This window comes from Phaenicophaeus curvirostris, chromosome 1 (genome assembly GCF_032191515.1).
Source record: "Phaenicophaeus curvirostris isolate KB17595 chromosome 1, BPBGC_Pcur_1.0, whole genome shotgun sequence".
In the NCBI taxonomy this organism is placed as follows: Eukaryota; Metazoa; Chordata; class Aves; order Cuculiformes; family Cuculidae; genus Phaenicophaeus; species Phaenicophaeus curvirostris.
The window spans coordinates 77,442,303-77,509,732 of NC_091392.1; the positions used below are offsets into that span (position 1 = coordinate 77,442,303).

The following is a 67,430-nucleotide window of genomic DNA, read 5'->3' on the forward strand; positions in this document are numbered from 1 at the left end:
AGCAGTCACTATCTATGCTCTCTTCATCTGAAATGCCTGTAAGTTAAACCAGCTGAAATGGCTTAAATGGAGTAAGGGATGGGGCAAGTTCACACGTCACTCGAATAGGACTTTGAGACAAAATGTGGCCTTACTCATGTAATTGGAGGTTTCGCTTCAGATCTCTGCTGATGTATGAAGGATGAAGCAGGGAAGAAGGAAATACTTAACCCTTCTCGTAGAAAACACCATGGGAAACAGAGAAACTAAGACAACATTTCTATAAAGCCCCATCGCAGAGTCATGGCTGTATCTGAAGAAAGTGCTGGTCTGTCTCTTGCTTTCACTGAACTCAGCAGTCTCCTGAAAAAAATTCTGCAGATTAGGAGAAAAAAAAAAAAAAAGAAAAAAAGAAAAAAAGGAAAAAAAGAAGTTTTTTAAAACCAGCCAAGAAACATGTTCCTGAAATTAATTCATTTTTTTCAAAGGTTAATATATATTTTTTGTGTTTAACCTAGCATTATACATACCAGTGTCATCACTTCATGGCCTCCACTGAACCAGGCAAGATAAAGCTTTTATCCAGTTTCTCTTTGGTGAACACTCAGTGCCTCGTTTGGGAATTTTTTTTAGTTTTATCATTGAGGAAAGTGCTGGCACCATCTGCTGGGATTTTTGTCACTGCAACCAGTAATGTTAGGATTTCAGTCCTTGCACCTATGAACATACCAAATATTCCCAGTTTGACCCATGAGCCTGATTTTTAACCAGATGCACCTCTTTTGGGTTTAGAGTTGAATTTCACAGGCCTTGGCAATTCCTTGCACTGCCTGGGTTTTATCGGGCTCCCTCATCAGGGAGGAGATGGGGGAGAGGAGCAACTCCTGACTCCCTGTGCTGTCCTGGCTTCTCTGCTGTCCTCCTCCTGCTCCAGGCAGGAGGATTTGAAACCACTCCCATTGTTTTCCTACCTTCTCCTCACCTCACAGGCTTTGGTGAGCCAAAGGTAAGGCAGGCATAAGCCTGGCTTTCAGGATGCAGGTGGGTCTGCTGACTTCTCTGAAACAACCCAGAACCTATTCTGCAAGGGCATCAAACGCAGCCAGTTACTGTTGCTTACCAAGCACCTAGAGTTTAAGAGAGGGAACTGTCTAAAAACTGATGAAAAAGACTAATGAAGGTATTTCTTGATAGTACAAGAGGTTCATGTTTCTAAATTAAAAATAGGTAGATTTAGACTAGATAGAAGGAAGAAATTTTTTATGATGAGGGTGGTGAAAAGCTGGAACAGGTTGCCCCAAAAGGTGGTCGGTGCCCCATCCCTGGCAACATCCAAGGTTCAGCTGGATGGTGCTCTGAACAACATGATCTAGTTGAAGATCATAGAATGATTAAGGTTGGAAAACACCTCTAGGATCATCAAGCCCAACTATTAGCCCAACATCACTATGCCTACTAAACCATGACCTGAAGTGCCATGTCCACATGTTTTTCTGAACACCTCCAGGGATAGTGACTCCACCACTCCACCACAAGGCAGCTTGTTCCAATACTTTACCATTCTTGCTCACAGTAGGGGTTTGGACTAGATGACCTTTAAAGGTCCCTTCCAACACAAACTATTCTATGATTCTACTGATCAGTTTTACAGTAACCACACAAGGAGCCAATATAACTTGAGTCCTATTGTACAGGTCCTGTAAAACCAGGTTTTATCTGCACAGGAGGCCACTGAGTTTAAGTAGAGAAGATGATAGAAAACAACTGGGATGAAAAACAGCAGCAATGAAAGATGGAAGCTTGTGTATGTTTGGAGCAGGAAACAGCTATCAGTTTGTGACATTGTAACCAAACTCTTCCTGTAGACCTCCGAACAAGATTTTAATAAGTAAAGAACCATAGGAACAGGGAGTCTCAGTGGCAAAGAAAGGCCTTCTCTTTTTAACATTTCCAATCTAAAGTATAACATTGTATTTGGAAATTGTTGTAGTTATTAGATCTGGAAATTCCTCTAGAAAATAAGATTCACAAGCTTGTAGGGAATGTAAAAGAATGCATTAAGTGCCATCTACATGTGTGTCAGATCTCTCATCTTTTTAGGAAAATAACAAATATTTATCTAAAAAGAATGCATAAAAGAGTATGTACAAATCATATGGAATTGTCAAAGCTTTGACTCCCGAAGATCATAATACAGATATTTTAATAATTTTAAAGTGTTTTACTAAATGTATTTACTCTGTATTTTATGGCTTGTAATAAATTAAGAGATACTCAGATCCTTGTGATAGGTGGCTCATATGTTAATCCCTAAGTATAAACACCTGTTATATTTTGAGGATATTTTCCCATTTGAATCTCCAGATTTATAAAGGATAGCGTGATTTAGTTTTTACATGGTTACAAAATGAAATGATTCCCCCTTAGGTTTCAAACCCAGTTTTCAAGGTGGTACAATGGAAATAAAATCAAAATAAAATTAATCTAATGAGGTTTTGTATTCTGGGATGACAAAGTCACTCAACTCTAATGTAAAGTGTCTTCTAAAGAAAATGAGCAGAAACTTCCTACCGCAAATGATCGCATTGCAAGTCTCTCAGATGCTCTGTACTGACTTGAACACTGATGATTGCCAGTCCCTGTAGAGTATTGCTATTTAGAGGTCTTTTCAGGAGCTTCTAAAATGAGGCATAAAAGTAGTGACATCAAACAAGGTGTATGAGGTCTTCCTTTTGGAGCTGAATTTCATTTCCAAGGTAAGTATGTATCCACACATGGAAAACTTAAAATGTGAAACTCGGCAATTCACATTCAAGCTCTGTCTTTTTTTTTCTGATTTTGTCAATATTTTGAATGTCACTTTGGCAAATCTTAAAGCACTAAAAAATCCCTTGATAACAGTTGACAAAATTCAGCATTAATAATTTGAAAGAGATGCCAGAGCTACCTACATTCAGGTGCTATGAATAGGTCTGTTGGAAGGAACAGTTACGACACCTGCCAGTTATAAGGAAAATGGTCTGATATTCAATTTGTAGATGCATTTCTTCAATGCAGTCTGAGGCACAGCTCAGTGCTTCTTCCAGCCTCATCTTCAATGTACTGTGGAGCACATTGTACTGAGGAATCTGACGGCCCTGGGCAGATGGAGTGGTGATGTCATTGGGCTTTTCCATTTCTACTTCCTATGAACATTTGCCTTATTCTTACATTCCAGCTCTTTCTTGACAAGTTTTAGGCTAGAAACGTTTTCCTTTTTTTTGGGTGCAGAGAAGGAATCACTTCTTTTTATTTTCAGACAAGAACTGGCAAGTGAGCTCCTGTTGCTAGTCAAAGAAAAAGCCTTAAAAAAATTAACACAGAATCTGTGTTTAGCGAAGTGATTTGCATAAGCTGTACACTTGGTTCTTGGAGTTGGAACAGTTCTAACCTATGACAAATTCCTCTGTCTGGGCTGTCTTCCAAAATCATTTTCATCTACCCTGGCAAAAGAACTGAGGTCTGCGTTCTGCACTAATTAACAGCCTTCAGGAGAAGGGCCCCAGTTGAAATGCTGACACACTTTGTACACGCTTTATTTGTGAAAGGGGATACTGAGCCCATTTGATGGCGCCTCCTGCTCCATCATGCTGTGCAAAATTTTAAGTGGGGAAACAAAATGGGTACAGTTATGTCTTGCTAAGATTATGGGTTACCAAAACATTGCAGTTCTCCCCATTAAAAAGCATCACACTGAGTTTTTACAATCTTTGAATAACATTAGTAAGCAGTACAAATACTAAGACCATGGCAGTACCTTAGTGAATATGAACTGACATTCACAAGTTTTATGAAGCATTATAGCTTAATGCAGCTGAGCCTCTCTCTCACTAAATATTTTCATTTTGGAAATAGCAGAATGTCCCAATGAAAGAGCAGAACACCCAGTATTCCTTTTATACAGAAGCCAGTGTCCTTTTTTTGCTGAAAAGGGAAGGCAAAGAGAACAGCTGTTCTGATAACTCTGTGGCGCTCTTCTAGAAGGTTTACCTAGTCCTAAGAGGAAGACTACTAGACTCATGAAAAGATACATAGCTTTCAGGCACCCAAAGTGTTCAATGAAATTCAGAGTCCTTGATTGAGCAAGGCACCCAGAAATTTACATATGTGGACAGTCAGGCATACCAAAACAGTGTCCCAAAAACCTAGGGCAGATGCCTATGCAGTCGCCAATAAATGGTAGGTGACATAATGTTAGTCTTCTATAGGAGAGCATCCATTGCCATTTAGGCCTCCCACCAATGACTTCTGTTCTGGAGCTTTGTTTGAGCCAAGAAAGCTCCTGCTTGAAAGGTACGTCCTTCTACAAAAGGAATAGATTATGTCAGGTTCAGTCCCCACTCTATGTGCTATGATTACCACTTCTGAGCTGAAAATTCAACCACAGAGGTATCTGTGGAAGGGAGGTTGTCTTAGTCTCTTCTTCTGAAGTTGTTGACCTCAGTATTTACCATCTGCTTCGGAGACATCAATACAAATGTGCTTGGGCTGGAGAGAGGTCTGACCATGGATATTAACAACTTCATCCAAGTGCTCAGCATGAGGCAAGGAAAGAACTCCTTTTCTGGCCTCTGCATGTGGAGCCTCACCTAGAAAGTGTGCAATAAAAATGTTGATTAGACTCTATTCTGCAGATGAACTACACAGAGAGCTCCTGTGGAGAGTAATAGAACTTAACTAGGGTTCAATGCACTCAGCCTGGCCAGGGAAAAGAGTGAAGTATGTCTATCCAGCAGCAGATGTTCAGATGCTTAGTGACCTGTGGGAAAACACTTGGCAGAAGCAAGGGCATTTAGGCAGCTGCATGGTATCTAAGGAATTTAAAGAATCCCAACCCACTTAGGCTTTTCTCCTTGCTCCTTTGCAGTGAGTGCAGAAAAGGAAAAAAGGGCAGAACAGGAGGATTTCTCTCTCACATACACTTGCAGCATTTCTCTCCTCAGGCTTCACCCTGCTTGCCTGCTGCAGCCCTCGATAATCTATTTCATTAGTAAGGAGGAATGCACTGATGCTGTAGCCACTGAGACAGATTCAGGGTTTTTGCTAGCAGATAAACTCACAAACATAATCAACATTCTTTCTGAATCCTCATCATTGCCTTAGGAGGAGGAATTTCAAGTCTATTTTCTATGAACTTTAAATGCAACATTTCCTCAAGCACAAATGCTCTAATAGTCCCCCTTCTTCTTGGGTACAGAGGACAATTCTGTCTTGTTTTTGTCTCTAAAAGTATTGACTGTGTTAAACGTTAGACACGTGCTTTAAAAAGAAAAGCACCGTGAATGCTTACATGTCCCTGTATTATCAGCCATGTGCTCCATCACTGGGAGACAAACAGTCCACTGAAATGCAGCTAGCCTGGATGCTCCACATACCAAGCAGATGCAAGCAGAATGCCATAGGGAAATAAGAAACACATTGTATGTGATTTAAAAGGCTTACAGCTATGGAATATCCTTCTGAAAGCTTAATGAATATCTCCAACACATACGCAATCGAAATACAAAACGCGCCCTGCATCAGAATACAAAACCACGGAACTGGACATAATCTCCGAAGAGACCCACAAAATAAATCTACTGACAGCAGCACCTATAATCATACAACCCCAGCATCTGGCTTGTCAAAATGTCTCCAAGCTCGGGATTTTCTGTGGAGAGGAAACCATCCATGAAGATTCTTTCTTAATTTTATGCCTTCTGTTTGCCACTCAAATAAGCTTGTGTGCTGGGTTTGGGGTTTTTCTTTGTTTTGCTTTCTTAGATGCTAATATGGCCCAGACTGACTCTGACAAAGTTACTGATTATAAATTTAGCTTTCTTTCCGCAGGGCTGGAAAAGGACTGTTTAAACAAGCACTTGTTCAAGTGACTGAACATACAGGCTTATTTTTACCTGGTGACTGTTGAAGTGATAATACCCTATGTTTAGATCCAGTGAGGAGACTATTTAGGAAAAAGGAGGAGGGAGAGGGGATAACCTCTTGGGATTAGTCTTGTAGAGGTGCTTTTTTTGCATGGGCTTCCGTGGTTATTTCATATATGAGCTTTTGGAAGTGTGTCTGTAGAGTTTCCAACAACAGCTGAGGTGGCAAAGGCAAGGTGAAAGAAGTTAAAAACATAATTTCATATCTTGTTCTCAAAAAGCAACACAGTTCTGAAAAAAATTATTCCAGAAATTAGTTAATTCCAGAGATTCCCCAGTTGCTGTAGTAAGGGGAGGAGTGGCTGGTGTTAGAGTTGTATTGTGATGTGAGAAACTGGGTTAAGCAGGCCAGGCTCAGTGACTTTATATCCCCAAGACTGGTTGTAACAAGGACTCAGAGTGGTTAAGTAAGCTGAACCCAAGGTATGTAAATAGCACAGGCTGTGTTTTCTTCTTATACCTGTGTCATATGCCTATGTCATATGCATAAAGGAGCTACAACATACCTTAAAGAGCAGAAAGCATTCGGACTCTCCTGCAGAGAGTGCTAAAAGCTCATGAACATGCTCATAAAGCAGTGGACATGTTTGGCTTTGAGAACAGGCTCAGCCTTGCTCAATACAGTGTACCAAATGTATTAAGGCTTTGGAGCAAAAGCAGACACAGCATAGCACTTTTATATGCAAATCCCAGGAGAGGCTTCAATTTTGTGTAGCAAGCTCTGGGAAAGGGTGTTGGAAGACAATATCATACAATACTAATGCAAAAACTCTGCCTACCATTCCCCAGATTGGTCCTGCATGGGCAGATGACTGCCTGGAACAAAATATGTACTTTCACACACAGAAAGAAGATGAAAAGTAACAGATATAATAGAAAATAACTAAGCTGTGACACAGGAGACTAAGCTGAGACACTTCAATGCTAATTTCTGCTCTGCCACTGACACAATACAGGACCTTAGGAAACTAACTCATTTTGCTTATTTTTTCTTGCCCATGCATGATATAAATTCTACAGGGTGGGGACTGTTTCTTGCTAGACATTTAAACTATATGATGGGAACTCTGTTCAGGGCCACTGGTGGTACTAAAATTGAAATAATAATATGTAAATAAATTGATTATAACAAACAAATCAATTCATGGAATGGTGTAGATGGAAGTGAAAAGAGATATGGGCGAAAAAATGTGAAGGAGCAGAAAAGACAGTGAGAAAGAATGGCCTGAAAGGAAGTAAGTGAGAAAAGGTAATTAACAAATCATAGAATCATAGAATCATAGAATCATAGAATAACCAGGTTGGAAGAGACAAAGACAGACACTGGTCATTCTGAGATCAGCTGACGCATGCAGTTTCCCATTGTCCGGAGAGAGATTTGGAAGTGGCTCAAACAGAGAGAAGCTAAGCAAAGCTTTCCCTTGACCCCAGTAAGAGAACTAGTGCTAGTTCTGCCTTTCACTGTCTCTCTGCCAACCTTGGTTCCCTGTTCGTGAACTCCTAAAAAGCATTTAGTAATCTAAATCTGTAAGGTAGTTGGTTAAAGGCTGTGGAATCTCTCTTTAAGAACACATCTATACCTCCAGTACACCTTATGTTAGCACTTATCTGTCCTCCAGGGGTCATCTTTGACCTGTGCTAATGTAATCCTGCTAAAAACTTCTGGCGTGTATGGGGCCTGACTGTCTTCAGCAACACAACAGTGTGAAATAGTTGTGGATTAAGATAAAATTAAAATACAATTTTGGGCATTTTTGAAGAAACGTTTAGCTTTACTTGTGCCTAAGTGACAGATCGACTCTAAAAGGTTACAAGTAACAGCTAAGTGGCTGAGAATATCATGATAGAAGGAGACATCTGTGGAGATGGCCCAAGCTAATGCTTTTTAAAGTCAATGGAAAGATTTCTTTGTCTTTCTGTGTGTTGAATTGGTCTGTGAGAGACAGGATGAGATCCAGCCGAAGCCCGTGGTTTCCAGAAGTTGTTAACAACCAATGGCTATTCAGTGAGTCACAATAAGTGAAAAGATAGTTGTAGTAATGTGCCCAGTGACTGATGGCTGCAGATATAAAATATTATTCATTCTTCATAGTGGTCTGTGGTTAGAAAAACAGGAAGGAAAAGGCATGAAGATAATAATAACGAATTTATCAGTCCACACTTGCCCCACACTGAGGGGTGTGAAGGAACAGTCAGATGAATGTAAACCACACTCTGTTTTCTGAAAGGGTGCAGGCTAAGTCACAGTGCCTGTCAGGCTGACTCCTTTTACCAGCAGTGAACTACTGCTTTAAAAATAAAAATAGAAGAATTGACCTACAACCACCACACTGCCAAATACAACTGAGATTTCTTAGAATCAGCTCTTGCTGTGTCATTTGCCTAAAATGTTTCCTAAGATGTCTTTGTGTTGTTATTAGCTATTGTAATTGATGTGCTGTTCAACATTTTAGATGTCAAGTCAAAGCTTTCCTTGAGATCTCTTCTGAAATACTCTTTTGTTACGGACCATGCTCAAGCTAAACCTGGAAAACAAACAAACAAGCAAAAGTAAAAATGAGACTATTAAGGAATGGGCAATATACCTTTCTTTTACCTTCACTGAAAATTACTCAGAAGCACATCTTTAATGGGGTGTGGATTTCTGGTCAGCCTGAAATGAGACACTGGAATGAAAACTGGTTAAGATGCAGGATCAAAGTGGTGATTATTCTGACATTTCAAGTCTTTCAGGAGAAAGTTAAACTAAACATTGAGACACTTTTTCTATTGGCAAGTCTGGTAAATAGAATAGGACAGTAAAATGTCTAGAGAAATCACAGAATTTTTAATTTTGGAGACTTTTAAGCAGAGACCAGGCAAATGTTTGTGAGGAATGATTTAGGTAGTGCCTAGGCTATGGTGGACCAGGGGAACAGACCAGGAAACCTCTTCAGGTCTCCTGTAAATTTCTGTTCTTTGATTATGTGCCTACAAACAGAAAGGAGGGTTAGCCAAGAGCATGCTAAACTTGGGAAGGTGTGCAGTAATCTTTTAAATCCATTTATATATAAACTAAAGTTTAAGAAAATAAACATATGAGATGAAGAACTGCAAATGAATGATGACAGAGGAATAACACACAGGCATTTGAAATGTGGGCTGAAAATAAAACAGGATTCAGCTTGGAAAATGCATGCTAATACACTTGGGGAAATATAATCTGAAATAATATCCTCAGTGGGAAAGCAAAACTTGGAAATCATTTGTGTTACAAAGGAGACCTCTGGCTGACTGAGGACAGTGAATTAGATTGATGTATTTCAAGCACCGCAGTAATGGATGGAGCTCAGCTAGGACTTTCAAATTCTGGTTTGCTGCTGCTGCAACTGAGGCACACAAATAAATCCCCCAGCACTCATGGTAACAGCCTACCAGCTGATTTATATCTCCATTGAAAATTTGGCTATAGGTGTTTAGAAATTCATGCTATTTTGCAATACAAAATTAAACTGACGACCTGTCCTGGGAAACAGGTTTGCTGTTGAGTCCTTGCGGCTTCACCTGCAGACCAATAACCGACTCTAGAGATATGGTTTGATGATGATTTCGCTGAACACTGTTAAGCAACAGAGTGAGTAAGGTAATAGGAACCCTTCCACTCCTCCCCAATTTGCATGCAGTAAAGCAGTCTGAGCAAGGTCTTGATTCACTGACATTAACAAACATTAAAATTCCTTTTGCTGGCTTCTATAGACACAGAATTGTATCAAAGCTAGATAGTCAACATTTCTGAGATTAGCTGGAAGAAAAAACTACTCAAGTAGGTGGGGATGAATTCAGGTGATGAGATAAATCACAGAAAGCAGCATGAATAACAGTTTTAAAAAGCCCCAAATGCAGACATTGACAATCTCTTAGTTTTTCCACTCTTGCAATTTATTAGGCATAGTCTGTTTTACCTTCCTGGGCTACCAAGGCTCTGTTCCCTACCTGTCTGTTCACAAGGAGGCGATCTAAATCCATTGAAGAAAATTCCTTCTCCACCTGACAAGAGCAACCAATGTATACTCCAGTCCCCTGCTTACGTGAAGAACTTTAAAGTGTGGGTAGACAACGATTACAGAAATACTACATCTCACCTAGTGGTACTGTGGGCAGTAACTTTTTACCTAATTGCAGAGAAAAACAACGTATTATTTTCAGAGACTTTTATTTCCTCAGAGTCCAGAAGCAAAAATTTTGTTTTAGAAGTTTTCTTTAACACAAAGTTTTCCATTCTGTCAGTGGCACATTCAGCAGTTCCTGCCATAAGCACAAGTCCAAGCAGAGTACAACTTCACGAAAGACCTTACATTGGGAAAGCCTGTGGTTATTTTGTGTAAGATATACAGACTGCCATAGTGAATCATCTCTACTTACATGCAGGAGATAGATGGCTCATTACCACATATAAAGATTAGCTTGGTTCCCTCTGCCTCCAATACTTACTTTGTGATTGTTGTGTCTTTTTCTAACTACTCCAATTGGAGGTTCCTAGGAACTCTTGACAGTACTTACTTGTGTGTTTGGAAGGAAACAGAAGGTAATGTTTCCAAAGGAACTAAACTACAATCTAAGAAGTCTGTCTCCTAGCTCTGTTAGGGTGATAACCACACAATAAAACAATCCTTCAGCTTCTCCCTGCTCTTGGTACTATTTCTCCATCCAAAGCAAACTTTGATTAGACCTCTGTGTTTTAACTGCATCATGCACTGAAATGAGATCATTGCTAAAGTCTGGCAAATGAGGTTGATCTGTGTGGTCCTCCAGCTGTGCAGAATGCTTTTCTCCATGAAAATTTTCCTGTTCACTGCAAAAGGAATTTTGTTATCTGATACTTTTTATTTCTATCACTGTATCTTACAAACACATGGAAAGGATCTGATGCTGGGCTTCACCAAATTAAGCACAAAGAAGCTGTGTTGGACAAAACTATTCACTGAGTTGATTGCACAGGATCCTTTCTGAGGGCCTTCAATGATGGAAAATACAGCATGACTACTGGCACAAACCATGTTTCCTGCTGAGAAACATTATATTGGCAAAATCTGCCCATGCAGGAATCTGAGCCACCTGGGAAGATACAGCCCAGGTCACCCATGACCCATGCTGTTGCTTCACTATGATCCTATTTCTGTTGCATGAACCCTTTAGGGTGCAGAGGGTTAGTTTGTTTACTGAACCCAAGAGAGTCATTCCAGATATAATGCTAGTGCAAACATGATCAGTCTTGGGTAAAAAGATGCATTCAAAATGTGTGAGTTCTCAATTCACTGACCTTCTTTGTAACCCTAATGTATATCTACTGCTTATGCAAATGTTCATAAAATAATGGAAATGACTGACTAGGACCAGCTGAAGCAATTTCTTTAGGTTCTCTTGAAGTTGGATCTTGACATCTTTCTGAAAACGTTTGGAAGGTGGGACCACTGGACTCCTCTAACAATAACCTAGAGGCAGTGTAACCTGCTTTGCTAACATTGCTACCTTCTATTGCTTTCTTGTGGCATTCTTTTATTAGATTAGATAATAATCTCTGAGCCATAATGCAATCACAGCCAGGCCCATGAATCTGGTAACATTTTGGCTACATCCCAAGCTTCTGAACTCAAGGGGATGTTCTTTGGTGATCTTGTTTCAGCTTCCCTTTCTGGTTGTGATTTTGAGAACTGGCTGCATTGGTTTCGATTTTCATGCCAGAGGGTAAACTCTTTCTTAATAATGTGGTTACCCACTGCAACTGCACAGGCAATTTATTTTTCTTTCTGCAATATTTTAGTCCTTGTTGCTGCAAATGTCAGTTATGAGTCTCTGCATCTGTTCCTGAACCTGTCTTCGCATAGGCATATGCTAGACACTTTCTCCTCCAGGTTTTTGCACTGCCAAGGTAGAATGCAAATGATTCAACATTGCTTGTGCAACTTCTGCAGCCTTACAGTTGCCAAAGGTGAACAGAGTTGGCTTCACTGAAGAAGCAAAACCTGAATTAGTGAAGAGCTTGCCTGCTATATCACGGAAGTTTTTCATACTGGAGTCCACTAAGTCTGAAACCCCGACCTTACAGTGCTTCAGTAACAAGATTTCAGAACAATATAATCTATATTTGAGTCATTTGCCTGACCTTCCATGGTCTTCATCACTGAGACCATTATGACTAAGCCCAAATTATATGCATAGATTAGTATCTCTTCATTGAAATCATTTACAAATTCATCTTGGTCAAAATGTTTTTGTGATCACATTTTTCCTTCTCTTGTTTCCCACCCTTCTCTTCTGGAAAAGCTCATTTGTAATGGAAGACTGGTTTATTTCTTTATAAAAAATATCTTCTTGGAAGGTGGACTCTTTTCATGTTTAGTTTCTTTCATACTGAAATGAGTAACATTTGCTGATGGATTATTTTTGTCTTTATTTGTCCCCAGTCCAACGGACTTATGACTAGGCAAGAACAGCAAAACATGGGTCGGGTCCACCTGACTTTCCATTATTCTCTTTATGTGCCATTTCAATGACAATGTTAGAGAATCTGCCAGCATAAAAGGAAACCTCTTCTAATTCTCATTTGCCTTCAAGCAGTGGCCTCATGATCAGCACCCTTTGGCTCCTTTGGATTTGGAGCGACTTTCATCTTCAAGTGAAAAGCTGGTGTCCCAGCTTTTTTTTTTCTGGATCCGACAGCCAGACTAATGTGTTCCCCACATACACTGAAACCTCCTGCTGAAACAGTGCACTGTATTCTGTTGTTACCTAAGATAGCTAGAAATACATAGATAAGCTCATGCATATATTTATGAACATACCTGTAGCTCTGCCCGTCAGTAGATGGTTGTCTTGATTTTCCATCAATCTTATGCTTTCGAGTGCACCCTCAATGATAAGTGCATACTTTTAAGGGTCTTTCTGAAACCAGATCAAGATTTTGAGTGGATCAGATTCCTGAATCAGTCTTGGGAATAAAACAAAATAGAAATGCATAGTGATTCATTATCCTTACCTTTGTCCCTTGGCATAAAGGCTCTTTCCATATCAAGATGATGTGTGTGAATACCAAGTGAAATTCTGATTGGTCTGCAACTGCAGAAGAATAAGTAGGTATACTGATCTCAGTGGCATGTTGTCAATGGTAGCAACTAGATGCACCAGTATATAACCTTTCCCCTTATGTTTCTGTTTTAGAGTATGGAGTTATACATCTACCCAGCCATTTGAATGTTGTAGACTTTTTATTTACCCTGTCTTGCACCAGTGGGCACAGAATAAAGAACTGCAATCCTTCTCTATGTTCCATTTTATCTTCTCATCTCTCCCTTTCTAGTGACTCCTTTGAACAGACTGGCCTCCTTTCTCTTGTGTTTCTTGGACTAGCTCCTTTCAAACTCCACCACATTTTCTGTCATTTGTGAAAGAAAGATATATATATTGCAAGCTGAACTACTAGAGATTATCATAGCAATTCAGTAGAAAAAATACAGTTGTTCATAGCCTCTTCATCTTTCTACTTCTTTTTCCTCTCACCTGTTCTTTCAGCTTTAATTTCTACTTAGAAATGGGATTTCACAGTATTTAGTTTCTCTCTGAAGCCACTGCAAACAGTCCACAACATAGAGTTTCACAATTTTTTTCTATCACTCTTCAAATGAGTATCTGGAAGTTAAACAAAACCCAAAACTTCTGTTAAACTCAGAGTATGTGGTTGCATGAATTTGAAGAGAGATAAAATTATTATTGTGACAAATCAAAACAAAAGAATGTTCAGTCAACATTTTGAATTTGTGATTCCGACACAGAGAACGCAGACTGAACTGTACATGCTTCTGGAAATACTCCCCTGTGACGTCCAAGTCCTCACCCACAGGAAATGAACCTCTAAAGTTCCTCTGTTAAGAAACCGGAGTACCTTTGCTGAGGGGTCAGAAAGAGCTAGTCTATGCTTATCCAGGTCTGGCTTCTACTCAAAATTACTTGGATTGGATTTACACACCAAGTCTTAATTTAAATAGTCTTGGCTTGTGCCAAGGATAACATTATTAAGCACTGAAGAACATGGTCTGAAAAAGTATGCAATGGTTTACTTTGGCTGATAAGAAAACATGTATATATCAGATGAGGAATTCTGAGCCTTGGTTCTCTGTGTGTGCTTACCCAATTCACAGTACAAGAAACCGAAGAATTTTGCTTTCCCTTATTTAGACAATGAATTTCTTACTGCAAAGCAGCAGCAAATATTGCCTGTAAGCAACAGTGACATTCCTACATACAAGAGATGGCCATCCTAGAGTTAAGTAGTTAAAAGAATCCAAAGTTTTATTGCATGTGTACAAACATTTTGTATTTGGTAGCAGAGTGTGTTCCTTTCATTAGAAAATTCAACAAGGAAAAACTATAACTTCCTTAAAAATACTTACCGAGACATATTGCTTTCCTGAGTGCTTTTTCTACGTGCAGATGCATATATAAAATAAAAACAATAAGCACATCTTTTTCTATCCAATTCTGTTCTGTCTTGCTACCAGGAATATAACAATCTACTTTAAAGAGCTTTCTGGCTCTGCAGTCAGTCAGTAGTATCAGATATCAATGAGTTTAAAAAAAAATCCAAGAAAGGCATAGATATGAGAAGAAAAGAAGTGTTTATAATGTGTTGTGAATTATGGAAATACAAGGGTTTTTTTTAATTTTTCACCAGAGAAAAGTCAGAATTTAATTTGGTAGCTTTATGTTTTATTTGCATTTATGGACAGACTCACAAACTGAAACTGTGATTTCTACACAGAAATGAAGGTCTTTCAAAAATCCCTGTCTGAATGAAAACACAAGTATAAAACCCAGAAGATGTTGAGCCTACAAATGGTAATTCATACAAATGAACATATTACACACGGATTTCTAAAAGTGTAGAAAGTCATAATTTAATGCCCTGACCCCAGAAAGTGCCTCCTACATCTTCTGGAGATGAGCTGTTTTTAAATAAAGTTTTTGAAGTAACTTACCTTTTTTTGTGCCTGCAAAAGTCTGAAAGACTGTGATTTTCCTCAGCATTTCCAAGTAAAACTCCCATAGGCAACCTTATATAATTAGAGTCTAGTGGCAACACTAACAACCTACACTTGCTAGTTTTTAACTTTACTAGAGGTGCCACAATGCACTTGAGAACACAAATCAATTACAGCAATTAGTATTTGGAAAATCTTGTTAGATGCTGAAATAGTAACTGAAGAGTGTGAAAAGAAAAAGGCAGCAAAACAAGAATCTGTCAGATTTGCTCTTCCCACTCGTTTCCCAGATGCATGAGCAGTAGCTCTGATAACTGTTGTCTGAAAATCAATTTTTGCAGAGACAGTACCCACTTTGTTAAATATTATAATAACCTCTTCTTTTTGAAGCATGCATAATTCTAATGCCAACTGCCTTTCATGCTACATAAAACACTTTTGCCCGAATACCCTCTGTTCATTTTCCTCCAAAGGAACTTTCTGGGTATAATTGTTACAAACACCCTGTAACAATTGCAATTTTGGCAGAGTATAAATCAAAATATAATTAACTGAGCAGACATTACATCACTAGTTATTAAAAAGTTTTGAGAAAGAATTGGACTCCGAAGTTTCAGATGCTCCAGATCCTTCAAAGTTTTATGCAGATGGTTAATTTTGCAAAATCTGGAAGATCTTCTGTTGATTTCAGTGGGCCTGTCACATTCGGCAAATGTGCATGTTTGAAAGAGAATGCTACCACATTCACATAACACATGCTGATTTATCCTACTGCACCATAGTCCTGGGCTTATGCTGCCTTTCAACACATATTACTTCCCAGCAGCAGAGGATGCCCATCACTGTGATAGTGAGTTTCTTATAGAGATCCGTGACGAGAAACACTTAAGTATTGTGATTCCACTGTCCACTACAATTGCTATAGTCTGCTAAGTGTAATCTGTGTTTGTGATTTAAGTGTACTGCTATGCTATTTTATATCCAAGATCTATTGGAAGGGCAATCGATATAGGTACTCAGTGCTTTCCCCGGGGGTTACCATGGACCAAAGTAGCCCCAAATTCACACTGGTGGCATAACAATGCTATGGGCACCCCCTGCTCCCTCTGCACCTTGCACTGAGTTCCAGTAGATGTGGTTGCTGTGTGCCCTCATCTTTCTCTTCCTATGACACTTATGTGTCAGAGGCCCCATATGTAGATGTAACATCAATTTCAACTGAGGCTGAATTTAAACTGCTATAGCTTTTCATTTATCTAAGAATAAATGTCAGCACTAAAATATTTTGCACATAAGAGCAGCACTAAAATATTTTGATTTTGTAGGTCTTAATGTGAAATGGTCCCATCAATTTCTCTCAAAACCACAGAATCACTAGGTTGGAAAAGACCCACAGGATCATCAAGTCCAACCAAAATTATTTATGCTTGTACACTATGAGTAATCTCAATCTGTGGGGGAGTCTGAGATAACTTAGGGTACCGCACTTTCATGGATAGAGAAAATAGCAACAGTATCCCACTACTAAGAAACAATTCTAAGAAAGGAAAACAGATATTTATAAAAGTTATAATTCTATATAAACAAAGGAAGCTGTAGTACTGAGATGTTAACTTAAAAATATTCTGCCTATAGGAAATGAAGTTAATAAGAATAATTGCAATACTTTATTCTAATACAGTGGTTTTCATTAGTATATTTCTAAGTGTTTCAGAAATTAGGCAAAATTATTCCACTTTATGGATAGGGAAGCTGAGACATGAACATGACATGACTTCCACATATTATGGAGCAGACCAGCAGCAAAACTGGGAACACAATGGTCTCCTGAGTGCTAACCCTGTGCTTGATCCACTGGCAATACTGTGATCCCCTTCTGCCATCTACAGTATGTAACCTAGCTTCATCTAAGCCAATTTTCTAAGTAGCACGACAGGAAACAACTTATCACACAAAGATCTCTGCAGCATACCACTGTTTTCTTACACTCAGAAATGGCTTTCATTCTGATTCACAGGGTGCTTTAATCGCAGCATGAGAAGTTAGCACTGTGGCGAAATTACATAACACCTTACAAATCAAACCCTTTTCAGGGGAGTTAACAAATAAACAGATGCAAGATACCATGAAGAATATACGACACAGCTTGTACAGAGCAGAGGTAGTTCCTACCTTCCACACTGCACCCCTCCTGACTGCTGGACTCAATGCCTCAGCAGAGAAATCCAGCAGAAAAGGAAGGAGCTTTCAGAGGAAGGAGAACATTTGCTGGCTGTTCTTCACACACTTCTCGAAAAAGACAGGGACAAGGGAGATGATGGCTAAGCAATGTCTCATAGAATAACCAGGTTGGAAGAGACCCACCGAATCATCGAGTCCAACCATTCCTATCAAACACTAAACCATGCCCCTCAGCACCTCGTCCACCCGTGCCTTAAACACCTCCAGGGAAGGGGACTCAACCACCTCCCTGGGCAGCCTGTTCCAATGCCCAATGACACTTTCTGTGAAAAATTTTTTCCTAATGTCCAGCCTAAATCTCCCCTGGCGGAGCTTGAGGCCATTCCCTCTTGTCCTGTCCCCTGTCACTTCGGAGAAGAGGCCAGCACCCTCCTCTCTACAACCTCCTTTCAGGTAGTTATAAGAGAGCAATGAAGTCTCTCCTCAGCCTCCTCTTCTCCAGGCTAAACAACCCCAGCTCTCTCAGCCGCTCCTCATAAGACTTGTTCTCCAGCCCCCTCACCAGCTTTGTTGCTCTTCTCTGGACTCGCTCCAGAGCCTCAACATCCTTCTTGTGGTGAGGGGCCCAGAACTGAACACAGTATTCGAGGAGTGGTCTCACCAGTGCCGAGTACAGAGGGAGAATAACCTCCCTGGACCTGCTGGTCATGCCATTTCTGATACAAGCCAAGATACCATTGGCCTTCTTGGCCACCTGGACACACTGCTGGCTCATGTTCAGTCGACTGTCAACCAACACCCCCAAGTCCCTCTCCTCCAAGGAGCTTTCCATCCAGGCTTCTCCTAGTCTGTAGCACTGCATAGGGTTGTTGTGCCCCAAGGGCAGGACCCGGCATTTGGCCTTGTTAAACCTCATGCCATTGGACTCTGCCCAGTGGTCCAGCCTATTCAGATCCCTTTGCAGAGCCTCCCTACCCTCCAGCAGATCCACACTTCCACCCAGCTTAGTGTCGTCCACAAACTTGCTAAGGGTGCACTCGATGCCTTCATCCAGGTCGCTGATAAAGACATTGAACAGGGCTGGACCCAGCACTGAGCCCTGGGGAGCACCACTTGTCACTGGCCTTCAGCTGGATTTAATGCCACTTACCACCGCTCTCTGGGCCCAGCCATTCAACCAGTTTTCCACCCAGGAGAGTGTGCGCCTGTCCAGGCCAGAGGCTGACAGTTTCTCAAGCAGAATGCTGTGAGAAACTGTGTCAAAAGCTTTACTGAAGTCCAGGAAGACCACATCCACAGCCTTTCCCTCATCCAGCAGCCAAGTCACTTTGTCATAGAAGGCAATCAGGTTTGTTTGGCAAGATCTGCCTTTTGTGAACCCATGGGCCTGATCACCCAGTTCTCTTGCATGTGCTTCATGATAGCACTCAAGATCACCTGCTCCATGACTTTCCCTGGCACTGAGGTCAGACTGACAGGCCTGTAGTTCCTTGTATCCTCCCTGCGACCCTTCTTGTAGATAGGCACAACATCAGCCAGCCTCCAGTCCAGTGGAACTTCCCCAGTCTTCCAGGACTGTTGGAAGATGATGGAAAGGGGTTTGGCCAGCACATCCGCCAGCTCCTTCAATACCCTTGGATGAATCCCATCCGGCCCCATAGACTTGTGGGTGTCTAGTTGGGCTAGCAAGGCTCTGACCACCTCCTCTTGGATAATGGGATCCTCATTTTGCTCCTCTAGCTCCTGGGTTTGTACACAGAGGGAATAACTTTCTTTACAATTAAAGACTGAGGCAAAGAAGGCGTTAAGTACCTCAGCCTTTTCCTCATCCCCTGTCACTGTTGTTCCTTCTGTGTCCAATAGGGACTGTATGGTCTCCCTAGTCCTCCTTTTATTGTTTATATATTTATAGAAGGATTTTTTTGTATCTTTCACAGACTTTGCCAATCAATTTATCTCAGAAGTGAACAGTTTACAGAGGTTTCTTAAACTTCTGAAACATCCAGGTGAATTCAAAGGATGGTGAAATCAGAAAGCAAATGGTGTCTGCAGGCATTAACTCACAGCCTTACTTAAAACCCTTACATGCACTGAATAATGAAAAGAATCGATTGGCCTTTCCTACCTCAGCAGCACCAGTGTGTTTGTCAGCCCAGGGAGTTTTGTAATTAAAGCTTGTTGTTAAGGTTGTCCTTACCAGCCAGGCTCTTTGGTCTCCTGCTTATCTTGCTCCAGAGAGAAAGCAGAGTGACATCAGTATTTCCATAACAACAGTGAGGCCACAAGGAGACAAAGGGTGCTGGAGTGTGTGGAAACTGAGGCAGCTGACAGCCCTTGAAGTCAACATTTGCAGGTAGCTCACTGTTTCCTGATGTGGGAGACCTAAGAGGTACCAGACACACTCAGCAGGGGTCTCTAATAAATCCTTACATATTTCGGGTGTCACTCTGCTTTTAGATGCTTTTATATGTTTAACTTCCCTGTGATTCAAATAGTCCTTAATCAACAAGATGATGTTCCAAATTAGTTTTAAAATCAAATTCAGCTCCCTGTAAACTCCACACTTAACCTAGTTAACTTGTAATTGGAGCTGTAACAAGTTGCATGTGTCCATTACCCTACTTCTTTTTTTTATGATTACATCACCACAAGACATAAACATATCTGATCAAGTAGCACACCTCATCTCTGCAACAGCACTGCTGAAATACAAAAGCATTCTTCTAAAAATGGAGAACGGAAACCACAGAGCTCTAGTTCATCTCTCTAAAATATAGGGGTGGCAAGTCGAGAGCAGAATTCACATCTTCCAATTTATACCTCACTGCCTTAGCTTTAATTCATCTTCTCTTTCTAGTCCAAGATTAGCATTTGTTATAAAATCACCTTCCACAGGCATTTATGTCACTGTTCAAAACAAGGGTCAAGTCTACACAACAAGAAGTTCTGACTTGGATCAGGAACAAGATGTCCTTGTCAGATGCTGCAACTGGACAATTGCTTTCATGTAGCTGTGCACCAGTTCTGAAACAAATCTAGGTATCCAGTTACTCTTGGTAAATTCCCACCACTTTCCATGATCACCCACTAGATGCAAATAGAGATTGTGAGCACTGGTTTTTTTGTATTATATCTAAGCGCAACTGTACAAACTGGATTTCCCAAAGGTTGTGAGACGGGCTGGACCACTCAGAAAAGCTGCAGTGAGATCCTCAGGAAGGACCAAGACAGAGAGAGCAGTGGTGGGTAGGTAGCTTGGGGGCTGGAGGTGGAGGGGGCCTGACCCTGTGGATCCTGGATATCAGCCAGAAGAAATGAGCATATTTAGTTCAACGTACACCTGGCTTACACATTAAAGAAAAAATGTGTGTTGTGGCTGAGAACTGAAAATAGCTGGAGTTCACAGAACATCTAGATTTTCGCCTAAAACCCCAAATCACCTGCTATACCACAGCTCTGGAAAACTGCCACTTTGGATCCATGTCAGAATAGGAGTTGTGTCAAAATTGGCTGTTTTGGAATCTGTACTGAATTGCTAGAAATATTATTAAACTGCTCTGCATTTTACTGCACTGATGTTTTAAAAACAATTTGGCGAATATGAGCACTGGCTATAGCAGTGTAAGTCATGTTACAAAAGAATGGCCATTTGTATTCCATGCAGACTAAAAAGCAATGGGAACCCATGGGAAAAATGAGGCTATAATAGTGCGAGTGGCAGATTTAGAGTGCCCTGAGTGTGACTGTGATACAACATTCACAGCAGCACATGCTTAAGAGAAGAAGTCTCAGTGAAACACTGAAGATCTAAGTTGACAGAAGAAGCAAGGAATTTTAGTGGTTACTATCTGTAATCACAAAATTGTTTAATCCCCATTTAAGTCTAATTTAAAGAGGCCGGGTAATTCAAGGCGTAAGTAATGAGTCACTGAAAATGTTTTCAATCAGTCCAACTCAGTAGTGGCCAAAGTTACTGTCATTTAATTGTTGGACTTGGCTTGTTTCCCATTAGACAGGCACTTGGAAGCAGATGTAAGGACCTGTGAAACAGCAGTTCCCCATGAGAGATAATAAATCACAGAACCACAGAATGGTCATGGTTGGAAGGGATGCCTGGAGATCACCTGGTCCAAGCCTCCTCCTACAGCAGGTTCACCTAGAGCAGGTTGCACAGGAACGCACCCAGGCAGGTTTTGGACATCTTGAGAGAAGGAGACTCTAAAACATCTCTGGGCAGCTTGTTCCAGTGCTCTGTCACCTTCAAATATTTAAGCCTGGGGTTTTCAAATGCACCCACAAGCACTGGAGGTCATTCTTCCTCTGAAATTCCTCTCCTGGGTGCATCTATACTTCTTGTTGCACACTCCAGAGCCGTGACTCTGTGACTTCAGTCATCCCTTCCTGGCTGGGGTCAGCCTGTGCACTGCACCCCATCATGATGTGCACCCCATCATGATGTTCACCCCAGCCTCCTCACACCCCACAGGCTGTGTGGGCTCCAGCTTGCAGCTGGGGAGCTGCTCCACTGCAAGGGGATATGACTGTCCACGGCTGTATGCAGCAGGTAGGGCAGGCACGAGGCTCAGCGGGGTTGGTGGGAGATTGGCAGGACCGGGAGCTGGCACCAGCCGAGACAAGTTTACTAAGTTCACAGATGACACTAAGCTAGGAAGAAGTGTTGATCTGCTTGAAGGTAGGGACGCTCTGCAGAGGGATCTGAACAGGCTGGATTGAGGGGCTGCAACCAATGGGATGAGGTTCAACAAAGCCAAGTGCCAGGTCCTGGACTTGGGACACAACGACCTTATGCAGCACTACAGGCTTGGGTAAGAGTGGCTGGAAAGCTGCCTGGCAGAGGACTTGGGGGTGTTGTTGGTTGACAGCAGCTGAATGTGAGCTAGTAGTGTGCCCAGGTGGCCAAGAAAGCCAATAGCATCAGAACTGGCGTGGCCAGCAGGACCAGGGAAGTAAGTGGTTCTGCCCCTGTACTCAGCATTGGTGAGGCCACACCTGCATTCAGTTTTGGGCCGCTCACCACAAGAAAGACATTGAGGTCCTGGAGCGCATCCAGAGAAGAGCAATAAAGCTGGTGAAGGGTCTGGACGACAAGTCTTACAAGGAGCGGCTGAGGGAACTGGGGCTGTTTAGCCTGCAGAAAAGGAGGCTGAGGGAAGACCTTATCCCTGTCTAAAACTGCCTGAAAGGAGGTTACAGAGAGGTGGGTGCTTCCCACAGAGAGGTCTCTTCTTCCAAGGGACCAGTGGTGGTGATAACAAAAATGCCGGCAAATAAAACTCTCTTAAGATTTGGTTTGGAGTTCTAGAAATTGAGCATCCTTTATCAGGGCTGGGCAACATGAGGAGTGATCTCCATCAATCGTGTGCAGCAAGACAAGAGCTGGGGACAGAATGGATTTCCCACTCACATCCATGTGGATAGAATCATAGAATCATAGAATAACCAGGTTGGAAGAGACCCACCGGATCATCCAGTCCAACCCTATGCATATTCTATTACTCTCCAAGGACTAATTCTAATGTTATTATGAACTTCACAACAGTTAAAACTCTTCCTAATTTGGAGGTGGCTCCAGCTCTCTGCCTGACCTTGTCTTTGAGGTATGGAAATACTGCAAACAGAGGTGATTAGAGAAGACACATTTGTTCAGCACAGATCACACTGAACACAAGACGCTATCATCTTCAAAGAATAAATAATGTTTAGAAAAACACTGAAAGAAAGCATGCTATCAGAGGGACATTCCATCTAACTTTCAAAGAACACAATAACTTACACGAAACTTTACTTTAGCTTAAATAAAAAATATTCCACTTTTTGTAATAGTAACTATTTCTTCAATCAAACAGGAAGAGCTGGAATGGCCTCAAATTGTGCCAGGGCAGGTTCAGATTGGATATAAGGAAAAACTTCTTAATTGAAAGGGCTATCAGGGACTGTCACAGGCTGCCCAGGGATGTGGTGGAGTCACTATCCCTGGAGATATTTGTAAGACAGGCAGATGAGATGCTCAGGGATATAGTTTAATTAGTGGACAGGTAGAGTTGGACTCAATGATCTCAAAGGTCTTTTCCAAGCAAGTGACTCCATGATTCTATGATCTCTTTCCCTTCCTCCCTTGCCTCTGCTGAATATAATTTGCCAGTACTGTTAACTCTGCAAGTTACAATATGTATTGCACCAGCACCACCAGTTCCTCCACACAGTCAAAAGTCTCAATGTCACTTTTCTTTTCTTGGGTTGACCTCCTACTGAAATATACCTGTTCTCATGCTCAGTGCACAGGGTCCTCAGATAGCTCAGCCAGCCTTGCTTCTCTGGATCAGTGGGGAGAAGTGTCTCACAGCAGAAACAGCACGGCCAGCAGGACCAGGGCAGTGACTGTGCCCCTGTATTTGGCATTGCTGAAGCTGCACCTGTGCTGTTTTGGGCTCCTCACTACAATAAAGACATTGAGGTGCTGGGGATACGGTTTAGCAGGTTCAGACTGGACATTAGTAAAAGTTTTCTTCACAGAAGGGATTTTCAGGCACTGGACTACGCTGCCCACGGAGGTGGTGGGGTCACCGTCCCTGGAGGTTATTTGTAAGGCAGGCAAACAAGATGCTCAGAGATATCATAAAATCACAGAATAGTTAGGGTTAGAAGGAACCTTAAAGATCATCTAGTTCCAACCTCCCTGCAATAGGCAGGGGCACAACTCACTAGATCAGGCTGCTCAAGGCCCCATCCAACCAGGCCTTGAACACCTTCAGGGACGGGGCATCCACAACTTCCCTGGGCAAAGTGTGCCAGGGCCTCACTTCACATAGTGAAGAAATTCTTCCTTATGCCTAGTCTAAATCTGCCCCTCTCCAGTTTATAGCCATTGCCCCAAGTCCTATCACTACAAGCCTTTGTGACCAGTCCCTCCTCAGCTTTCTTGTAGGCCCCCTTCAGGTACTGGAAGGTTGCTCAAAGGTCTCCTCAGAGCCTGTTCTTCTCCTGGTTGAACAACCCCAACTCTCTCAGCCTGTCCTCCTATGGGAGGTGCTCCAGCCCTCTGATCATCTTTGCAGCCCTCTTCTGGACCTGTTCCAACAGCTCCGTATCCTTCTTATGTTGGGGATTCCAGAACTGGACACAATACTCCAGATGAGGTCTCACAAGAGCAGAGTAGAGGGGCAGAATCACCTCCCTTGCCCTGCTGGCCATGCTTCTTTTGACGCAGCCCAGGACATGGTTGGCCCTCTGGGCTTCGAGTGCACATTGCCATGTCACTGTCAAGCTTCTCATCAACCCGTGCCCCCACGTCCTTCTTCACAGGGCTTGTCTCAATCATATGAGACAGGTAGGGTTGGACTCAATGACCTCAGAGGTCTTTTCCACCCAAACGGTGCCACGTCCCCCATTCCCCCCGCCTCTACCCTTGGGGTGGGGAGCAGCGCCGCAGCTGGGCCCACACGTGCTGTCCGCCCACCCCCCGCGAGCCTCAGCAAGGCGCATGCGCACTGAAGCAACCAGGCCTGCGCTCCCCGCCCTGCCCGGAGCTCTGCTCCCTGCGCGCGCAGCGCGGAAGGGTGTGGCCCTGCCCGGCCGCCGGCCGGCCGCGGGGGTTGCCGGGTAAAGCAAGATGGCGGCGGCTGCTTGCGGCGCTCTGGCTCCCCGCGGCCTCCTGTCGCCAAGGGCAGGTGAGTGTCGCCCTCTGCGCCGCCCCAGCCGCCCACCTCGCGGGAGGGCGCTGGCAGGGCAGCGCCTGGCGAGCGGTGGGCTGCAGTGAAACAGTCTGCGGCGGGAACGGCCGGTGTCCGACTGCCTTGTCTTCAGGGAACTGGAGTTTGAAGCCCGAATTGCTGCAGGGAAGTGGCGCAGGCTGCTGGCGCGGCTGCACAGGAGATTGTCACGCTAGTGCTGTCAAAATTTCAGCAGGATTGCCTTCCTGCAGGCCAAAAGTTTGTGTGCCTTTTGCGACTTCTTAAGTGACCTTGGCGTTTTGGTTATTGTCTATAAGCGTGCTAAAATACTAGAAAAATTCATTTAAATTTTTAATAGCTTTAAATTGGAAGGGGGAAGATTCAGACTAGACATTAGGAAGAAATTCTTCACGATGAGAGTGGTGAGGCAGTGGCACAGGTTGCCCAGGGAGGTTGTGGCTGCCTGTCCATGGAAGTGTTCAGGACCGGGTTGGATGGGGCCTTGGGCAGCCTGATCTAGTGGGAGGTGGCCCTGCCCATGGCAGGGGGGTTGGAACTGGATGATCTTTAAGGTCCCTTCCAGTCCAAAGTACTCTATGATTGTATTTTGGCCTTTGCTGTCCAAACAGAACTGATGTTTATTTAAATTGATTGAATGTGTGCTCCTCTGTTGAGTCAAGTAGGAGATGGCAAGCAGGATTTGTTGATTGATAAAAATAAGGAAGGAATTAATGTTTTAATTGGACCAGTGTGTCTTTTCAAGAAAAAGGTGGTTCTGGCTTACTGTGGATACTTGAGGTTTAATTCATACTAGTGTTCATAAACTGTTTCAAAGATGGATTTTAAAAGTGAACTTCCAGTGAGGAATAGATTCTGGTTAGTGAAGAAGATGAAATCTTGCTGTTCTGGGTAAAGAATCTCTGAGGTAGTCTGTGTCACATGGAAACAGAGAGTTTTACGTGGTGTTGCTCAGTATGGAGGTATTAACAAGGTTTATGAAAGCTGCATGACTCTATTAAGTGTTATAGTCTAAAGTTATTAAGTGTTATGTCTTCACAGGGCTCCGTGCCATCTGAAAGGTCTTCTACTAGTTTTAAATGAGTGTGAGGATCTGTCTAGCATTCTTTCTTTGAGACTTGTGGATATCCTTAAAACTTAGCTTTTTTTTGGTAATACAATAATCATTGGACGCCTCGGTAGTGATATCTTGTGATGGGTCTTGTACAGTTGTGACAATGACATGTGAGATTCATGTCAGCATGACAGGAAATGGCGGCAATTGTCAAGTTGTGAATGTTTATCTTCAAGTTTAAGTGTTCAACGAAATTCACGGTTTAACATTTGTGCGGGGATGGGGTGGAGGTCTGCGTTCGCGGAGCCTCGGGGAGGAGCTCTTGAGAGTCCCTGGGCGGTCCGGTAGGGGCCGGGTGCACTAAGGGGAAGGAACATTCTCGAAGATGATTGTAATATTCATGAAACTGAATGAATGTGCATGAGAACAAATGTATAAAAAGGTGTGGCAAGCGTGGTTTAGCGTGCGTGTTGGTGGGGCAGGCGCTCCCCGTGCACCCAGCACTGTATAACCCAGCTCCCCATCCCCGGATAATAAAATACTTCACTGCTGAGTATTGGCCTGGTAGTGTAGTCATTTATAACACAGTTATGGAACAAAAAAAGACGTATACCAGTAAAAAACCTGTAACAGTGGGTGTAATCAAATAGGTGGAGAATACAAGAAAGTGGTAGGATGTTATTTGTTAATGTGACACTGATAGCATCCTGAAGTGTGTGTCACCAATAATTTTTGCAGAAATAACAGCAAAGCCACCGCTTAGTAGTTGGAAGATGTGTAGGTTTTTTTTCAGATTAACTTACTACTTCCTACATGGGTTGATCTCTTTAATAATACTTTTTCAACAGGTGGACTAAAATCTTGTTACTTTTAGGCTTTGTTTAGTAAGGAGTGTTTAGTAAGGAGTTTTTAGTTGAAGGTAACAGTAATTATTCTGTAAATGTTGATATCTGTACATTTTTTATTTTTTATAAACCTTTAGAAGGAGAAATTTATGTAAACAAAGTGCTGAGAAAGAGGATGGGTTCCCAAGCTTTTGCTTTCACCGTCTCAGCATACCGTGTAGCTTTTTTGCATACTTGAAGGAATCCACTGGAGTATAAAGAACACAGTCATTTTTCTGGGAGTCTACTTCTTAAAAATAAATTAAATAACAAACCCCTTGTTATTAGTACACTACAAGAATAAAGGTAACAAGTTCATCTATCTTCCTCAGTGTCATCCGTTATGCTTGCACTTGTACTGAGCTTTGTTTATCTCCACTCTCTGTGTACCCATTATATAGCAATGGACTTTATTCTGTACAGGGTATTCAGTATACACTCCTGAGTTCATTTGAAAGTCTTTTCTGTTGTTGTTGTTTAAAAGAATAAAGAAAAAAAAAAGCAGCTTCCCTCTCCAAGATTTTTTAATGTAAACATCTGGGTTATAGGTGTATGTTTGTGTATTTTGTGTATTTCAAAGATAGTGGTAATGTGTGTTAAAGTGTACTTTGTTGGAAATTCACTGACATGACTGTTTTCACTGTAATTCTGCAGAAATATACATGAAGATTTTAGAAGGTGGTATTAAATTAACTGTCTGGTAGAAAAAGCAGACAGTAAAGATAAGTGGTGAATATGACAGTGATGGCTTGGAGTGTTCCTTAAAAGTTCAGTTTGAGTTGTTGTAAAGTTTAATATGATCTTAGTGCATCACTTTAAAAACCTGATATGTAGTTCTAAGGCATTAATTGGACACCACAGGAGTGTATGTTTTTATTGAACTCCAGCAGATCTTTGACAAGCTGTGTGGGGTTTGTGGTTGGGTGTAGGGGGGTTGTTTGTTTTTCTAGGTTATTTTTGTTTGGTTTGGTTTTTTTGATGGATGTTTATCAAAGAGTGTATTTTCTTATTTTCTCATACTTAGTTTCAAGGCCTCTGCTTAAGTAATGGAGAGCCCCTGCATATTTGCCCCTTTGAGACAGATACCTAGCCCTATGTATCTATTCCTGAGCTTGGGTGTATTTTGTAGGAGAGTTGCTTTTTAGGAAGTCATATACCTACTTTAAGTTTTCATAGGTAATATTTTGTCCTGTTTCTATCAGCCAATTTGATTATATACTCTAATCATGTTAATTTGGTAAGTACAAATGTACATATGTGATTGCTTTGGTTAACTGGATTTCAAACTATCTTTCAGGACAAACTTGGAGATGCGGTATCTTTTGTTATTCCATTTGTGGGGTGTGGAGAGAGGAGGGATGGGAAAACTTTTGGGTACAGAAATACCTTATTGAGGCACTAGAATCTTGCTGAATTTTGTGGTTTGAATTCTATCTGTTGCTCGAACAAAATGTAATTTATGTCCAAACATGCCCCGTCATTTTTAATTTCTTGACATCATGGCTGCAACATCAGTGTGACTGGGTAACTGGTATATCTAACCATATCTGGAGGAAACATACACTTTCTGTGTTAGAAGTGGGATTTTTTGTTGTTTTCTAATGCATCCGTCATTCTGATCTCGAATACTAGTCTTGTGTTCGTTATGATCCTTGTTAGTTTGTTTTATACAGGAAAGATCAAACTTGCATATTCTTACCCAGAAAATGGTTATGGCTTCCATCTAAAAGTTGGAAGGTCAGTTATTGGACTTCTGTCATATCCTCAAATTAATTTTCCAGTGACAGTGCTTACAGTCTGCTCTTGTCAACAGCAGGATGTCTTTAGTGTGTTTATGAACTCTATATTTAATCTGTTCCTTTCTTTTTATAAGCATGGGCAGGTAGTGACATTAAACACTTCTAAATTCAAAAATCTCTTACAAGCATTTTATTTCTGGCTTTTAGCAAACTTGATTGGAGAAGGCATCCTTATCTTTAAACTTCATACTGGAGCTACCTTGTCAATGTAGGTCAGTATCCAAGTGATGTCCAATTTCTGTCATTTTCAACTTTTCATAGCTCCTTGAGAAAAAGAACAGCTTTGAGGCAATATTCTGTAGGTCGTGGATCTGTGTCTCTGCATCTCTCAGATGCACTGCATAGATATGATATAGGAGAATTGCTGCGTTTTCCAACATTTGGGTGTGCTATATTTATACTGAGGTAAAAAGTCTGGTTAACTGCATTTAGAGTCATTCTGAGATCTTTGTCCTGGAGTTCCCAAATCTGGGTGCAGGTTGTGGACATGGCCACATGAGACTTGTCTGTAGCAAGTATTCTTTATATACTTAACCTCTGTACTTCACCTTATACATCAGTTAAGCTTTTCTTGCTGTTGAGGAACCAATAACCTTAGTCTGCTCCTTTGTGTCTTTGACTTTGTCAACAGCTTGCTCAATCCTGCTGCCCTCTGACCTGTCCAGATGTCTCTGAAATAGCTTGTCAGGAGTCTTGACAGAAAATTTTGCTGAGGGAGGTCAGAGTAAATCGATCTGTAAAGAGGAAAATTATAATAACTGGTTTGACACCAATAACTTTTAGCTTATATCACATGCTCTTTCCTGTTCTGTGTTCTAGGCTGTGGCATTTCTGTGTTAGCTGCAGCACCATCTGTGTTGCCACAGCACCGCCAAGTTCATCATGCCGTGATCCCTCATGGAAGAAGTGGACGATCTTCTGTTAGTGGCATTGTGGCCACTGTCTTTGGGGCTACAGGTTTCCTAGGACGATATGTTGTCAACCATTTAGGTAATGTTCCCCAGGAGCACTAATTAAAAATTGATTTTGCATCTTAAAACTGATATCTTACTTTTGTAGTGTTTGGTCTGCTAAAGTGACAAGATGTGACAATTAGTAGAAATTGTTTTAATCTAAGAGATTCAGAAGCGTTTGGAGATTGTTAAAGTCACTAAATAAGTACTGTTTTTCTGCCTGTAAAATGCAGGTTTGAGGAGAGGTACAGCACATATTTAGTTCTTCTGGTTTTGTCCTTATTAGGACATTTTAGTAAAATGTTTGCAGGAATTTGATGGAAATTCTTTAAAATTGCCCTTTTGAATTTAAATTATAGAAAATAAACCTTGCTTTTCTTTCCTTTCTCCTTTTCATGAAACTTAAAATATGAAATAACCTTAGATATGACACATTTTTAGGTATTGTACTATGTTTATAATACACACTGATTTTTTTTGTTGTTGTTTGTTAATAAGCTTCTTGCAAGCTTCTGTCCCAAATACGAATGTATGTCCCTGCTTACGAATTCCAATAATGTAGGTTCAAAACTTACTTCTGTTCTACTTTTATCTTTGCAGATAACTATTAAAGATGTGTGTTTGTTTGCTTTAATGCCAATTTTGTATATTCAGTTCATCTACTTCAAGTTACATACCAATCTGAGATAAACGAGACTTTTTTCTTTTTGAACCCTTAGGTCGCATTGGATCTCAAGTAATCATACCTTATCGCTGTGATCAGTATGACCTCATGTATCTGCGGCCGATGGGTGACCTGGGGCAACTTCTCTTCTTAGTAAGTCTTTTGCTTTGGCTTTAGATCAAATACAATACCATTGCTATACAAGGAAGTCTGTTAATCCTTCTTAAAGTCAGAACTCTAGCTATTGTTTAGACTCTAAATGGAAATGGTGTGAAAGAGATTTCTTTGATTATGCCTATTTACACATTATCTCATCTTTTTCCCATTTGATGCTCTTGTTATAGGAGTGGGACTGTAAGGACAAAGACTCTATCCGAAGAGCCGTGGAACACAGCAGTGTGGTCATTAATCTCGTTGGAAAGGAATGGGAAACAAAGTAATTTTCCTTTTTTTTTCCGATATAGATAGATTTGCACCAGGTACTGGACATTGTAGCCACATTTTACACTTTGTGTACTGTATACAATGGCACTGACATTATTCTTAGCTTTTATGAAAAGGCAAAACTGAGGTTTTGTATATAGAAGAACTTCTGTTTTTTTTTTAAATGGTTAACTAGTGTCATGGTTATGATCTGCTTTTAAAAAATGCATTCTTCCTGTAATATTCTAGTGTACTGCTTTTGTTCTGTCAGAGTTCAGTCTTCTGCTTTCACACCCCTTATAGGTGTTTCATAGGTGCCTTCCTATAGCTGATAGACACTCACCGGTTTCTGTGAGCTCGTATTTACATTGCTACAAAAATGGGCTTTTGTCCTGTCACTGCAGCGTAGTGATGAAGTGTAGCCTTCTAGAATAACCTACAATCAAGCTTTTTATATTCTCTGGTTAATGTTAATAAACAGGAGTAGCTAATGGAGAGTCCCTAGGATTATGATTAATAACATCATTCCTTGATACAATTTTGGCACAGACATTATTAGCTGCACAAGCATTTTTCAGTAAAAATTCTTAAAAACAGTTCCTTTTTTAAATCCCTTTTAAAAAATCCCACATTTATTTTGGCTAAAAATACCTTCAATAGCCCCATTTTTTTTGTGTGCTTGCAGTTATGTCTACTTTAAAGCTGTGTGCGGAACTCCCAGACAAAAACTCTTTAGTTGTGTGATTGGTCTTTATATGGCACATAATTTTGCTATGATGAAACACAAGTAGGTGTCAGTTTCATCTGTGTTTACAAGCTGAAAGCCTTTGTTGCTCTTTTTTTTTTCTTAACAGCCATTTAGTGTGCAAATTGTAGAATTAGTAGTCAAATTGGATTAATGGAATAGAATTCATACTCTCAAATTGTACAATTATTTTTTCCTAAAGTAGGTACTTGCCAACAGACACACTATTTCAGCTGGTTCTTGTCTGGTCAAACAGCATGCATGACTTCTGGGAACCCTTTAATTTCACATGCAAATTTGTAGAGATACTTTTTTTCTGACTGCCACTTGGCTCCTTGTCCCACTGTTGGAGCCTTTAACACAATTTATTTGGGGAAAAGTGTAACAAACCTAAACTAACTTTGGTCTTGTGCATCTGACAAGGTTTTTGGTTCTTTTTATATCTTCTTCAGACTTTGTGTTATAGGTAGAAATGTACAAACCAACTTGTCAGGGTTGTTTTGTGCTGTTACTAAATTATGAACCTAAGAATTCAAATGCTTATTGCTGCCAAAAAAAGAAACTTCTTTGTAATGTGGGAGTGAGGGAAGAAAAGAAAGTTTGCCTAAGGACAGTATAATCTTGATTTATCTTTCAGATATGTATTTCTTGTGTACTTCCCTCTTAAAAAATTCTGGACTTGCATAAAAAGTAAGATTTATGCAAGAAAGTTTCTTTGTTATTGAAAGGAGGTGTGGCAACCACAACAAAAAGTTTCATTCTAGTTAAAAAGCCCCAGACCCTGTCACTGCAGACAGTTTCAACAGATGCAAAAGTAGAGGAGTCCTGGTACATGTTAAGAACTTTTGAATGTTCCAAAACTGCATTGCACAAATGTTATATACTTCATGCATGTTGGTATCAATGGTGGTGCTGGAACTCTGAGATAAAATTCTGTGGTCTTTGAAACTTGAGGTCAGACTAACCATTGTGATCAACCCAAAGAGTATGAGAAACTTAAGCCGGGGAGGGGGGGGAAAGTCAGATTAGAAGCTGAGATTAGTCAAAACCAGTAAAGCCTGCCATTAAATACTTTTCTCCTTGCCTAGTATTAGTATACAGTCTCATCTGTGTATACTATGTTGTTTGAAAACTCCATAGTTACAGGAGGGATGTTGTTTGTTCCTGTGTGTTTCTAAAATCTATTTTTGTGAGTAGAACAGGGGTGATGGTTCCCAGGATCAGATTAGTTATTGAAGGATCAAAAATAACTTTATTTTTAAGGCTTTCTTTAGACTCCAGTGGGATCTGAAGAACTGTGGGAGTAGATGAGGACAGAGAGAGGCATTTGGAGAGGATGTTTGTTACCCAAAAGCAAATGGAAGAGATGGAGCAGGGTGCTTACATGAATAATATAAAGACATGAAAAGCCAAATCTCTTTCTTGCAGACTTTGGGTAGTTGGAAAGAATTTTGGGATTGTTGCCAGCCCATAGTGTCAGTTCTGCTTGGAAACAAAGCTTCTGTGTTGTTCTTGATCAAATGCCAAACTAGATTACAGTCGAAGCCCCTAATTTAGGCCCCTTTAATGCCATAAAATGAGTAGAGTTGTTCTTTCTGTATGCTTCTTTCTGAAGTCTATTACAGATGCTATGAAATGGTTCTAAATGTACTATACATGTAAAATTTTCCGTTTGCATAAGCACTGGTAAGTTGGTCAGGTTTTGTCTGCTTTCCCAGTGCCTAGCATCTGCCTTAACTTAGGCTGCTCAGAATTTTTGGGCTCCTTTGTAGTGTAATTGAGTGCGTCAAATCAAGTACAGTTTTTGAACAGGTGTCATAAAAAGTCAGCTTTGCTCAGATTTCAAAATGCAGCACTTAAAAAAGGTAATCTGTTTTCAATTGGGAAGAATTTCTGTTTGTCACAGACAAATGGACAAGTGGATTTTTCGTACTGATTTAATCTTAGCAGGTAAAAAAGCAGACAATACTGTTTCTGTAATTGAAGCTTACTGTTGCATTTCACTTGTTTGATGTTTTTGTTATATGAAGAGTCCCTCATGAAAGAAAGTTTTCTTTCTAATGAAGAGCATCAAGATAGGTTTTCGAAATATATTTACATGGTATGTAATGATTGTTATGGGTTGGTGGGCAGCCACTGTTGATTACTCTTAATTAGGATTTGTTTTCTGCCTTTGTTTTAGAAATTTCAGTTTTGAAGATTCATTTGTAAATATTCCTAAAAGTATTGCGCAGATATCTAGGGAAGCTGGTGTGGAAACATTCATTCATATCTCTCACCTGAATGCAAGCATGAAGAGTCCTTCCAAATACCTCAGGAATAAAGTAAGTCTGGAATCCTTTAGAATATATTTTTTGACAGTCTCATTTTTTTTTTATTTGTCCAACGCCTCAACTGGGTCTGCGAGAAGGAAATCAGTATATGAATTTACTATGGAATGCTTTTTTGCAGCTGAGGAATGTTTGAGTTACTGTACTTATTTGAACTAGAAAACCTCCTTAGTACTTCATGTGCTTTGAAAGGAAATGGGTCTTGTATTCCTGAAATTCTTGTATTCTTCTGTCCTGGAGTGTCTTTGTATCTAAAATTGCTGTTATTAAGAAAGAGGAACTAGCTTGATGATGGTTTGGGATCCAATATCAGGTTGGAATGACCTAGCAGAATAAGTTGTTGATGCCAGATGAATGCTGCAAAGACAGATGAGTATCATGATTATAGGCCCTTTGGAGTGGTATTGTTAACCTGCTCTTGTACAAAAAAAACCCCAAACACCCAAACTCTATGGTTTTGGCATCCTGTAATTTTTTTTTTTTAAATTTTTTAGGAGGCATAATTTTCTGTTACTGACTTTCTCTTTTTAATATGGCTGTTGTCCCAGTTTCAGCTTTGTGTTTGCTTGTCTGAGCACACTGCTCTGTCTTGCGTTTAATATAATGTTTTTTTTAAACCAGTGTTAAAATTCGTTAGCTTTCAATGTGTAACAACTTTACGGGATAGTTAGGCCTTATTGTATTGGCCAGTCCCATGTGGAAAGCAGGTAGCTGCCACTTGAAGTTTCTAACTGTACTTAAGTAGTTCTTGGAACGTTCTTATAATGTAGTAAGGGGTTATGTAAACCTTCTGTTTTCTTCCAAGCTCTAGTCTGACATAAGCAAGAGAAGTACTTAGTTTAGACATCTTCCTTCTTGAACTTTTTCACTTCAAATTTGTGTCATAGAATCATAAAATAACCAGGTTGGAAGAGACCCACCGGATCATCGAGTCCAACCATTCCTATCAAACACTAAACCATGCCCCTTAGCACCTCGTCCACCTGTGCCTTAAACACCTCCAGGGAAGGTGACTCAACCACCTCCCTGGGCAGCCTGTTCCAATGCCCAATGACCCTTTCTGTGAAGAATTTTTTCCTAATGTCCTAAACCTCCCCTGGTGGAGCTTGAGGCCATTCCCTCTTGTCCTGTCCCCTGTGACTTGGGAGAAGAGGCCAGCACCCTCCTCTCTACAACCTCCTTTCAGGTAGTTATAGAGAGCAGTGAGGTCTCCCCTCAGCCTCCTCTTCTCCAGGCTAAACAACCCCAGCTCTCTCAGCCGCTCCTCATAAGGCCTATTCTCCAGCCCCTTCACCAGCTTTGTTGCTCTTCTCTGGACTCGCTCCAGAGCCTCAACATCCTTCTTGTGGTGTCGTTATGCTAGTGAGGCTATATAATATCTCAGAGAAGTGATCTACGTGTCTATGGGACTTTTGGGACGTCCTGTGAGGTGCTACGCTAGGAGATTGCTCTCACAGATCAAATGGCTCAGATTTAAATAATTTTTGTGCTACTGATGGAGTAATTTCTTTGAGTGTTGTGGTCGGGGTGCATTAAGTTCTGAAAAGGTGTCTTTTCTGGACTGGTCAAAAAGTGTCTAATGAATGTGTTCATTTTAATTGAATGATAGGCTGTTGGAGAGAAAGCAGTGAGGGAAAAATTTCCAGATGCTATAATTCTAAAGCCCTCGGAGATGTTTGGGAGAGAGGACCGATTTCTCAATCATTACGCAAGTATGTGCTCTTGAAATAATAAAACCATGTATGATTTGTATACATGTCTGTAGAGAACAGAGGGAAAATGTGATTTGCTTTTGAAAAGCAAAGGTATTTTTTTATCAGAAATGTACTGTATTCTGTTAGCTGAAGGCGTGTAGTGGGAATATAATGACTGTTCATCTCATGATGGATTTTTTTCTGAATATAGTTCGACTTTGCTGTCTGGTGGGGGTTTTGGTTTTTTTTGAGGGGGCGGGGTTGTACTATTGTTATTTTATTTAGATTGTTCTGAGCAAAGGTCTGATCATCTTGACACTGAAAGTAGTTTATCCTGAAAGTAGGTTTTCAAGTTGGTGATGCTGAAGTGTAAAAATCAGCTTGATTTGTTTTAGTCTCAGAAGCAACTGTTATGACCCTGATTTTATTGGTGATACAGGATAGAGTGGAAACTGTTTTGCAGAGGTGAGATCTCTGAACCACTATTGGTAAACAGTAAACACAGCCTTCCAGTGGATGTTAATAAGAAAATTAAACGTGCATTGAAAACAATGTTACTGAAATTGGATGGTAATTCTCCCCAGTTTTTTTTTTTTAAAGCTCATCTTCAGAAGAGATGAGCTGCACTTAATGTAGTGCAGCACGTATTGATTATTTTTTTACTGAAAGGATTTGCAGATTTTATTCTCAAGTTATTTGTGTCTTTCTGTCTACCAGACATGCGCTGGTTTGGTGGTGTGCCTCTTATTGCTCTGGGCAAAAAAACAGCGAAGCAACCAGTATATGTAAGTTTTTAATAAAATGAGACCATCCCAAGTCCCGTGTGTGTGTGTGTTGGTTTTTTTTTCTTTTCTTTCTGTAAATAACTCCTCAAAGAGGAGTGTGTGCATTCCTGTTTTCCACTGGTAATTGTCTGGGTTTGTTTCTCGCAGGTGGTTGATGTAGCAAAGGCCGTTATTAATGCAATTAAGGATCCTGATGCTAAGGGAAAAACATATGCTTTGGCTGGGTAGGTTACTTCTCTGATTCTAATTAACTGAAGTACTTCCTTTTAGTGTCATTTTTTGGCATGCTACACAGTACATTTAATTTCTCCATCCCTGCACACAGTTTGAGCTGCAATAAATTCCACTTCCTTTTTGGGAGGAAAAATGATTTAAGCTGTGAGTACTCTGAAAATCCTAGTTTGGGCCCCATTGCGTTTAATGTTATGTATTTGCACACAAATAAACAAACAGTCTTGGGAAACATGCTAGACAAAATAGGTCTGGAGAAAATTCTGCTAAAGCTGTGTGGAAAACACCTGGAATTAAATGGATAGAGGCCATGGATCTCTAGGAATATCTTGTGAACAAAAGCTCCCAAGTCAGAACAGCTCACTCCTATTAAGAATAAACAACATAGCAAATGCCAAGGTAATGAGTCCATGTTTTGATACTGTAACGTAGCACTGGAATGGATCTTCATCCAGTATATGTGATGAAAGGTGTGTTAGATTCATTGATAAAGAAAACAGTTAGTTAGTCTACATACAAATGATGTCAAACACCTCTTTTTCTGTTGGGTGCATATCTCTGTCTTCCCCCTGCATACACTGAAAATGTGCACAATATCTGGATTTTGCAAAAGGCTTATCTGAGATTACATTTTTTTTCCATGCTTGCTTTGTGATGCTGTTGATGTGATAGCTCTTTATTCCTGTAGTGCAGAGACCATTTCTGTTTTATATTTACTCGTATGCTGTTGCTTTCTTCAGTACTGCAGCTGAGCTGTTGTGAAAGATATCATTCTGGCAGCTAGGCTAGGAAAAGGCAGCAAGCAGGTCTTCAACTTCTTTTGGATCATTCTTAGTAAAATAAGAGAAAGATGCTCACAATGGTCTGAAAAGACTACTAACAGCAACAATAAGGTAATAAGTAACTTGAAGCTGCTTTCAAATCACTGGAATGATGTGAAATTTCACACTGTCGAAAAGCAGAAACATAGAATCATAGAATAACCAGGTTGGAAGAGACCCACCGGATCATCGAGTCCAACAAGTGCTAGACAGCTCTTCTGAACTACTTTTTAATCAAAGAGAGTAGATATATAGGTGTCAGGTGGACACAACTAATGCAAAACCCCCAAATCTGATGAAATTAGCCCTTTAAGTGACTGTTTTCTCTTGAGGGCAAACTTGAAGATGGTTCAATAAGTATTTAAAGGTGCCTGCCACAGAAGGAAGGAGAGAGGTGCCTGGTTTCAGATTAATTTCTGTCCAAGCAGAAACAACTGTTCCAACAGCAGGAGTAATTGAGAACTGCAAGTAAATGGAACATTTGCAGCCACATGGAAGGGCGATTGCCTAAACTTTGAATGTATTCTTACAGTTTCAGAGTTTCTTTTTTTTTTTGGCAATTTACAGAAGGCCAGGAATGGAGTGCTCAGGTTTCAGAGGTAGGAATTCAAGCAAGAATGTGAGGTTCTCACTGCAAGGAATGCAAAGTTTCAGGCACCTAACAATGACTGAAGAGACTTTGAATGACTAAATGATGGTCTAAACCAAAGGTCCATGTCAGTGTTGGAAGACCAAAGGAACTCTGCAGCATAACTCTTGACTAAAGCTACGTGAGATGCTGCTCTAATTTTTTAAAAGGAGTTGCCAGTTTCAGTTTAATATACTAATTTTGTAAAAGAACATTTTATTTCTCTTTTCTCCACCCCACATGGTGGGATAGGGTCTTAACTAGTTGGTGGTGTCATTGCTATTTCTGAATGACTGCAGATTTGGTATGTGTTTTTCACCCATTCCCGTCTTCCCCACACTGGTTTTGTTTCATCTACTTGTTAAATGTCTTGAATGCTAATGTTCTCTAGAGCTTGCTATATGCTAGTATTGTGGCTAATGTAATGGCATTTCAATGTGATTGTATTCTTGTTGAAGTGGTATTGTTAATGTTTGGTATTTTATAAGAGAAAAATCTTTATTTGCATAGTTTTAAGTTTGGCTATATTATACATCCCTACATGGTTCTTGCATATCAGGATAAAAGTGAAGTTTGTTTATACTGAGTTTGAATAAGAATGAAGATTTTCAAGTGTAAGGGCAAAAAATTACTAATGACTGATGAAAACAAAGTTTTTGTTTTTGTGTTTATTCTCCTCAGCTGACTAAGTAAACTTGACATAACCATATTTTGCTATGTTTCTCTTGTAATTTCTATTAAAAAGAGAAAACTTAGTATCTTGGGTTTGATGGTAATCCTGTAGTGTAACTTTAGAAAAGCAACGTGCTCTCAGGTTTTAGTATCCGTGAACCTGGATGAAACTGGTAGGGAGTTTTGATGGTTGAATTCTTTTGAATTTTCCAAAGTATGCTGACTTGCCTTCAGGTATATTCATTAGAATGTTTTGCGCTAATTTGCTTTTACAAAATAAAGTAATGGTAATTTGGGGTTCTGTCTTCTTTCTAGCATCTGTCAACAAATTCTGTTTGTGATTTATTAGCATTGCTGTTCTTTCTGAAGAGCATGTCAGCTGAAGGCTCAGTTTTCATGCATGCCATCTCAGACGTTTATATCTTTGAGATCTTGGGTTTATCAAACCAAAATTTGTGTTCTTTGTGTTGCAGACTTGGATTTTTGGACTATGTGAAGTTTTGCAGGTTTACGCAGTCTTAGTCTCTGATGGTTTCTTTTTTGTGGGATTTTAGATTCCAACAGTAATTCAGTGTCTCCTATTTTTTTTTTTTAAGGAGACTGAAGATGAGAAAAACCCTGCAGTCTTATATTTAGGAGCCCACTACGTGGGAAGTAATCACTCTCAAGATGTCATTGACGTTCCTGCATTAGCTGAAAAGTATGACGTATCACTAGGGCACACACACTTCTGGTGTGTTTATTGCTGCTTTGATCATGATCAGCAGGATGTAATTTTGAAGGCTGAAACACCAAGTGGCACAGTAGGGCTCAGGAGTGTGCGTTTCTGTGTTGTCATGAAGATTTTCAGAGTGTTTTGGAGTACTGGCAAGCCAAGGGAGATAGCTGTTTCAGTCTGAGCCATCTGTAAAGATAAGAATGTTAAAATGCTAAGGCAAAGTCTGAGTAAGAAAAGAATGGGAACTGCAAATGTTATATGTTTCTCTTAAAATACTGACTGCTCCCTTCCTTACAACTTGAGAGGAGGAATGCACCCTTCTGGAAGAATTAAGTTTCTTCCTCTAGCTTTTGAACAGAATGTTGTGTTCGTAGTTGAGCAAAAAGACAATCAGTCTCCTTGGAGCCATTTGCTACCAAACATGGGGTGTCTTGTTAACAAACCTTGATTTTTACCATTTGCTTTCTGGCTGCCTTCTATTACAAACTGTGAAGTGTGTTGTACAAACTGTGAAGTGTGTTGTACAAACGTTGTCCTGTCCCAGCGCTGGCTGTCTTGTGTTCAGAATTGGAATCCGTAATTATCGCGGGAAAAAGGAATGTTAAAGTTGTGCCCTAAAAGTACACAGAATACACTTTAAGCAGTATGATTATGGTGGATTAACCTTGGCTGGAAGCAGGATGAGGGGAGAAAATAGTATGAAAAGCTTATGGGTTGAGGTAAAGACAGAGGGATTACTTACCAGTTACTGTCATGGGTGAAATAGATTCAACTTGGAGAAAATCAGTTTAATTTACTGTCAATTAAAATACATTCAGAGAGTGTAAAATAAAGACAAAAAGAATAAAACAATGCCTACTTCCCTCCACCTTTTTCCTAGACTCAGCATCAATTTTTCAGTACCAACTCCTCTACTCACTCTCCCCAAGTGGTGCAGGGGGATGGGGAATGGCAGGTTCTTCTCTGCCGCTCCTTCCTCCACACACTGGTTCCCTGCTCCAGCGTGGACCCTTCCTTGTGCTGCAGTCCTGCTGTATAAACTTGCTCCAGTGTGGGCTGTCTGAGAGCCACAGCAGAATCTCTACTGGTGTGCCTGGAACACTTCCTCCTGCTCTCATCTCTGTGCTTGCAAGGCTGTTTGTCACACCTTTTTCCTCACTTCTTTCTGCATGTGTAGCATTTTTGCCCTTCCTTAAATATGTTTCCAGGGTGCCACCATTCTGTCTGAGGGGTTATTCCTGGCAGTGGTTGTGTTGGAGCTGGCTCGGTCTGGCATGGAGCAGCCCCAGCCTCTCCTCTCTGGCATGGAGGCCACCCCTGCAGCGCACCCCATGCCAGCGCCTGTGCCAAAACAATTTTGCAGTTTGTGACTTGCACTGTTAAACTGGTGTCAGATGATATGTATTTCAGAATCAATCCCACTTTATTTCAAGCACTACAGAATCCTGAGAGCCAAAATTTGTTCTCCTCTTGTGAGGAAAATGACAAATCTGGCAAATTATTTCAATTGACAAAACCAGACCCTTGGTAGGTCTGAGGGAAGGGGCTGGGGGTACAGATGTTTTTGTCTCTTGCTGCAAGTATTTAAGTATACATGACTTACCTACAATGTTTGTTGCTTTTTTTAATTCAGACCTAAACGATACCTCCTTTATGACATGGTGGAATACATCTATGCAGTTTGCTTTCGAACATTTATTCCCTATCCGCTTCCACGTCCTCTCTACCAGTAAGTGGGACCCTTCCTTCACTAAGAACTCGGGATCCATCAGGCAGCACAGAAGCATAAATAACAGTTACATTTCTTATTTAATGTTGTCTACTGTTGTTTAACATAGTAGGAGAATGGAAACTGGTTTTCTCTAGGTACTCATTAGCTAGTTTCTGCTCGGGCACAGACCTGCATTTAATGAGCTATGAAAGTTGTACTTGTAATAAACTTAACTACTTATTCCAGTGTCATAGAATGGCCTTGCTTTTGCTGAATTAAGAAGTAGTAGAAGGTCCAAAGTAGACACAGTCAGTAGCAAGCTAAATAAACTTTTAGTAGTGCTACAGGGAAGATCTGTGTGTATGCTGCTGAGCACAGGCCCTAACAGATTTTTCTGCAGCAGCTTAAGGTATTGCTACTATTGGCTGTCCTTCCAGTCTGGTGAGCACTACTGCCCTGGAAGAAAGGTTGCCATAAGTGGGGGGTATTGACAGACTTTCTAGTTCTGTCCTTTGTATTAATTGGAGTCAGTGTTGGAGGTGAGTTTGTACTGAGATCTTGGCCTGGGAATTTGAGCAGTGCAGTTATGAGCAAGCATTTCTTTGTGATATGAGGGCAGTAACATCTTTAGAAGATGCTTGTAAACTGAGAGATAAGGGAAATGTATAGCATCACTGCAGTTGACTGCAGTGGATGGAGTCTGAAGGCTCTGTTTGCCTGGACTGAGCTGTGTCTACAACTGGACGTTTTGGCCTCAGGGGCACTGAGGAGAGAAGCTGATTTGCTGAATTGCAGCTACTGAATGATAGTCCCTCAAAAAGCGCAGTATAAATCTGAGCCTGGCCTTAGTCCTTAAGGCATAATGGGACATGCTTTTGAAGAGCTACCTCAAACAGTAAGTGCCATTTCAGAAGTTGCCCTCAGTATGGTTGAGAAGTATTAATGTTTGGGGTGCTGGTCCTCAATTTTAGTACAATGCAAACTAATAAGCTCAAAAAGTCAACAATGTTAGGACAGCGTGTTAGGACTCAATATTGGATTCACGTAAGGAATGATGAATAATGCTAGACCATCATCTTAAATGATTGCAGCTACTTCTGAATGGGTTGTAGAGGCATCAGGTTAACATGGGTCAGCTGACACAGAGACTGTTAAAAATGAACCATGTGGGTACTTAGTAGGTTCAGTCATATTTGCTGCTGTCTGTGTTGTGCGTTTTTCTTTATGGGCTGAACTAAGTTGTTTTTAATGTTTTTGAGAAAAGAGTGCTTCTAAACGGTGGATAAGCCTACTTCTGTTTCTGTGCAGTAACTTAAATTCCTAGTCTGTGAGGTAACACTTCAGTAAGAGATTCTGCCTTGCATACTGTTGGTCCTGAAACACTGAGCAGGAGCTGTAGTGTTATTTTCTCTGCCAGATTTTTTTTCTTTCAAGGGAAATGTAATTTATGGAAACTAGACAAACGTACTAATCCTCATCCTTTTTATAGATATGGATTGCTCCAGATTCCATCATCTTGTTTGTATGGCTGTTAAATCATTTAGCTGTCAGCAGGCATGTTTTCTTATGGAGGCATTGAGTCAAACTTCATGACTACTTGGGTTACTGCCTACAGTACTACAGGACAGAATTTGGAGGAAAGGCAGGGGCAAGACTGAACCCTCTGATGTGTGGGGAAGTGGATGTAGAGTCTTAGTTTCTCTGCCTGCTAATCCTCTATTTTACTTCTATACATCTGCTCCTCTATTCCCTTCCAAAGTAAAACAATATGAGAGAATAATTCGGTAGCAAACAGTTAAAGTTACCAGAAACACATCTAAAAAACTTGCAGGCTGGCATGTTCATTGCTGTAAGGAATTCGTAACTTGGAAGAACAAGCTCTTGCTCACTGTATATGAAGTGTGAAATATTTTTTACTAGTTGTTGTTTTTCTTCAGTGCATCTGGGTAACGACTATACTTTTTGCAATAATCTTTCTGATTACAGTTTAGTTGCAAGATTCTTTGAGATTAGTCCATTTGAACCATGGTTAACACGAGACAAATTGGACCGGGTAAGTGCAGCACAACTCAGAGATTCTTCTTGGGGAGATGTTTCACTGGGGACTTGTAACTTACGTGTGGGGTTTTGCATTAAAGGAGTGCTGAAATGTGTGCACATCATGTGGTGTAGAATTTAGTCAGTCCAAGGGCTAGAATTGGATTGTAAAGAAATGCTTTCAGACTGCTTGGATACTACAAAAATTTAATTTTTTAAAGTTGTCTCTATATAAACCTTCCTTCAAAGTGTGTCTGTGTTTCCTGCTATACAATTGCTGCAGCTACTGTTCTGCAATCTTACTCGCAACTTCTTTTGTCCAGAACCGTTACAGTGCCAAGGGAACACACTGTCAAAGCAGTTTAGAGATTTCTATGATGTAGTCTTACATAGATTTAGGAAGAGTGAAGGACTAAGGGAATTTTTTTTTTAAAAGGCATCATTATGATGTAGTCTTTCCACTAGTATTGGGGGAGAAGGAATAGTTAATATATTTCTCTAAATACATTGTAAAAAGTGGTTGAAACAGTTGATAAGAGGCTTATATCTCAAGAAGTAATATAATGGGGGAGGGAAGGAGCCTAACCTTATGAAGTGTTAAGTGGTGAAGTCTATGTTCTTTGCTGTGCCCCTGCCCCCCTCCCCCAAAACTCATGCTATTGAAAATACGAAAGCCAAAGTAGAGATTTGATGTGCAATGTGCACCTGACTGATTGGGGGGGCCTCCCCAGTTTTAGGTAACCAGAGAGTTTGTGTCCCTCTACATGCAGTAAAATCACTTACACCATCCAGATAATGGCATTTTTAACAGCTCATATTGAACTGACAGCACTGGATACAGCTCAAATTCACACTTAACGGTAGAAGGCATTTCTTGTGAACGTGTTGCAACTTCATGTTTATTCCTAACTTCTCAGAGTGTCTGAGCAAGGGTGGAGAAATAACTTCCAAAAACACAACTGCAAGTGAGGAAAAAGTAGCAGTTTAGCAAGTATTAATGTCAATGCTGTTGATGTGTAGATTAGCAAAAATAGTCGTGTACTTTTGACAAGCTCTAAGCTTACTGCTCTCTGAAATTTTGGCAGAGTTGGACTTTTAATGCCTTCTGTTATGATGCAGTATCAACAGCTTGTTTTTTCCCAAAATTAGTTTGGGACAGGGTACTATCATGAATCTGGGAGAACTAAGCTCTATACTTAGAGCTGGTTAGTGAATAGCTGTTAACAATTTGTTTCTATGTTTACATTTCTCTGTCTATGAAATAAATACTTTCCTATTCTGTTTGGAAGTAATTGTGAAAAACTGAGAGTGTGTGTAACAAAAGAGTTAAGCTTATTCACACTCTAGGGCAAAGCTTTTATTTTTTTTTTTCTTTCCCTAAACCACTGATTCTACCACTCTCTCTAGAGAGAGTTGAGATTGTAGTTCCATTGGCTGTATTGAACCAGGATGTAGATACAACATCTCCTGAAAACCTTACTTCTAACTGCCTTTGTAGTTCATAGAGTTACATTTCATAAAATAAGTCTGCACCAAATCACTAAAACTACTGCAATTTAGCTGTCGCCTTGGGTAGGGTAAGAGGGAGTTTCTCCATGTCTCTTCTGTGTCTGATTGTTCCTCTTTTCCAGCTTTTCATCCTGGAGTAATCTACACAAAATTATATGTGGTTCACTTAAACCTTCTAAGGAATAACAAGAGAAATCTGCATTTTCTAAGGTGTCATGTGTTACAAATATGGTAATGGAATTAAATATTTGTCCTGTACAGGACCCTGTTGTAAACTATGAACAGATAAAAGAACCAAGGTGATAATTCAACATCTCTTGACAAAGCAGAATGTATGTAGCTACAGTTCAAATATGACCTTGCAAGTTTGGCCCAATTTTGTGGTTGCAAAGCAGTAATCTTCCTGATAATGTGTACCTGATGGAGAGAAAATAAAGACACTTTCTCCACTTGCTGCTATTTGTTCCTGAATCTAAATCTGAAGCCTGAAGGACTTTCCAGAGGCAGAACACCTGTATCTACTGTTGAAGTACACTGGGTACTCAGTACCTTGTATAATTACACCGTAGTTCTGTGGGGCCACATTGAGTCTTTTCCCACTCCCAAGGAAAAACAGTGAGCCAAAATTATGGTCAGGGACCTAGGACTGACACACAGTTGACTAAGTCCACGCTTGTGTTTGAATAGGTCTTCAAGTCTAGTATAAGATGCAGCAGCATATTGTATTGCAGTATTCTTTTTGGGGGGGAAACAGTCTTTTGACAGCAGCCTTGAAATTGTAGTAGAATCTCCAAAGAGCTGCCATTTGTAGAAAATTGTTTTGAGACATATTAAAATGTTTCTAGTACTATGGATTTATGACAGTTTGGTTTGGTAAAAGAAGAAATGTGATTTCAAGTATAAGTACACAACACATTTTAGTATGTGAATGGTTGCATTCTGTTAATCCTATCCCTTTATTTTTTCCTTCTCATTTCTTTTTAAAGTTTCACACAACAGACATGACGTTTCCTGATCTTCCGGGTTTGGAAGACCTGGGTATTCAACCGACAGCTCTAGAACAAAAAGCAATTGAAGTTCTGCGCCGTCACCGCAGATACCGCTGGTTGGATGCTGAGCTGGAGGAAGCAAAGCCAGCTAAGACATACCCCATGTAACAGTTAATAAAGTGGTTCCTTAACACTTCTTAAACTGCCTCTGTATGACCCAATTTGTTTGGAGGACATACTGAGTAAAATATATTAATCTTGTAAACTATTTCACCAGTGTTGTATTTTTAATTATGGAAGACTGTCATTGAAATGCAAATTTTCTCTTGAAAAGATCATCAAAGTAAATTTACATACTGTTGCTTAGATTATGAACATTAACATATTTTGAGAATTGAGACTAGAGGGAATATGTCTATTTCTCCCTTGACTCTCAAAGGAAGGATATCACTGAGCTTGAAGTGCTCAAGTGATTGGAAGAACATTGCAGTTCAGGACTGCGTGGCCTAGAACATGTCCTTTCTGGTACTGCCACCTATTTGGATGATGAGGTCTCAGTTAAAACTCCATTTTAAGTTCTTGACTTTTTGAGCTTTGCTTTCTGCCCTGAGCAGAACTGTTACAGAAAATGCTAGCCAAACCAGAAACTGTTTGTAAGGTTAAGGAGCATCAGTTAAACAAGTTATTACATGTTGTCTGATCTCTTGTGGTAATTATGTATGCCATGGCTCGTGGCATGATGTCATCTCTTCCTTTTTTAAATAAGAAAGTCTAATTCTTTTTGGATACTCAAAGGTTTTGTGTTGCTGAGGCATCATCTTTCTTTTGGTAAGAGGTATAAACTTTACTTGAGGATTGAATATTTTCAGTTGTTTTAAGATAAAGAAAAAATTCTTGTCTGAATGTGATCGAGAGCTATGCTTTCTGTTTCCATATCCAAAGAGCTGCTGTAGGCTTTTGGTTCAATTTTGGCAGGGACAGTGTTAGCTAGGGTCTTGGTTGGATTTGAGTAAGTCTGTGCACAGGACTGAGAGCAGAGATCTAGATCCTGTACATGCAGTGCAGTGTTTTGATGGCTTCGTGATGTGAAAGAAATTTCTTGAATCAAGGAGTGAGCTGGTAGTTTGGGGACTAGGTCAAATCACATTAACTAGGATGAATTTAGACTGATGGGGAAACTAGCTTTAAGCTGAGGCTGAAGGGAGATAAAATGACAGAACGTTTTGTGTTTTCACCTCCATACTTCTTACAGCTTGATTTTGTTGGATGTCAGATTGGGAAGGAACTTGAACAAGTTGAGCAAATACATACTAAAATCCGAACAGCGTAGGGGAAATCTGAAATGGAGGCTAGGGCAGAATAAGTGATGAAAAAGGAGAGTAGGAAAGAGAGAGAGATTGAAAAGAACAAAGAGGTCAAGGTTAGGAAAAGCACAGAAGTCTCTTGATTAAATCACAGTGATTGCTGGAGCCAAAGATCAGAACCTCAGCATTTCTATATTGTTAGTGAACTACTGCAGTACTTCTGCAAGAAAGACACTGAGGTCCTGGAGCCCATCCAGAGAAGAGCAGCGAAGCTGGTGAAGGAGCTGGAGAACAAGTCTTATGAGGAGTGGCTGAGGGAACTGGGGTTGTTTAGCTTGGAGAAAAGGAGACTGAAGAAGACCTTATCACCATCTACAACTGTCTGAAAGGAGGTTCTAGCGAGGCGAGTGTTGGTCTGTTCTTCCAAGTGAGAGGCAATAGGATGAGAAGGAATGGCCTTAAGTTGCACCAGGGCAGGTTCAGATTAGACATTAGGAAAAATTTCTTCACCGAAAGGGTTCTGAGGCACTGGACCAGGTGATTCAGGGAGGAGGTTAGGTCACCATTCCTGGTGATATTTAAGAGACTGGTAGATAAAGAGCTTAGGGATATGAGGTAGTAGAGGACAGGTATGGTTGGACTCAATTGATCTCAAAAGTCTTTTCCAACCTAGGGATACTATGATTCTTTGAAACTCCTGGGCAAAACGTTTCTTAAATTTCAGCAGCTTCCACATTTTGCTCTTCTGCATAAACCTTATTACTGCTAATGTTTACTCTCTTGCAAGGAGGTAGACTGTTGTGATAACATGAATGTTTTGATCCTGGCTACTGTGTATTCAATTTGGCTCTCATGAGTTGTTTATTTTTCTTTTGATAAATGCCAGTTCAGTTGTTTTAAAATAAACCTGCCAATTCAAACACACTAGAAGGGAAGTGCATCTTGGTAATAATTTGCTACTTCTATTATTTTTCTGACTGAAAGCGCTTTTTTTTTTTCTCTAAGACCCTAATTGTAAATAATAGTCTCATTAGGGCTCATTTAATGTGTGGCCCTAGTCTTGATTTATTGCACACTATTCACATCCTGCTGTGAAAATGGTAGTACTTCTGAAGTGTTTCCCAAGTGCACATAGAGTACAGATATGTGCAGTTATGATAGTTCTGTGTGATTAACGAGCAGTCTCCATATTCAGATGTCAAACTCTGGCAGAAAAAAGCTGTCAAAGATTATGCTGTAATGTTACATACTGGTTCTGGAAGTGCTTACCATAGTGCTTACTATTTTTTTTTCCCCCTGCATTCAAAGCACAGCTTTTCCCATGGCTTCACTTGCACCACAGACTCCTACAGAATTTAGAGAACAGGCAGCTGGTGAATACCCAGGAAAACTTTGCTTTAAGCAACCTGTTCCACGTCAGAGAGGTAAAGCGGAGCATTGTGTTAGTGCTCAGCTGCTGCAGCTGCAAGTTTTGTTTCCTACAATACTGTGCCTTACGTAGTGCTTCTGCATCCTACCTTATAGGAATGACAGTGTGATTTCTCATTATCCTTTCAAAGCAATTAAAAAAAAAAAAAGTCACTTATTTCATAATTCAGTCCAGAATACAAAATTACTATAGTTCAGTTTCATCAGTGGTTTTTATCCCTACTCTTTTGCCAATGGGAGGATTTTCCTCCTTATGTTCTCCCTAGTTTCTCAGCTTAGTTTTTCAGTGAATCTACAGTTCACTAAGTACTGAATGACCTTTAAATGTGTGGACTCGCGCTTGTGTCTTAACACTTTTGTGTCATGTTGCTCGAAGTGCTGTGGAAAGTGGGGGTTGTTGTTTTCCTCCCTCCCCACAAGAGGTCACTGGTAGAGCAGGAAGTGGCAATGATCTTCAAGCGCACGGGGTGCCACTGCTGTTTGCAGCTTCTCTCTTGCTCAGGCTTTGCGTTTGTAACTTCTGTTCCTTGCATGAAGCCAGATGGATTTTCAGGCTAGGTCCAAAACTGTACGACAAATTTAGGTATCATAGCATAATAACACATGGCCCTGGTGCCATCTGTGGCTGAAAGGGAACCTGCTTTGATCCTTTCCCAGTGGTTTAGGCTAATAATCTGACCTCTAGCCCACCTTCAGCCTGCTCTAGAGGGTCTTGTGAGAAAGCAGACCCTTCACAGCATCTGGTTTTGAAACAGATCAATGATTTGCATGGCTGTGTCAGTGTGTGTGCACACTTAAAAGGCAGATGGCTAAGAACCAATAAAGACTGAGGTGCTGGTGAAGGCAGGTGTACTGCCAGTCGTGTTAGATGTGTGTGCTTCCCCTTCCCCCACCTTGGACTGTCTAATAAAGTGTATTTCCCTGGAACTGAAACTAAAAAAGTAAACGGTGAATAGGTGTGACTAAAACATCACTTGTCACTTTTGTCACTCTGCTAGCATGAAAGCAAAAAATTACAGTTCTGCTCAGTGTAGTTAATTTGGCTCATATGCTACCTTTTGGCACCAGTGTTTCTTGGCTGATGTGAAGAGAAATTGTAAGGGGTAGGAGAATATTGTGAGGGGTTATTCTGATGGCAATGGTCTTATTCATGTAAATTAGAGCACTGCTATTTTTTGAATTTGTGTGGGAAAAATTGATAGCCATTATCCTTTATTGGGAAGTAACTGCTAGCACAGTTTCAGTATGGAAGGAGATGGACACATTGTGGTTTAACGTGGCTGACAGCTAAAACAAACACGCAGCCATTCGCTCAATCTCCCCTAGTGGGATGGAAGAGAGAATGGGGGTGGGGGCGGGGGGGAAATGTAGAATTTGAGGGTTGAGAGAAAACCAGTTTAATAGGACAGAAGAGGAAACGAATGGCAGTAATAATCATAGAATCATAGAATAACCAGGTTGGGAGAGACCCACCGGATCATCGAGTCCAACCATTCCTATCAAACGCTAAACCATGCCCCTTAGCACCTCACCCACCCGTGCCTTAAACACCTCCAGGGAAGGAGACTCAAACACCTCCCTGGGCAGCCTGTTCCAGTGCCCAATGACCCTTTCTGTGAAGAATTTTTTCCTAATGTCCAGCCTAAACCTCCCCTGGTGGAGCTTGAGGCCATTCCCTCTTGTCCTGTCCCCTGTGACTTGGGAGAAGAGGCCAGCACCCTCCTCTCTACAACCTCCTTTCAGGTAGTTATAGAGAGCAATGAGGTCTCCCCTCAGCCTCCTCTTCTCCTGGCTAAACAACCCCAGCTCTCTCAGCCGCTCCTCATAAGGCCTGTTCTCCAGCCCCTTCACCAGCTTTGTTGCTCTTCTCTGGACTCACTCCAGAGCCTCAACATCCTTCTTGTGGTGAGGGGCCCAGAACTGAACACAGTACTCGAGGAGCGGTCTCACCAGTGCCGAGTACAGAGAGAGAATAACCTCCCTGGACCTGCTGGCCACACCGTTTCTGATACAAGCCAAGATGCCATTTGCTTTCTTGGTCACCTGGGCACACTGCTGGCTCATGTTCAGTCGACTGTCAACCAACACCCCCAGGTCCCTCTCCTCCAGGCAGCTTTCTAGACAGGCTTCTCCTAGCCTGTAGCACTGCATAGGGTTGTTGTGCCCCAAGGGCAGGACCCGGCATTTGGCCTTGTTAAACCTCATGCCATTGGACTCTGCCCAGTGGTCCAGCCTGTTCAGATCCCTTTGCAGAGCCTCCCTACCCTCCAGCAGATCCACACTTCCACCCAGCTTAGTGTCGTCCACAAACTTGCTAAGGGTGCACTCGATGCCTTCATCCAGGTCATTGATAAAGACGTTGAATAGGGCTGGACCCAGCACTGAGCCCTGGGGAACCCCACTTGTCACTGGCCTCCAGCTGGATTTCGCACCATTTAGCACCACTCTCTGGGCCCAGCCATCCAACCAGTTTTCCACCCAGGAGAGTGTGCGCCTGTCCAGGCCAGAGGCTGACAGTTTCTCAAGCAGAATGCTGTGAGAAACTGTGTCAAAGGCTTTACTGAAGTCCAGGAAGACCGCATCCACAGCCTTTCCCTCATCCAGCAGCCGAGTCACTTTGTCATAGAAGGCAATCAGGTTTGTTTGGCAAGATCTGCCTTTTGTGAACCCATGTTGACTGGGCCTGATCAGCCGGTTCTCTTGCATGTGCTTCATGACAGCACTCAAGATCACCTGCTCCATGACTTTCCCTGGCACTGAGGTCAGACTGACAGGCCTGTAGTTCCTTGTATCCTCCCTGCAACCCTTCTTGTAGATGGGCACAACATCAGCCAGCCTCCAGTCCAGTGGGACTTCCCCAGTCTTCCAGGACTGTTGGAAGATGATGGAAAGGGGTTTGGCCAGCACATCCGCCAGCTCCTTCAATACCCTTGGATGAATCCCATACAGCCCTATAGACTTGTGGGTGTGTAGTCGGGCAAGCAAGGCTCTGACCACTTCCTCTTGGATCACGGGAGCCTCATTCTGCTCCTCTAGCTCCTGGGTTTGTACGCAGATGGAACGACCCTCCTTACAACTAAAGACTGAGGCAAAGAAGGCATTAAGTACCTCAGCCTTTTCCTCATCCCCTGTCACTGTTTTTCCTTCTGCGTCCAATAGGGACTGTATGTTCTCCCTAGTCCTCCTTTTATTATTTATATATTTATAGAAAGTTTTTTTGTTATCTTTCACAGACTTGGCCCATCTGATTTCTAGCTAAGCCTTAGCCCTTCTGATTTTTTCTCTACACAATCTCACTTCCCTCCTGTAGTCCACCCAAGAGGCCTGTCCCCTCTTCCAGAGCCCATAAACATTTCTCCTTGATATCACTCAAGATCTCTCTGTTCAACCAAGCTGGCTTTCTCCCCTGCCGGCTTTTTTTTCCGGAACACGGGGATGGCTTTCTCCTGAGCTGCTAGGATTTCCTTTTTGAAGAGCTCCCATCCCTCATGGGCTCCCTTGGCCTTAAGTACTGTCTCCCATGAGACTTCGCCAACCAGCCTTCTGAAAAGTTCAAAGTCTGTCCTCTGGAAATTTAATGCTACCGTCCTACTAACAACCCTTTCACTTCACCTAGAACAGAAAACCCTATCTTCTCATGGTCACTTAGTCCTAGGCGTCCACCTACTGCCACATCTCCCACAAGGCCTTCTTTGTTCACAAACAGCAGGTCCAGGACGGCACCCTCCCTTGTTGGTTCATTCACCAACTGTGCAAGGAAGTTGTCTTCCACGCACTCCAGGAACCTCCTAGACCGCTTCCTTTCTGCTGTATTGTACTCCTAGCAGATATCAGGCAGATTGAAGTCTCCCACAAGAACGAGAGGCATTGACCTAGAGATTAACCCCAGCTGTTTATAGAAGAGCTCATCAGCTGCTTCTCCTTGGCTGGGTGGTCTGTAACAGACTCCCATCACAAAATCTACCTTATAATAATTATAATAATAATGATGATGACAAAAGAACATACAAAACAAGTGATGCACAGCACAATTTCTCACCACGTGCTGACCAATGCCCAGCTACTTCCTGAGCCATGGTTTCCCTGGCCACCTTCCCCCAGGTTTGTATACTGAGCATGATGTCGTATGGTATGGAATATCCCTTTGACCAGTTTGGTTCAGCTGTCCTGGTGATGTCCTCTCCCGGGTTCTTGTGCTGCTTGTTGACAGGCTGGTATGAAAAGCTGAAAAGCCCTTGACTCCTTAGCAACAACTGAAACATCAGTACATTATCAACATTATTCTAAATCCAAAGAACATACCTTCTACTATGAAAAAATTAACTCTATCCCAGATGAAACCAGAACAGCGTGGAGGAAGGAGATGGCAAAAGCAGGAAACTTAACCCACTTTGCTTTCTGAAATCCCTCTGCTAGTAGGACAGGAGGATACTTGCATTTTAGGAATAGCTTGTGTAAGTGGAAATAGTATCTACATCTAAGGATGGAGAGAAGGATGGGACCTTCTATTTTTTCAAAGGCCATTGTATCCTAAGCAGTCTGGACTCTGGTTTGAAATTACTGATAATTAGGTGCATATTAATGCTGAAAATATGATAACTCTTAAATTACACCATTCATTACTCCAAGCTGGAACAGATGACTTGCATAGAATTAAACCTTCTTGTCTGCTGCTTTATTCTTACATCTTCATTTTTCTTTCTTGACTTACTCAGAAAGCCTTAAATCTTTCTTCAGTTGCTTAGAGGGCAGATCTTTAACAGCTGAGAAGAGCATTCACACTGCCGGTAATTACTCTGTACTTACCTCTCCCTACTGTTTTCTTCCTCTTCCCTTGCCCTAAGGGATATGCATGGATATTCATGATATAAAATGAGGAGATCAGAGGACTGCTATATTTAAAGGAATTCAAAGTGTTGCATGAACTCAAAAGTAAGCCATGATAGTGTTACTGCAGCCTCTTTGAGGTTTGGAGGCAGAAGATGAAGGACACTGATGAAATGGCAAAGGAAGGCTGGTGGTGGAGCTGAGGATAGAGTGACACCTACCACTAGATCAGGTTGCACAAAGGCCTGTTCAACCTGACGTTGAACGCTTCCAATGATGGGGCATCCACAACTTCTCTGGGCGAGTTCTGGTAAGTGTTTCAGCATCCTCATTGTAAATTTTTTCCCTTATGTTTGATTTTAACCTGCCTTTTTTTTCTTTTTAAACCTGTCGCCCCTTGTCCTGTCACCACAGGCCCTGGCCAAAAGCCTTTCTCCATCTTTCTTACAAGTACCCTTTAAGTATTGACTGACCACAATAAGGTCTCCCTGGAGCCTTCTCTTCTCCAGGCTGAACCAACCAAACTCTGTCAGCTTTTCCTCATAAGAGAGGTGTTCCATCCCTCTTATAATTTTTGTAGCCCTCTTCTGGACCTGCTTCAGCAGGTTCATGTCTTTCTTGTGTTGGGGACGGATCTGGATACAGTACTCTAGGTGTGGTCTCATGAGGGCAGAGTAGAGGGGAGAAGTCACCTTCCTTCACCTACTGGCCGCACTTTTTATGCAGCCCAGGATACCATAGGGTTCTTTATATGATGGGGCTTTTTATGTAGCCCAGGATACAAAATTGCAAGGTTAACATCATCTTGGGTGTGGTCTATCTATCTACTCCCCTGTCCTTCCTTGTGCTGGAAGACTACTGGAGTCCCTAGGAGCCTGCCCTAGGCAGTGCTCAGTTTCTGCCATGGGGGACAAGAGTTTTTGAGTTTGGCAAAAATGTCGCTGACTTCAGCTAGTGTGGGACTCTCTCCCAGTGTTTCCTTGCTGGCTGTGCAGGGCACTGAGTGACCTTACCAGCAATGCCTAGGAATTTTGCATCCTGGAAATTGTTTCTCCTCCCTCCTTTTTTCAGTATATCATGTCGGTGTCTGTGCTGTGATACACGACCAGCAAAGGATCAATTGTTGATCCTGAAAATGAGTACATTCCTATTACCCATGAAGTATTTCGTTGCTACTTTTAACCAAATATTGAGTATTTAAAAATAAATATTTTAAAAGTCACAGTATTTGAGTACTGTTGTACTACATTTGTACCATTTATCAAAATATTGCTGTGCCTTTACAGGGTGTGGTGAGGTGCATGCCATGGTTTAACCGCAACATGTATAGTACAAGGTGCTCTTTTCTTACTCCTATTCTGGTTGGTTTGTTTGGGTTTTTTTTGTTTGTTTTTTTTTTAATAGCTCTAAACCAGGTTGTGCAATGACATCAGCGTAATATTTCAACCATGGAATGAGCAGAGTTCACAGCAAACAGACTTCCCTTGCTGTGTTCATGTGAATTCTGAAGTGCCCTACCTTTTTTTCATAGCATTTCACACTGGAGTTAATTTGATGGCAGTTGTTCATTTCCTATTATACCGTTTACTGGACTTCACAATGCTATCTGCAATGTTCTTGTTAGCTTAGTTTTTGATTTCCCAAAATGAGTCTCGTATCATTTTTTTTCTAACCCTGTTTCTGTCCTGAGTTTCATGAAACTTCAACAAAAGAATAATCTGTATGTTTTGTGAAAATACTATTGTCTTCTCTTTGTAAATGTTCATGAAAAAAAGTAAAATTGAAATGATCTTTTTTTTCAAAACAACCAACCTAACGTGATGTTGAAATTCATATTTTTATTTCTGCTTCCCTGCTCCTGCCTCTTCCCCTCCCCAAATAAAACCAACCCCCAAAAAGCTTCTGAAAGTCTAAAAGAAGCAGTATATGCACAATTGATACCAAAACTGCTGGACAATAAAACACTCTAAGACTCATTTTGAAGTTTTAGAAAGCAAGCATCCTTTGTCAGGCCTGGGCAACATAAGGAGCAACCTCCATCAATCATGTGCAGTGATATGAGAGCTGGGCGAGAAGAGATTTCCCACTTACAGGCATATGGATACATTTTCCCAGCAACCTTATGCATGTTCTGTTACTTTCCAAGGTCTGATTTTAATGTTATTATGAAACTTTGTAACAGTCAAAGCTCCTGCTAATTTGGAGGTGGCTCCAGCTCTGCCTTACCTTGCCTTTAAGATAGAAAGAAACTCCAAACAGAGGGGATCACAGAAGTAGACACATCTGTTCAGCACAGTTCACACTGAACACAAGGCATTGTCATCTTCAAAGAATGAACAGTGTCTGGAAAAACACTGTCTAAAAGAAAATGTACTCTAAGAGGGACATTATGTTTGGCTTTCAAAGAACACAGTCAGATGAAACTTTACTTTAGCTTAAATAAAAATATTCCACTATTTGTAACAGTAACTACTTCACAGTAAACACTCTTGTGCATCAGGAAAAAAAATCAGATTATTTGCCATTATTCCTTTCCATTTGAAGGTCACCTTTTTAACATGAATGAATAAAACAACATATTGGAGTGTCTAAGTTGTGTGTTCATGATTCCTTTGTGTTGTTAATGAGGTCTAAGGCATCTAATTTTCTGACTTGGCCAGTATCATTGACGAGAAGGAGGTGCAGTGTTTTGCATACAGTTACCTCTGTTACCATTAAAGACCAGTAGGGGGATTGTTCTCAGGCCTTGGAAAAAACTGAATGGTCAAAGCTGTTGGCACACTGGATTGGGTTTGCGTGGCATGATTTTGGTAGCTTGGAGGCTACAGGAGTGGTTTCTGTGAGAAACTGCTAAAAGCTCTCTCTCTCCATGTCCGATAAAGCCAGTGCTGGCTGACAGCAAGATGGACCTGCAGCAGGCCAAGGTTGAACTGATCAGCAACCAAATTAAAGCCTCTGTGGTAACATACTCAAGAAGGGGAAAAGCTGGTACACAACCCCAGTTGCAGCTGGAAACAGTAGTGAGAATATGTAGAACAACTCTGCAGACAGCAAGGTCAGTATAGAAGGAAGAGGAGGAGGTGCTCCAGGGATCAGAGTGATGATTACCCTGCAGCCTGGGGTGAAGACCATGGTGAGTCAGGATGTCCACCTGCAGCCGGTGGAGGACCCCACGCCAGAGCCAGCAGGTCTCCTGGCAGGACTTGTGACTCACACTGGAACAGTCTGTTCCTGAAGAACCTCAATCCATGGAACGGACACATGCTGTAGCAGTTCGTGAAGAATGGCAGCCCATGGAAAGGATTCACATTGGAGAAGTCCATGGAGGACTGCCTCCTGTGGGAGGGACTCCATGCTGGAGCAGAAGACTGTGAGGAGTCCTCCTGAGGAGGAAGAAGTGGCAGAAACAACATATGATGAACTAATCACAACCCCCACTCCCTGTACCCCTGCACCACTATAGGGGAGCTGGTGCAGAAAATTGACAGTTAAGATGAGCCTGTGAAGAAGGGGGGTAGGGTTGGGGATGGTGTTTTAAGATTTAGGTTTTATTTTCTCACTACTCCACCTTGATTTTTATTGGCAATAAATTAAACTAATTTCCCCAAGTCGAGTCTGTTTTGTCCATGATGATGATTACCAAGTAGCCTTTCCCTGTCATTATCTTAACTCAGGAGATTTTCATTATATTTTCTCTCACCCGTCCACCTGAAGAAGGGAGTGATTTGCTTTGGTGGGCACACGTAGCCAGCCAGGTTCAACCCACTGCACACACCCCCAGCTCCTGTCTCCTGCTTGCTGTATAGAACACACTCACCAAGCTTGAGTTATTTCCATGGGGAATGCCTCAGGTAGGACTTACTTATTCTGCAAATTGTAATAGGTATTTTATGAGAAAGTCCTAGGTAGTGCAGGTATGAATATGTGAACCATTACAGCATTGGCAGTGATGGGGAAATCAATGAACCTGTGCCTTGACAAAGTTTTATTTACTGATATGGTTGTACCCCATCATTTCTCTCTGCCTTGGACTTATCTTGGCCAACAGAAAACTTTAACGATAGCAGTTTGTTGATTTTGGCAATAGAATGTGCTCAGCTTACTTGTCTTGAGATTATCCTTGAACCTGTCTATTGCAAACTAACTCTGCTTGGAGTTGTCTGAGTTGCCCCTCATCTTCTGGTCTGTGGCCAAAGCAGTCTGTACTATCACATGGATAACCCAGGTCTATCAGACAGAGCAGAAACCCAGTGCTGTAATTGGTTTGATTTTCCAACTGCCCACAGCTTAAAGAGCCTTTCAGTTGCAATCAAGTGTGCCTGTCAGGAAAACTGAGAGCAAAGGTGACTACAAGCTACTCAGAGAAGCCTTACTTGGTGGAAAGGGAGTCAGATTTGTGGACAGGAGTCAGTTTGACTCTCTAGCAATATGGTGTTGAGAGCTCTGTGAAGCCACTCTGACCTTGTGATTGCAAGCTATTCCTGGAGCTCCTGCCTCCCTTCAGCCAGCTCTGTATGTGGTAAAGCAGTCTTTTGACTATTTGCTATATAGAAAATTTGCCATGGGTGTTAGAGAATCAGGAAGGTTGTCCATGCTTCCTTAGCTGGGAGAGTTTGTAAACATGAGCTATAGTGAGCAGCTGGATCCTCACCTAAAAAAATCTAGTTTCTTCTGGATTTGTGTCATGTGTTTGGTTTCTTAGATGTCTAACAAGGCATCCACACTTCATTTTGTCCCTGTCACAGTGTTTGTCATGCCTCTCCATAGTTAAATTCACTGGTGTGCAAGGCTTCAACTTATGCTGTAGTCTTTCTGCAAGGGGGTAAATGTCAGGGTCTCTTCTCTATGAAGTTATCTACTGTCTTTGGCCAGCAGGATCTGGACTTACTAGGGGAAGGGTGGATAAATAGGAAAGCATACACATTCTATAGATATAATTTTCTCAGGAAATCCACCTAGAACACATACTGCTGTCACTTAAAATGAAGCTGAGGCTGTCACTGCATTGGCTCTGGCCTGTTTAGTTATCTCTTTGAATTCCATGTAAATAATTCGAAGGAATGCACTGGATTTTTTCTTTCTTTTGAATTCTCACTAAGTGCATAAGATTTTACAGGTTTAGTTTTTCTCTTGTCGTGTCCTGGGCAAAGTCACTGCTTCTGGAGGATTCAGTCCTATAGCCACAACAGTATTTAGCAATCTATCTCCTAGCGAGATCAGCTGGAGGTGTGGACTGGTTTGTTTAGTGCACCTATGCCAGCTGATCTGAGTGCCCTGTTACAGGAAACTGGTGAGTAGTTTTGTTAACAGTGCTGGCAAAAAAAGAAGAAGAAAGGATGTCCGTTTATCCTTCTGGGCCTGTGATAGCCCTACATGCAGTAGGAATGAAAGGTACTAAGAAATCCTTTTCCTTCACTCATGCCAGGAAACAGAGCTTTGAATGCTGAGGACATGCCAATTCATCTGGTGAAGGAGTGAGTGAAGCAGAAACAGGAGCACTTTAACAAAAATTGCAAAGAGTTTGAATAAATAGACAATTTTCCCTCAAATTCTCTCTTCTTGACCTAAGCCTGGCAGCATGGAGATGGAAGTGCTGTTCTGTTCAAAAATTGCTCATCTGGAAAGAGCTTACAAGCCTTACTTGCTGGACTTGAGCGTTCCAGTGAAACACGATGCCTCGCTGCTAGCCAGTGTGGATGGATGGCTGCAAGTACATGGCCAGTTTTGTGCAGAATCTTCCAGTAGGGAAGGCAGTATTTGCGTTTCAAATTGGAATCTGGAGACTAAAAGTGGTCAAGCATATGGTCACATTAAAAGAGGCACAGTGTGGTTATAAGAGTTACTGTGGGGAAAAAATAATTAATATTGATATGTTAATAGTTATTGATATGGTTGGCATCCAAAGGCCATGATGATATTCCTCTTGGACTCAGACCAAGAGCTGATGTCTACCTTAAAGAATATAAAATGAAATAGTTTAATGTATATTTTAACTTTTTTAGGGGAAGTGGGGAACATTTTACCTAGAATGTTTATCATTTTGCATGAAAAAGCATGTCTCTGGTGATCTGGGTATACCTGAATATTCTTTCAATAAGCAAAATTGAACTTTAAATAGAGAGTTCAATTACTCTTCACCACATACTGGATGACTTTTATTAAGTGAACTCTCCTCTCTGCAGCCCTAAGTTCTGCTTTTATTTTCCGGGAAGGAAAAAAGGAAAGTCTTACAGCATCCTTAGAGGGCTGAAGGATGGTGATACCAGGAAATTATGAACTTTAATAATAACAACAACAACAACAACAATCCTCCTCCTCATCATCATCTAAATCCTTTAAATTACAGGGTTTTTCTCCTTTTGATTCACTTCAGTGCTTCTGAATATGGGTTTAACTTTTCGCCTGCACAAAGTGTTGAAGATACTGGATGCATCAAGCCTTCTGAGTCAACAAAAAAAGTATGAATTTTCCAAGCCTGCACGTCAGCTTCTTTTAACAAAGGAAGAATAGCCTCCCATCTCCTTGTCTTTTCTTGAAAACCTATTGAAGAAACAAAATACATAGTAATACAGCATAAATTAAAACTTCAGAAGACTCTTATGTGCTTATTAGGCACAGGAAAGTTTGGCCTAAATTTGCGAATGATACAGAGCATCCATCAATTACGTGGGGTAGACCAGGGCCATGTCCTGTCCCTCCTGCTTGGACTGTTTGTCACTGGGGCCTTTCATAAAGCTTCGTGCTTGAAACCATACACTAATGGTGCCTCAGCATAACTCCCTGATGCTATTTCAAAAATTGCTTTAAATTTCCGTAACTTCAGTAAATTCTGTCTACTCAGATGTGATCCTTATCATAGTAATGTTTGTAATAGGAGATTAAATTTCAGGGTCCTTTTGCTGATTTTTGGGACCCTCGCTCTTACATCAGAGCATGTTTGTCCATCTGGTCACTAAGAATTTGCTCACCGTCCTTACTTCTCCCCTCACAGAGAAGGCAAAATGGTGACTTACAGTGTGTGCAAAACTCCCCCTGAAATGTGCCATCTGTTACTACATGCCCAAAACAGCAATCATACTGACAGCAGCTCTGAAGCACAAACAAGTTCACTTGAGCCCTACTGTGGTGAATTCAGAGCTCTGAATTCAGTATCGTAATAGCTGTTTGCTTTCAATGCCATGTGTGTTTCTCTTATGGTGGTTCAAAGGAGGTTTTCAAATGTGGGTCAGTTTTGGGTGGGTTACTTAGCAGAGATTCTCACTGCAACTGTTATTTATACAAGTGTCAGTATTCAAACATAGGAACTGCCTGGTATAATGGCACACATCCAAAACTACTATTCTGGGGGGTAAAGTAGTTTGATAAAGGGGAAATACTTGCCTTAGATGCTTTGAAAAGGTATTGTCAATTTACCATATTTCAAGGAAAAGAGATGCAGCATCAGAGCTCTACACTGACGGCCAGATCAAAAAAAAAGACTGAGACAAATATATACATATGTGTGATGCAAGAAAACTTCACCTGATAGCTTCCACACCACCGGGTTGCCTAAGTTTGCGTCTGTGTCTCCTTTAAACTTTTAATTTCTGTGTGTCTGCTATTTTTTTTGTTGGATGCTTGGAAGTACCACTAGCCTGGATGAACTGACCCTGGCTCATTCTTCACCCCCACTGAAAACAGTCCCTAATGTGTTTGGCGCAGTTTGCACTCAGTGCCAAGTTTGTGGGACTGTCACACTTCTAACATGCAAGTCAATTGATTTAAGTAATGGCATACTGTGCTGCAATCTGCTGTATAATTACACACTTAATTAGATTCACAGTTTGTTACCTATGCTGCATTGTGACACGGCTTGTTGCTTTTTAGGAGGGAAAAATATTCTTCTGGCTATGCCTTAGAAAAGCATCGTAAGCATTGATTTTTTCCCTGAAGGTGTGAGGTCCTTTTAGAAGAACCTGCAGAAGAGATTAAAACTCAAATAATCACTGTTTATAAAATATCTGCTGTTAACACTCCCCAGTTAAAAGAACACCTTTGGGCTTGCAAGGGAAAAGCCCTTAGAACAAGATGATGATGGCACACACATTTGGTGCTGTGGGATAAGCAAAGATAAGAAATTTCAGTATGTGAGTTCTAGGGTAGCTGCCTGCTCACATGATCTTGCACTACAATGAGATAGCTTGTATTTCTGCCCTTGCAGGATGGATGGTTTCCTACTTCACATGGGCAAACAGCTGTTCCTTGCTATTCTACAGTATACCTCACTTCAAATTGTCTTCCTTATGTACCTTAAATCTGCCTCAAATCTGTGTATGCAATGGCTACTGGTTCTGCATGTAGGTAGACTATTAGCTTCGCAATACTTCAGTTCCCTGATGCTTGAAATTCAAGTAAGTTTTATATCCACGTGCAGTAAGAAAGCTGGGGTTTGTCTCATAAATATGAAACAGCATGATTATCTAGAGAAAATGAGGCACCAAATACAGCTATTTGCTTTGAATAGAGATCCATCCACACAAAAAATCAGAGTAGCACTTTGAGATAATTGATACAGTTGTTAAGCAGATGTGATTCAGAGACTGTAAACTGGCAGTGTTTCTGAGGGAGGCTCAGCTTGGCCCAGCCCTTTTGTGACAAACTCAAGCTACTCTCACCAGACAAGTATGTTGCAATGGGCTGCAATAGAATTATAAAATTAATCAAATTAATTTTTTAACAATATGAATTATAAAATTAATCAATATGAATCCTCTGGTGGAGGACTGCAAAGATCCAAGGGAACTGGGAGCTAACAGAACAGCAACAGTTTCTTCTTTCTCTCCTGGTGACGTGTTGAATTGAAATTTTTTGAAAGTTGGATGCTTTGATCTTTTATGATGAACTTGAAGGGAAGAACCTACTTAGTTCGCCATGTTGTGCACCCTGCATATTCGTAGCATACATTCTTGAATGTGAGAAACAGTAGAAGTAGATGTGGTCCTCAGCAGGTTCTCCTTCATTATCCCAGCTCTGTAATACTGAGGTCCTGAGGTGTGACTGTCATGCTTTTTTCCAGTTTCCAGTTGATCTCCAAGTCCCAAGAGCTCTGTACATTACCAAAAGGGTGCGTAAGGTGAACAGAAGGGAGTTAAGTTTAATATTTTTCAAAGGCAGAAGGTATTGTGCAGGTGTCAAACATTGGTTTAAAGTGGAAGTGTCGATCTGCTGGAGGGTAGGGAGGCTCCGCAAAGGGATCTGAACAGGCTGGACCACTGGGCAGAGTCCAATGGGATGAGGTTTAACAAGGCCAAATGCCGGGTCCTGCACTTGGTGCACAACAACCCTATGCAGTGCTACAGACTAGGAGAAGTCTGTCTAGAAAGCTGCTTGGAGGAGAAGGACCTGGGGGTGTTGGTTGACAGCCGACTGAACATAAGCCAGCAGTGTGCCCAGGTGGCCAAGAAGGCCAATGGCATCTTGACTTGGATCAGAAACGTTGTGACCAGCAGGTCCAGGGAGGTTATTCTCCCTCTGTACTCGGCACTGGTGAGATCACTCCTCGAGTACTGTGTTCAGTTCTGGGCCCCTCACCACAAGAAGGATGTTGAGGCTCTGGAGCGAGTCCAGAGAAGAGCAACAAAGCTGGTGAAGGGGCTGGAGAACAGGCCTTATGAGGAACGGCTGAGAGAGCTGGGGTTGTTTAGCCAGGAGAAGAGGAGGCTGAGGGGAGACCTCATTGCTCTCTATAACTACCTGAAAGGAGGTTGTAGAGAGGAGGGTGCTGGCCTCTTCTCCCAAGTGACAGGGGACAATGTAGAATTGATTTCTCAACTCTACTTCTCACGCAGTCACCTGTTGAGTACTGTGCCCAGTTTTGGGCCTCACCACGCAAAAGAGGTGCGGAGTCTCTGGAGAGAGGGTCTAATGGAGAGCAACTAACATATTTGGGAACTGAAGCACATGATGTACCAGGAGAGGATAAAGGTGCTAGCCTTGCTTGTCTGAAGCAGAGAAGTTTTGAGGGAGGTCTAATTACAGTTCTTCCCTACCAAATGGGAAGGGAGGGGAGTTATAGCAAAGGCAGAGGAAGGTTCTGCAAAAGTGAACAGTGAAAGGAAGAGAAGCAACAGGCACAACCTGAAACAAAGGAAATTCTCACCTATGCCTCTACCCCAGGAGTGGTGTAGCACTGGACTAGGTGCCCAGAGATGCTATGGGATCTCTGTACTTTGAGATATTAAAAATTCAACTGGATGTGGTCCTGAGCAACTTGCTTTAGCTTTGAAATTGATCCTGCTGTTAGCATTGGGTTGGAATAGAGGCTTCTAGAGGTCTTTGCCAATCTAAATCTATTTGAGTACTTAAGGAGTTACTAAGAACTTGAAAAAAAGATGACACCTTACAAAAAATAATTCAGAGTATTAACAGACGTGGAACTGCAATGTCTGAGCAGAGCTCTGGCCGAGGCTATGACTAGGTCTTCTAGGACATGAGGAAAATGTTGTTAGGACACTGCCTCACAGCACAGCGTATTGAGCTGACCATAACAGCTTACAAGTACATAATGGCTGTATGTTTCCTGACTCCTCTAACATTACTTGATTTGATCAACCATGTGAAGTTCTATGTGTAAGGCAGGCTACCTTCTACACAATGGAGCAGACAGGATAGAAAACAGAGGAAAATATATTGGACTACAGATAAAAAAGTAGAACCAGGAATACTTTTGTAATTGATGAGGTGTTTTTCATGTGACTGCATGGCACGGGAGGAGTTGTAGGTATGGATATGAGAGCATGGGACTTTCTGCTCCCATTAGTAGTAACCAATACAATGCATTACATAAAAGTTGCTCCAACTGTAGTCTGTCCCCAGCAGTGATCTCCAGGACCGTGACAATGGCAGCCAGGCTGGATAGTTAGATATAATCATCACACTAATAGAATACTGAAAAAGAGCAGAGTCATCTATGTGAAGAACAGGATATAAATGCACATTTTTCTTTCACAGTAAAACTACTAAATCATCTCTTAATAGCCTGAAAACTCAGTTGTTTGCACATGAAATTGGAGAGAAGAGGATATTTACTCTACCTGGTCCCTTTGGTTCCCTGCTTCAAAAATTAAGACCTTTGATCTAAAATTCATGAAAAAGAAGCATAATCTGTTTTACACCGATATACCCAGGAGACATCTCAAATAGCACTTATTTTTTACTTCTACTGTTTTTTTCATTGAAGTCAAGGAAACTTAGGAAAAAAATACCCTTTTTTTTTCAAGCTGACATGCACAGCAATTTTTCTGTCTAACTCTCTAACAGAGACTGCATGAGGAGTTATCAGTCCCCTAACTCCAGAGTTTACTCTTGTCCATGCAGATTTGATTCCCCATCTTACTGCTGGGAAATGCCTATGTTAGAGGAAAGGACTTCTGTGATTAGGATGATGAGAGTAGTGGTTGCACACTTTTAAAAGGTCCATTATATATGACTTCTATATGCATAGTGATTTGCGATAGCTATGAGGACAGGCTTTAAAAATCATAGAAGTGTTGGCTGAGGCTGTCTCTAGAAGTCTTTAGTCTGTCCTCCTGCAAGGGCAAACTGCCAGCCAACACTAGGTCACATCAGTCATGGCTTTGCCCATCTGAATCTTGAAGACCTCCAAAGATGGAGTTTTTGTGATGCAGGAGCCCTTGAAAATTATACCGTCATCAATGCTAACACATCATCCCACAAGGCATGGGTGGACAAGGTGCTGAGGGGCATGGTTTAGTGTTTGATAGGAATGGTTTGACTCGATGATCCGGTGGGTCTCTTCCAACCTGGTTATTCTATGATTCATAGAATCACAGAATCATTCAAGTTGGGAGGTATTTCTGGATGACAGTAGACCAACCTGCTGCACAAAGCAGGAAAACTCTGATGCCAGACCAGGTTGTGCAAAACTCTGTCAAGTCAGACCTTTTAAATATCTCCAGGGATGGTGACTTAACCACCTCCCTGGGCAGCCTGTTCCAGGTGAGCTGCTGATTCCTGCTTAGTCCATTGTTCACTAGAACCTCCTGTTCATTGTCCAAACCAGTCAGACCTTAACAGATAGTTAGTTCAGCTCAGGAGCAAGATTTTTTTTCACCAGTTAAGTTAAATTTCTTGAGATTCCTCTAGGCACTTCCCCCAGTCTGTCTAGGTCTCTTTGAATAGTGGATGAGCCTTTCGGTAGAACAAATGCATCCCAATTTGGTGTAATTTGCAAACTTCATGAGGGTGCAGTCTGTCTTCTCTTGCACATATTTGATGAAGATGACATTGAACATGGCAGAACAGAGTCTAGTCTGTTCTAGTCTATAGACTAGAACAGATTCCTGCAACATTCCACTTGTAACCAGCCTCCAGGATCTGATTCCCAAACCCCTTTTGATTCCAACATTACAGCCAGTTTTCCACTTAGCTAATTATCTGCCTATGTAAACTGTAACGTTCTGATTTAGATCCGAAGATGATGTGGAAGAACACATTGAAAGCTCTTCCAAAGTCTAGAGAAACAACATCCATGGTCTCTCTCCACTGTATGCCCAGTCTTTTCGTAACAGAACATAATCAGATCGTTCACATTTGATTTATCCTTGGTAAATCCATGCTGACTGTTCCCAGTCACCCCTTTCTCCTTCATAAGCCCAGAAATGGATTCCTGCTGTTTGGCTTTCCCAGGGACTGGAGTGAGGCTGACTGCTCTGTAATGCATTGTATAGTCTTCACTCTTTTCAAAGGTAAGTGCAATATTTGCCTTTCTCCAGTCACCAGGATAACTACCAATCTGCCTTTCAGTCATCATGAGACTGGCCCTGTTATGACATCCAGCTTTCTCAGCACCTTCAGATACACCCAGTCTGGTCCCAAGGACTTGCATGGGTTGAGATTTCTTAAGAGATCCATGACTTGTGTCTCTCTGACCTGTCTCTCCAGGCACAGAGGCCTGAAAGAGCTTCATGTTGAAGACAAGAAAAACAAGGCACACTATCTCAGCAGCTGTGCAGTCTGAGGTGGAAGGACCAGGCATTGTGAACATATGGATGGACAGAGGAGAGAAGAGTAGTTTTCTGGACAAGGATTTAATTTCATTCTGTGCAGATGGACTGAAGCTAACCGTATTCCAGCTCTGGACATAGGCAGCAATACTTTGAAAAAAGGGCCAAAGGTTAACATCCTCTCACATTAACAGCAGCTTCATATCCCCAGGTCCAGCCAATAGCAAGGCTGAGCATGTATAAGTCACACAGTGCACACACACACAAACACACACACAGATACACTTGATACATATAGACATGTACATATCTGACCACACAGATCAACATAAGCAGAATGTGGAAAACACAGCATTCATGCAAGCATGCACAGCACCAACAGCTTCATCCTGCTCCCCTCATTCCCTATTCATGATGAAAGCCCAGTAATGGAAAACTTCTATGCATATAAATACATGTATACACAGCATAGATCCTTCCAGTAGCAGGTCTTAGAAACCCACCCTATCCATGAGCTGGACCCTGGACCACCGAGTATTCCCAGTTGCTAGCACCTGAGCACATGAATGCCTGAGGCTTTCAGCCCCACTCCAGTCTTGTACAGTCCCAAAATATCATTCACAGCATCCTGCAAAGAGTCTCTTGCCACCACAGGCAGCAACTCCCTTCCATCTATAAGATGACCCAGAGATTGTCTCCAATTGACTCATCTGGTGGATCTCACTGCCCAAAAGTGTGTCTGGTCACTGCCCGGTGGCAGCCCTGGAAGAAGCTTGATCAGCGTGCTCCAGTGGTTTTGCCCAGGTTACTGAGGGTTCCCCACCTGCTCTTGTTCCCCTGTGTTTCTGGAGATAAGACTTTAATCACACAACTTAAGACAAAGTTAATACAGTGTTGTAGTACAGACAAAGAGCAGAAACAGATCCACTGCTGTTTGATTGTTTGTTTGTTTTCTCAAAACAGAGCAAATTCGTTCATTCATTCATAATTAACACTTCTGCCAGGGAGCCCTCAGCTCTGCATGGATTAAATTTCCTTCTGCACCTTGCTCATCAACCTTATGAAAGTCTTTGAAATACCTTTCACACAGGATGTTGTCAGATAGTGCAATTAGGGAATTCCAGTATAGTGAAGTTCTCAGGAGGATCTTGTTGGGACATAATTGAAGAGTTGTGAATTTTCTGGTCAGAAACAGGTATGATCCATGCAATGAGCATTTTGGTGTGTTCTACATGAGCAAATTAATCTCATGAGAACTTACTGGGTGAAACATCACCCTATGCTGATACAGTGAAGTGCACTTAGCTGTGCAAGCCTGTGAGGTGACACACTACACACAAAGATCACTTGTGCAGTAGGCTTACTTATTGAGGT

The 67,430-nt window shown here is 41.4% G+C and overlaps 1 protein-coding gene across 1 annotated transcript; it reads left to right on the forward strand.

Moving 5' to 3' along the window:
- The first annotated feature begins 24,706 nt into the window (after nucleotides 1-24,706).
- Nucleotides 24,707-47,727, forward strand: NDUFA9 (NADH:ubiquinone oxidoreductase subunit A9). Its single transcript, XM_069864740.1, has 11 exons — nucleotides 24,707-24,825; nucleotides 29,403-29,573; nucleotides 30,256-30,353; nucleotides 30,545-30,636; nucleotides 33,551-33,692; nucleotides 35,308-35,410; nucleotides 36,110-36,177; nucleotides 36,325-36,401; nucleotides 40,881-40,976; nucleotides 42,945-43,011; nucleotides 45,491-47,727. Exons 1-11 carry the CDS (start codon nucleotides 24,768-24,770, stop codon nucleotides 45,659-45,661), a joined length of 1,143 nt encoding a protein of 380 aa, XP_069720841.1. The 5' UTR covers nucleotides 24,707-24,767; the 3' UTR covers nucleotides 45,662-47,727.
- Nucleotides 47,728-67,430: the final 19,703 nt, after the last annotated feature.

Bases quoted from the DNA above. Each gene is read 5' to 3' on its own strand.
- NDUFA9 (XM_069864740.1), top strand. From the start codon at position 24,768: ATGGCGGCGGCTGCTTGCGGCGCTCTGGCTCCCCGCGGCCTCCTGTCG. The intron at 30,637-33,550 runs GTAATTTTCCTT...CCTTTGTTTTAG, and splicing joins GGAAAGGAATGGGAAACAAA to AAATTTCAGTTTTGAAGATT. The intron at 36,178-36,324 runs GTAAGTTTTTAA...TGTTTCTCGCAG, and splicing joins CAGCGAAGCAACCAGTATAT to GTGGTTGATGTAGCAAAGGC.